The sequence below is a fragment of the Papaver somniferum genome, chromosome 1 (genome assembly GCF_003573695.1).
Source record: "Papaver somniferum cultivar HN1 chromosome 1, ASM357369v1, whole genome shotgun sequence".
NCBI classification, from domain to species: Eukaryota; Viridiplantae; Streptophyta; class Magnoliopsida; order Ranunculales; family Papaveraceae; genus Papaver; species Papaver somniferum.
In genome coordinates this window covers 219850049-219922137 of record NC_039358.1, presented here as the reverse complement: position 1 = coordinate 219922137, position 72089 = coordinate 219850049, and the positions used below count along the sequence as shown (strand labels likewise).

At 36.0% G+C, this 72089-nt stretch overlaps 2 protein-coding genes, 3 long non-coding RNA genes and 1 pseudogene across 6 annotated transcripts; 5 read left to right on the top strand and 1 right to left on the bottom strand.

The window, feature by feature from the left end:
- The first annotated feature begins 30950 nt into the window (after positions 1 to 30950).
- Positions 30951 to 32743, top strand: LOC113337202. 2 transcript variants are annotated; one of them, XR_003354135.1, is made up of 7 exons: positions 30951 to 31061; positions 31236 to 31380; positions 31463 to 31535; positions 31625 to 31779; positions 32023 to 32151; positions 32379 to 32607; positions 32722 to 32743. It is a non-coding gene; the product is annotated as an uncharacterized LOC113337202 (long non-coding RNA). The 2 variants fall into 2 exon arrangements; XR_003354136.1 differs by having other exon boundaries at positions 32379 to 32600; positions 32722 to 32742.
- Positions 32744 to 41064: 8321 nt separating this feature from the next.
- LOC113316419 (inositol transporter 1-like) lies at positions 41065 to 45985 on the top strand. The gene is made up of 6 exons (XM_026564605.1): positions 41065 to 41601; positions 42401 to 42471; positions 42582 to 42917; positions 44371 to 44478; positions 44559 to 44744; positions 45041 to 45985. The coding sequence occupies exons 1-6, from the start codon at positions 41454 to 41456 to the stop codon at positions 45746 to 45748; spliced, it is 1557 nt and encodes a 518-aa protein (XP_026420390.1). The 5' UTR covers positions 41065 to 41453; the 3' UTR covers positions 45749 to 45985.
- Positions 45986 to 46586: 601 nt separating this feature from the next.
- Positions 46587 to 47495, top strand: LOC113360605 (annotated as a pseudogene).
- Positions 47496 to 51120: 3625 nt separating this feature from the next.
- Positions 51121 to 51947, bottom strand: LOC113337197. Its single transcript, XR_003354134.1, has 3 exons — positions 51828 to 51947; positions 51263 to 51344; positions 51121 to 51173 (listed from the first exon to the last, which is right to left on the bottom strand). It is a non-coding gene; the product is annotated as an uncharacterized LOC113337197 (long non-coding RNA).
- Positions 51948 to 52230: 283 nt separating this feature from the next.
- Positions 52231 to 53410, top strand: LOC113360597 (F-box protein CPR1-like). Its single transcript, XM_026604095.1, has 2 exons — positions 52231 to 52347; positions 52409 to 53410. The coding sequence occupies exons 1-2, from the start codon at positions 52231 to 52233 to the stop codon at positions 53408 to 53410; spliced, it is 1119 nt and encodes a 372-aa protein (XP_026459880.1).
- A 7008-nt stretch (positions 53411 to 60418) lies between these two features.
- LOC113337194 lies at positions 60419 to 61247 on the top strand. The gene is made up of 2 exons (XR_003354133.1): positions 60419 to 60552; positions 60672 to 61247. It is a non-coding gene; the product is annotated as an uncharacterized LOC113337194 (long non-coding RNA).
- Positions 61248 to 72089: the final 10842 nt, after the last annotated feature.

Genomic DNA, 72089 nt, shown 5'->3' with positions numbered 1-72089 from the left:
TACGAAAGCGGTGCAGAGGATAATTTCTTGGAAGATGAAGAAGAGATTCCTTCTAAAGAAGCGCTGCTGGTGTTAATCAAATGAGAAAGAAATTTCTCCTGAAGAAGTAATTGCTGGCGATAATCAAGATGCTAGTCATGGCGAAGATCAAAACCGAAATGAAGGAGAGCTTGCGAGAATATTGGCGAAGAATTTTGTCATCTCCTGCTACTGAAATTAATATTGAAGCTCTTAGCTTCTTCTAGCTTTGCTTCTTGAACTGTCTTATTTTTATCACTTTTGCGAGTTACATTTTTCAACCAACTTTGGAATCAACTTTTCCTTTTAATATTTTGTTGATGAGAAAGATAATGCTTCTTGTGTATTGATTCCCATACTTGCCTCTCATTATCTTTCTTGCAAAAATAATCTGTTCGAATACTTATAATTAATTTTTTTATCATATGGTCTTATTTTGCCTTCCTAATTAAAGGTCTTATTATGCCACCTTTGTCATTGCGACAAAATCGCAGGACGTCCTTGCACTTTCATGCAAAAACCCATTGATCTTGCCTTAACTTTTTCTTTGTTATTATGGCCTTCAGGAATGTGCGACAATATGAAGGCCTAAATTCTGCGAAAATAAAGCCCCATGACATTGCCGTCTTGCGACGAAATCGCAGGACGTCTTCGCACTTTCATGCGAAAACCCATTGATCTCGTCTTATCTTTTTTTTTGTATTATTGCCTCTTCAGGATTGTTGCACAAATATGACAAGCCTTAATATCCTTGCGAATAAAAACCTCATGACATTTGCGTCTTAAGACACTTATCAGCTCCCTAATGGAGGGTGCCGCCCTTATCTCCCCCTGGTTGCCCCTTCAAGGAGGCGTACTTCTACCATACAAGGTTAGCTCCTCCCATCCAGTCTTAACAACAACCAGTTGTTTTCGCAGCCTCTTATCCCTTTTACCTATAGGGATGGTTACGAGACTGCACCCTAAGTGGGGTTTTCTTCAGGCCGAGTGCAGTATAAGCCAAGACTTGTCAAGAATGGCAAGGACGCTTCAAACGCCCCCGACTCTTGACTCAACCGTGTACCTCGGCGCCTTGATCAGATTGCACTCCTTGGGAGAGTCCTTATTACCTTAGTCGCCCAACCTAAGTCATATGCTTAAGTGAGAATCCAAGGTGCCTCTCCCGGATGGGCTTTATTGACCCCAAATCTCCATGACTCAGGTTCCGGTGGCGGTAGCCTTTCCCTGAGCCATGCAGGTACCCCCTAATATGACGTACTTTAGGTCTTACATTTGCCTCTTGCGAAATTTTATTCGCGAACTAGGGTGTACGCCATAAAGGTTCGCCCTTTCTTTTATGTCATTGTTCTGTGATTATCTCTGCGAAAATTTCGCACATCATGATCTTGTTTTGATATGAGTAATCTGCAATTATTCTTTCAGAATTCATAACTTCTCAAAGCTTCTTACGGATAATATCTTTTTAAGTACAACCTGTTCCATGGTCTGTCTAATCTATGACCAACATCTCTTCCTTCTGGATCCATTAATCTATAAGCTCCTGTTCCAACTATCTCCTTAATGATGTAAGGTCCATCCCATTTTTTCGCTAATTTTCCACCATTTTCTCGCTGATATATTGGTGTTTCTCGCAGAACTAAATCTCCTGGTTGAAATTCGCGTATTTGACACGTTTATTATATTCTCGAGCTAATCTTCGCTGATAATTCTCCATATGTTGTAAAGCTTTTTCTCTTCTTTCTTCTAATTCATCAAGTTTGTTTAAAATTAAGCCCGCACTAAGATTTTTCTCCCAAGCTTCTCTTTTTGTTGTCGGAATAACAACTTCTGTTGGTAACACCGCTTCAACTCCGTATGTTAAACAAAAAGGTGACATTCCAGTAGCTTCTCTTCTAGTTGTATTATAAGCCCATACTGCATTATGTACTTGTTCGCACCATGCTCTGTGATGTCCTTCCAATTTCTTCTTTAATATATCTGCAATTGTTTTATTTGTTGCTTCTACTTGCCCATTAGCTTGTGGATACAAAGGAGTGACTTTCCACATTTTATCTTGAATGCATTAAGTAACATTTCTATATTCTGCCCCTCAAACTGTTTCCCATTATCAGATACCAACTGTGCAGGAATTCCAAATCTGCAAATGATATTTTCGAATATGAATGTAAAGATATCTTTGTCGCGAATATGTTGTACTGCCTTCACTTCTGTCCATTTTGTGAAATAATCTGTTGCGACTATTAAGTATCTTCTTTGTCCAGTTCCTGGTAAAAATGGCCCCACAATATCTAAGCCCCATTTCCCAAAGGGCCAGACACTGGTTGAAGATGACAATGGTGCTCCTGGTGCATGTATTTTCTTTCCATGCCGCTGACAATCTTCGCAACGTCTTGATATTTGTTTTGCATCTTCATGCATGTATGGCCAGTAATAACCTTGCATTTTTGCTCTATGTGTCAAAGATCTTCCTCCACTATGATTGCCAGCATCTCCACTATGTAACATTTTCAGCACCTTTTCTCCTTCCTCCCGTGTCAAACATCTGAGCGATGGCCCACTAAAGGATTTTCGATATAAAAACCCATCTATTAATTCATAATTCGTTGCTCAGATTTTTAACTTGTGTGTTTCCAATCTATTTCTTGGTGTTTCTCCTTTCGCCAAATATGCATGAAGTTCCATTCTCCAGTCTGCGACATTGTTTATTTGTTCTTCTTTTTCATTGTCTATTATCATCACATTTACATCTTCCTCTTCTTTATTAATTGATGGTGACAGAAGTGTTTGTATTTTTATGCATCTCGCAGTTGGATCTGTCATCATGCTTGAGATGAAAGAAAAAGCGTCTGCGAGGCTATTATCTTTTCTTGAAATGTGCCTCCATTTTATTTTTGGGATTTTCGATGACAATTCTTCAACCAGCTTCTTGTATTTCTTCAAGGATGGTTCATTTGTAGTATACTCTCCTTTTATTTGGCGAATAACTAGCTGCGAATCACTAGTGATCCAGGCATTTTCTAATTTCATTTCTATTGCGAATTTTAAGGCATGTATCACAGCTTCATATTCTGTTTCATTATTAGTGGATGCAAATTCCAATCTGAATGAAAAAGCCATCTTTATTCCTTCTGAAGAAATTAAAACAATTCCAACTCCATTTCCTTTTCCATTTGATGATCCATCTACCAATATTTCCCATCTATTTGGTTCTGTTAATAAATCTTTTGGATCTCCATGCTCTTCTTATACATCCATCATTTCTTCTACTGCTTCATCTTCTTTTAAAGGAAATTCTGCCTAGAAATCCGCAACAACTTGTGATTTTGGTGAAGACAAAATTTCATATTTAATATCAAAGTGGCCTACTTGTGCATTCCATCTCTCCACCTTTCCTGATCTTTTAGAATTCTTCATCACTGATTCAATTGGTACTTTTGTTAATACCTTTATCTTGTGTGCTTGAAAGTATATGCGGAGCTTAAATGATGCATAAACTAATGCTAAGATTAATTTTTCAATCTTTGAGTAATTCTTCTCGGCAGTATTAAAAGTTTTGCTAATGGAATAAATGGGTTTCTCCACTTCTGCGTCTACTCGCAATAACACGACACTTAATGCATGCGACGTTGTCGCAAGGTAGATCAATAATTCTTCTCCTAGTTCTGCTTTTTGTAAAATAATTGTATTCATAAGATGTTCTTTGATTCCTTGAAAAGCCTTTTCACATTCATCACTCCGTTTAAATTTTGCACCCTTCTTGAGTATATCGAAAAAATATTTGCATTTGTCTGATGATCGGGAAATGAATCTCCCCAGCGAAGCTAGAAGCCCATTCAACTTCTGTACATCTTTTATTATTGCTGGTGTTGGCATGTCACGAACTGCTTGCACTTTTTATGGATCAACCTGTATTCCTTCCTTTGGTACAATGTAGCCTAAAAATTTTCCCGATGCAACTCCAATAGTACACTTCTCAGGATTCAATTTAATGTTATACTGCCGCATTTGTTCAAAAATATCCCTCAAATCTTGTACATGGTCTTTAGCTTTTTTACTCTTTACTAACATGTCATCCACATATACTTCTAACGTCTTGTGTATCAATTTTGCGAACACCTTCTCTACCATTCTTTGGTATGTCGCTCCCGCATTTCGCAAACCAAATGGCATTTTCGTGTAACAATATAAACCTCTAGGGCCAAAGAAAGCAGTATGTTCTTGATCTTCTTCAGCGAGAGGGATTTGGTTATACCCTTTGTATCCATATAAAGATGATACCATATCGTTTCCCGCTGCGAATTCTATCATTTGAGGAATATCTGGTAACGGAAAACTGTCTTTGGGGCAAGCTTTGTTTAAATCAGTGAAATCTATGCAAATCCTGATTCCTTTATTTTTCTTTGGGACAATGACCATATTCGCTATCCATTCTGGGTATTTAGATTCTCTTATAATTCATGTCTCAAGCATTTTCTGTAGTTCTTCTTCTATTTGGGAATGGTAAGTTGTTGCAATTTTTCTTATTCTTTGTTTAAATGGTCTCACATTTTTGTTAATCTCCAATTTGTGGCATGCAATTGATGGATCTATTCCTGGTATCTCATCCATGCTTCCTGCGAAAATATCTTTATATTCTCGCAACAAGTTAACAGTTCTTTCTTCTTCTTCTATATCCATTTTGGTTCCAATTCTCAACATTAGAGTCTCCTCTATAGTCCCAACGTTTATTTCTTTTGTTGGTTCTGCGGCAATGTAACTGGGTTTAGGTTCTCCCATTGGTGTTGGTTTTTTTATTGCTTTTATGGGTCCTTCTCCTTCTTCCGAAATTTCGCTGGGTATTCCTTTGCCTTATTTTTCCCTTATCATATATACTCTAAATTCTTCTTCCTTCTTTGCTTCCTTTGCCAATTTTCTACGAAATTGTTTCTTTTTTGCTTGTCCTTCATAACGTTTTACTTCAATTTGATAACATAATTTTGCATTGTCAACATCTCCTCTGATTTCACCTATTCCATTTGGAGTGGGGAATTTAATACATTGATGCAACGTTGATACCACAGCTTTTATCGCATGTATCCATGGTCTTCCTAATAATATATTATATGGCGATTCCATATCCACCACGCACAATGTTACATGTGTTTCGATTTCTCCAAGTGGAATTCGTACCACTATCTCTCCTTTAGGTTTTGTTGTGGATTTTCCAAAGCCGTGAACAAAATATGTTGAATTGGACATTTCTTCATCTTTAAATCCCATTCCCCGTAATGCGTGATAAAATATTATATCAACTGAACTTCATGTATCAATTAAAGTTCTGTTCAACATCCATTCTGCTGTGGATTTTATAATTGTCTCCTTCTCTTTCCGTGTAATAGGCACTGTGATGACCAACGGAGATGTGTGGTTCAAATTCTCTTTGTATTTCTTCCGCCATGAATGCAATTTTTTGCTTTTCCCAATCTTTCAAGGACAATGTATTTTTCTACCGCCATAACTTTCCTTCCTTCAAAATTTCGTTTATGTATTCTTCCTTTGATGTTTTCATGGAATTCATTAATCATCGTTTTTGTTATCATATTACACTCCAATTTTTTGCCATTTTCATTAATTTTATTCATCTTTCTTCTAACTGATTCACTGATTTATTTAATCACTTTCTTGACTTGAATATTCTCAATCAACAATCTTCAACTTTTGATCTTCAATTCCCTGTTTCTAGCGCCAGTATGTAGTTGCAGGAAATCCTACACTACACTCTTCGTATGATTTCATCATTAATCAACTCATTTTAGGTTTATATTCTTAATTTTATTGAGTAATCTTCGGATTTTCTTACAAGAAAAGATAAAGAACTAAAGAATGATCTCTGCTCTAAACTTTCTCTCTCCTATTTACTTGTTTCTTACTCAAAAAAGATCTCCCTTCTCTTTACAATTCGAACGACTATTTATAAGGAAATACATAGTGGATGACAGCTAATCTGTCCCTTATTTTCGGGTATGGCTTGCGACATTCTCGCAACCTTACAAATGTTAATTTCGCAAGCTCTCTAATTTTCGCAGGACTATCACATATTTCTCATGATCCTAGCTGACGTCGTTTATTATATTCTTCCTGAAATTGTTCTGCGACGCTATTGTGCTGTACCATTGATAATTTCGCTGAGACATCATTGTAACGAGATTCTGATCCTACATGTTGCACCATAATGGTGCTTCATTTCACAGTTCTTCCAATCTCCATAACCAGCTGCTTCTTCTCAAAATGACACCACCAACACCTGCATCTGACTACTGCATATGCTCCATTGCGTCCATCCCAGTTCTCAGCACCAGTTGAGAAACAACACTTCCTTGAAGTAGCACCATCAGTTCACATCCCTGACGAGCAGCAACAGCTACAACAACATCGACACTTCATTGCATCTGCATTATAACCTGATTCATGAGCTCAACCACCTACAGCTGCAATTCTTCGCTTCAGCACCATCAACTCAAACAACAATAACCACCATCAGTTCATAGTTCCACCATTGACTCAAGCCAAAAATTCATTCCCATTTCAACTTGCAACTGCAATTGCTTCCACTCCAATTGATTAAGCCACCTGTAGCTGCAACTCCATATCAGCACCTCCACTGGCTTGTCACAGTCATAACTCCTGCATCTCCACCATCCAAAAGAAACCATCGTATCTCACTCAACAGCTCATCACCTGCAACATTATCACAAGATCAAGCAATTGAATTCGGAACCTGACCTAACATTCATCTAAACACATCTTCTTCCATATCTCCACCTGAACATCTGGCCATTAGCACCACCATTTTCTTTATCTTCGAAATCCCATGAAAATCACCATCCTTACTGTAAATTAAGCAGCCCTATCTCCTTCTTTCATTCAGCAACACCATCTCTGCAATAGAATTCATATCATCTCATCTGAATCAGAACCATTCCCATCATTGAATTCAAACAATACCCATTCTTAGTCTCACATCCATCAACAGATTTAGCATTGCCAACACACAAATCTCTTACTTTTACTGCTCTAAATCAACATCATCTTCTCAAAATTACAATTCAAAACCCCAATTTCATTTTCTTCTTTCAGTTCTTCACAAACCCTTGTCTCGACCGTTTCTAGCAAATCCATATGAATTCTGCCATCATTTCCATTTTCTCAGATTCAATATTTCGATCTCCTTCTCGACTTATCTATTTAACAGCAATAACTCCAATTTCTTCTCGATTTCGATTTCAAATCAAATAACCCATCCTCTTCGATTTCAGATCCACCACCAACTCTTAATTCTTCATCACCAGAAAACCCTATGTCTAACATGTTGTGTTGTTCTCAGACTCAACCCTGTAATAACCCCATCTGCCTCCTTCATCGATCTGTAATAGCAGCAGAGAGACATGGATAAGAAGAGAGAGAATTGGGGAAGAAATGGATCCCTTCTTCTCGAGTCTCGACCTAACCAGGACCTAACTGAGTGGGATATCTATTTGCACCCAAATTGTACTTGGGTACGGCCACCCAGTGGCATCCCCTTAACCTGTGACTGACTCCGGATAGCATCAGCCTGTGAAATGTGCTCCGACCGAAGGCTTTCTTCTTCTTTTGCTCTAAATGACTCCAAAACACCTATAAAACTCAAAAGCAATCATAAAATACATAATTTACAAGAAAAATAGCAAAGAAAGCATAAACTCTAGATAGTAAATACGGTGTATTCTACACCTATCATCTACAAACATCTCTCTCTTTCCCTTATAAAGGGTAGGGATACAAATCAAGTTACAATAATGCCCTTAGGGATGACTAGTTAGGATAATATCTAGTGAGAGGACCTTATTCCCTAAAAACAGTTGTATCAAACTAAGCTACTTCTATCCTAATTTCTCGACACGTGTTCCTAAGATATTTTGCCACTACAATTAATAAAAAAAAATACACCCTTAAGAGCAATTTTATACTTTAAATAAATGTGAAGAATTTTATCCTATTTTGAAAAGAAATTGATTTGTATTATAAACTCTAAAAACATTCGAATCAAGGGCCATATAATAGTATATAACCGGTCTTTTCTCGAATAATATTGCACCTACCCTTTTTCTCGAATAGTAATGCACCTACCGGTAAGATTGTTTATTTTCCAAGCCTCAAAACTACTCCAAATATCATTTGGTTATATCCATAAATCCTTAAAAGCATCCTGGTTGGGTATCCCATTATTCACAAAAAACAACTTAGTTGTATTCTATAAAAGGGATATGATTGCTATGGGGATCATGCTTTGTATTGTACAATGAGGTAGGCGTCAAATTTCGACATGATATTTTCCGTGATATCATAGCATACATGTGTTTCTGGGCGGGAATCACAGCTAGGAAAGAGGTTGATCTGGGTTTCGTGTCCAATGATGGTGGAGCCCTGCGGACAGATGATATTATGGTGTACAATTGGGACAGGATGTGTGCATGGATGTCATTGGGGTTTTTCCTTTCATCGGGGGTGGGGTTCGCACTTTTCAGTCGGGGTTATCCTTAAATGATGTTGTTACTCGTAAACAAAAGAAATATTTTGATAAGTGTTTGGCTTAAGGTTATGGTATTAATGCTCCGACTTTCTCGACGTTTGGTGATCTTAGGGATGATATGGTGAATTTTTTGAAGAGACTACATAATCATTTGTCTAGGTTTGATGTTAATGTTAAGAGATGTAAAAAAAAATTCATAAATTACGAATAGTAATTTAAAAAGGTGTTGGAGCCTAACTTGTTACTAGGATCCTCTCCAGTTTCTTATCGGACCCTGTTTGTAATGATTTTTAAATAGCCAATTAGTTGACAGCGTTCGAAAGTATCAAAAAATGTAGAAGTGTATGGTGCACTTCCTTTTTACATAATTGTGACTAATAATAGTCAAAATTAATAATAATCACAAGTTATACGTTCGAAAGTATAAAGATAAATACTTACTGAAAAAGCGGAGGTCTAACAACACCACTCAATATTTCGATTAGCAATCTGTATGGACTAACTCCGAAATACTTTGCTAGAGAATCAGCTAGACAGTCAGACTCAATCTAGATAACAGTATCTCAAGGAGTTAATATCTCTCTCTTGATTTGATTTTTACTGAAGCTAAAAACAATACCGAGTCTTTATCAAATAAAAGGAATAACTTGGATGGTACCAAAGACCAATGTCCAAGGATCAATCAATATCAATCAACAACCAAAGGTTGGATTTCCAATTGATGATCACGAACGCACAACCTGTATTATTTCAATTATATAAAATATAATGCGGAAAAGAAATAACACAGACACCAGAAATTTTGTTAACGAGGAAACCGCAAATGCAGAAAAACCCCGGGACCTAGTCCAGATTGAATACACACTGTATTAAGCCGCTACAGACACTAGCCTACTCCAAGCTAACTTCGGACTGGACTATAGTTGAACCCCAATCAGTCTCCCACCGATCCAAGGTATAGTTGTACTCCTACGCCTCTGATCCCAGCAGGATACTACGCACTTGATTCCCTTAGCTGATCTCACCCACAACCAAGAGTTGTTGCAACCCAAAATCACAGACTTGATAATAAACAGATATGTCTCACACAGAAAAGTCTATCAAAGGATAAATATGTCTCCCACAGATAAACCCTAGATTTTGTTCCGTCTTAAGATATAAAATCAAGGTGAACATGAACCAATTGATAATCCGGTCTTATATTCCCGAAGAACAGCCTAGATTAATCAATCACCTCTCTACAATCCTTCTTGACTACAGAGACGGTTTGTCTAGGAATCATAAACAGTGAGACGAAGATGTTTGTGACTTCTTTATCTTGCCTATAGGAGAACTCTCACGATCTCAAGCCAATCAATCGATTGTACTTGTACGATAGAAGATGCAAGATCAGATCACACAACTACGATAAAAGTAGTATCGGTCTGGCTTCACAATCCCAATGAAGTCTTTAAGTCGTTAACCTGGTTTTAGAGAAGAAAACCAAAGGTTAAAGGAGAATCGACTCTAGCAAGCGCACTAGTATCACGCAGACGTGTGGGGATTAGTTTTGCACAATGCTAGATGTCTCCTTTATATAACCTTCAAATCAGGGTTTTGCCTTAGGTACAAAGAAATCCTTATTCACCGTTAGATGAAAACCTGATTTAGATTCAAGCTAATATTTCTCAACCGTTAGATAGAAAACTTAGCTTGTCACACACACTTGGGTAGACGTTTATTGGGTTTGTGAAAGCCATTACCAAACGTGTATGTGTATGTTGGTTCAACATAGTAACCCAAAAAGTTAACCATATGAGCATTTCATATTAACTTTGTTCTTCTTCACCATAACTAGTTCAATTGACTCAAATGAACTAGTTAAAGAGTTGTTCAATTACTATGAGATCTTATGTAACTACACAAGACACAGTTGAAACAAAGATGATTCGATTCGATTGAATCGGCTCATGAACATTATAGCCACGGTTTGCATTGAGCATTCCTTAGTAATTTAATTTTCATGTTTAGAACACATCTTTAAATCATAACCTCTTAAGTTCACAAACAAGTTTGCGGACTTAAGTTAATCGGTTGAGTTTTCCAAACTCAACAGAAATTCTCGGAAAGAGAACTTCCGCCAGTTCGCAGATTCGCGGACTTAGCACACAAACGAGTTTTGGAAAATCCAGCAGAAATTCTCGGTCGAGAACTTCCGACAGTTCGCGGACTGAGTCTGCGGACTGGGTTCGCGGACTTGGCACGTCAATTCCACAATCCTCCCGATTTCTCTTGATCAACAAAGTTCGAAAACTTCGGTTCAAGGAATACATGGTTATGTAATCTAAACTCTCATTTCAATCATTGAGACATTCTCACAGGAAGCTATGTATCTTTTATTCACAGGACGATTCACGTCAGAGCAATTCTTAAAGTGATTGAAAGTTTTCATGACTTTCGTCACTAGGTGAAGATAAACTTGATTAAAGCGAAACGCTTTACCAATACACGATTTCGAGATAAAAGATAAGCAATAAATGCTCAGCTCGAAATGTCAAATGTGTATGATCTAGTCTATATAGCATACGACTTTTGTCTCATAAGAAGTAGGAGATAGAATAGATAGACTTTTGAGTGATAGATAAGTTCAAGTCTCCACATACCTTTTTGTTGATGAAGTTCCACGGTTCCTTGTATAGATCATCGTCGTTGTATGATGAATCGCCATGAAGTCCTTGAGCTCAACTAAACTTTTCTATCCTAGTCCGAGACTTAGCTATGTAGGCTAGAAATCAAGACTCATAGTTTTGATCACTAACATTGACAAACATGCTTGAGATAGCAACGCATGCGAGGTCGACCGAGCTATTCTCTAACAATATCCCCCTTTGTCAATTTTAGTGACAAAACTATTAATACATATGGAATACAAAAAAGATAAACTTTAGTGGCTCCTATTCCATAGTCTAATCTTCAACGTTCCCTGAAATCTTCGTCCTTCCAAGTACTCCAATGATCCCAAAGGTTGCAAGTTTAGCATCACCGTTGTTGAAGATCCGTATCTATAACACTGAGAGAAATCGACATTCTCGATCATTATTATACAGTGTCATAGTATTATCATGTAATATCAAAGTCCAATTGTATCACGACTTTAACAATAATACTATGGTGATATGTATCACTCCCCCTTAGTCAATACTCCATCTCGATCACACAGTGATCCGAAAACCATATGTATTTGTAGTGTGAACTACATTATTTCTCCCCCTTTTTGTCAATAAAATTGGAAAAGGTACAAGAACGGGATCATAATGAAATTTCCACAAGATACATTTGATAGATTAAAAGAAAAATACATACCAACTTAATTTAGATGCAATCACAAAGCCGAAGCTAAATGCATTCATCAAGGATTTTTAAGATACAAGATAACCCCTATAAGATTCCACAGCCGCACACCCGCAAGATATTACCATTAAGCACAATATCAAAAGAACTCTCCCCTATTTTATGTCATTCCCGAAAGAACAACAAGAACGACCTTAATTTCGAAAGAAAAGAAGGATTTTTTAATTGGACACCAAAAACCATAGGAATGATTTTCTATATCCAAAGCTCAACCAAATTAATCACAAGTAAATCCATGATTAATTCAATTCAAAATGCAACTAAATCAAACCACAAAAGTGATCAATTTAATTCAAAGTTCTCAACATAAGTAAACTTACGGAGCTACGACTAAGGTAACCATACGGAGATGACTAACTTAATCGTTCACATACTCAACATAAGGAATACCTTATGTAATATACGACTACATTAACCAACAGAACATGATTAGTATAGCCGTTCATATACTCAACACAAGAATTTGTGGAATATATGGAAACTCAACTAGATTAATTACAAGAGAACCTATAATTAATCTAATTGGAATACAAACAACCAAACTAATCACCGAAATAATCAATTTAATTATTTTGGGATCAACATAAGAGAACTTATGGAACCCCGACTAAGTTCATCATAGAATATGAAAACCTTAACCGTACATGTACTCGACATAAGAAAGAAAACTTATGGAGTACAAACTAAATAACCAAACAGGTTGATTAATTTAGTTCCAAATGCTCGACATATAGCATCTTATGGAACAACCAACAAGCCAATAAGAATAATCGACTTAGTTTATCGTGCTCAACATAAGACACTCAATGGAGCCTTCACGGTAAAACATAACAAGATGGATCAATGAAGATCAATACCGTGGATAACGTACAAGGATCTATTCTATTTTCCATCACTATATGCATAACGACATAGTAGACTTTATCCTTGTCAAACAAAAGATTTCATCCTTTTTTCCATCAAATAAATGACTGCATAGGCATAACTTTTGTAATTGTCAAAAGTCCATTCGTCCTTTCATCAATACTTTTTTTTTAAAGAAAACTTAGGCAAGGCCTAAGGACATAGATTGATTGTAGCGCTAGTGGTGTCGTTGTTTAGGCAAACATCAGACCCGCTACTATAGTTCTTACATATAATAGCCAAGTTTAAGGCTTGGAGATTTTGGGTTCTATGTAAAAGTTTAAGACCTGTTAAGACAAAAGTTACAGGATTAATGCTTAAAACTGAAGAGGCACTCAATAACTGTTTTTCCCTATGGTAGTTTCTGCTAAATCTTTTGATTGCTTTGATGTAGAGAGCATTGAAGTGTTCCAAGATGTCAGTGGTTTCAACATGTATTTCAATGTTCATGTGTTTCTTGTCCTCTGCCCATGCAAGCGCTAAGTTTGCTCCTCTTGTGGCTCCTCTTGTGGCTCCTCCTGCTCCGCATTGGCCTGTGTGTCCTCTGCTATCAACATAGTTGTCTGCAAAATCAGTTATAGTCAGAGCTGAAAAGAACTTAGAACTGTTACGATCCTGGATAATGCAGATTTTGATTAAGTAACCATAATTCTGCTGTTGTGGGTAAACCCCAACATGGATTCATATTGGTGTTATCTGAGGATCAATATCATAATTTTGGCCCCGGGTATTCAGAGCATGATGGTGCAGGTTGTGAACTCTGTTATATTCACAAAGATGTTGTTTGATGCTGAGAGAAGTATTCTTAGCAATAAGAGTGATGTTTTGGAATACCAGGTCACATCTGGCCTTTCAAATGAACCAGCAGGTGGTTGCATAAGTGCAATTATTTCCATTATTACTTGGATTGTGGAGCCAAGTATTAAACCAATCCATGAAGCGAGTGTGATGGTCAAAGAGACCATAATTTTCACCTAGCATTTGATGCCAAACCTCAACCGCAGCAGGGCAATTGAGGAACAAGTGTGTCATTGTTTCCTCCCCACTATTGCAAAGTTTGCATATGGGATCTATGTAGTGTAGAATGCTTGCAGTTTTAGCATTAGTTGGGAGGATTTCATGAGCACATTTCCAGAAGAATATTTTGATAGCTGGTGCCACTTCCATGTTCCAAATAGAACTCCAATTTCTTGTGTTGACATCATTCATGTACAGGTTCTCTATTTTGGCTTTGTACAAAGCTTTGACAGAGAATTTTCCTGTGTATGTTGTCTTCTTCCCTGGGGTGGATAGCTAGATTATTGATGGCTTGAGCAATGTCAGGGCTGAAGAGTTGCTAGATAAACTGCAGATTCCATTCCTTCTGGTCTGTCATTAAATGAGCTAGAAACTGAGTATTATTTGGGCAGTTAGCAGGTTTTGAAAGCTTGTCTGTTGAGTTAGGCAGCTAGAGGTCTTGCCAAATATTAATTTTGTTGCCATTGCCTATCCTCCAGACACAATGTTGTTGAATGTTTTGGATACCTTCTAGAATTCCTTTCCATATCTAGGAGTCTCCATTTTTTGCTTTGGTATCCATGTTGAGTACATTTCTTCCCAGTAAATACTTGGCATCCATCAATTGGTACCATAGAGAGTCCTTATCTTGTTCCAGCCTCCATCCTATTTTTTTTATCATGGCACTATTGAAGAGTTCCATGTTCATGAATCCAAGACCACCAATATCTTTTGGTTTACATATAGCTGTCCAAGATTTTGGATAGTAACTTGTGGGATTTTCTAAGTTTTTACCCCAGAAGAAGTATCTTTGAAGCTTGTTCATATCTTGGAAAATTTGCTTTGTAATTCTGAAGCAATTCATTTGGTAGATGCTGGCTGAGGAAGTAACCAATTTGATGACAACCTCTCTTCCAGCTGGGTTTAAGGGGGAGTTCTTCCAACTTGACAGATTTATCTTCATCTTTTCCACACCTGGCTTGAAAGATTGAATTTTGCTTTTATGATTAAAGAGAGGAGATCCTAAATACTTGTCATTTATAGGAAGAGCTTGAACTCCTAGAAGATTGCAGATGTTAGGCATAAGAGCAGGATCAGTATTCTTGCTGAAGAAAACACCAGATTTGTTGATATCTATAAGTTGACCAGAAGTATTTACAAATAGGTTTAGAATATCCTTAAGATTTTGGGCTTCAGAGAGGTTAGCTTTGCAGAAAACCATACAATCATCATCAAATAGAAGATGGTTTATAGAAGGAGCTTTCTTGCACATTTGAACTCCAGAAATTATTCCCAAGTCTTCAACATGAGATAAGGTTCTAGACAAAGCTTCCATGCAGAATAGAAATAGGTAGGGAGATAGGGGATCCCCTTGTATCATCCCTCTAGAGGGATTGAAGAATTTGTCAGGAGAACCATTTATTAACACAGCAGTGGAGGTGGTTGAAATGCACTGCATAATCTTGTTGCACCAGTCAGAGTTGAAGCCAATTTTTCCCATAATAGTAATAAGAAATTTCCAGTGCACTCTATCAAAAGCTTTTTCCATGTCAATCTTAATTCCCATACTTCCTTTATTTCCTTTTTGACCTCTTCTTGTTCTCATGTAGTGAATGGTTTCATGGGCAATGGCTATGTTATCAGCAATTTGCCTTCCAGGAATGAAAGCAGACTGGTAAGGGGATATGATTTTGTTGAGGTAAGGTTTCATTCTTTGGGCTAACAGTTTGGATATGATTTTGTATGTGGTGTTGCAGAGGCTGATAGGTCTGAAATGACCGTGGTTTGATGGATTCTCAGTTTTGGGTATCAGTGATATGAAAGTTGAATTCATTTCTTTGAGAAGCTGCCCAGGCTTGAAGAAATGCTGAACCATTTTGATTAGATCCTCTCCAACAATATCACAGTTGGCTTGGAAAAAACTAGGGCGAATCCATCTGGCCCTGGTGCTTTGTCTTTGGCCATACTAAAGAGAATACTTTTGAACTCATGATCTTCAGGAATTCTGTTGAGATTGTTGTTATCAGCAATGGTTATAGTGGTGGGGATGAGATTGATGATTTCAAGGTTCATTTCAGGTGATTCAGTAGTAGCCATCTTAGAGAAGTATTTAGTGAAACAATATTTTATTTCATGGTAGTCTTCAATCCAGTTTCCAGCACTATCTTGAATAGAATCTATCTTGTTTCTTCTTATTCTGCATTTTGTGGTTCTGTGAAAATAACTTGTGTTCTTATCTCCCAACTTGATGAATTGATCCTTGCTTTTAATCTTCCAGAATTTTTCCTCAATGTCTTGCCATTCTCTAAGCACTTGAGTAGCAGTTTTTAAAGCTTCACTTCTGTCCTGTTTGAACTAGTGTTCTTGTAACCAATTTAGATGTTGCTTACTTTCCTCTATGTTTGTCTTAATGTTGTCATACACCTCGTTGTTCCAAACTTTGAGTTTCAGTTTAATGTCTTTGAGCTTTCTAGCAATGAGAAAAGCACTAGAACCAGATAGATTCCTCTGCCAGCATTCAGTGACAATGTCCTTACAGTCCTTATGATCCAACCAAGGACCAAAGAACTTGAAAAGTATTTTACCAGTACGCCAATTGGGGTTGGTGTTTAGAAGAATGGGGTGGTGATCAGAGCCAATGGCTAGAAGATTTGTTACAGTAGAGTTTGGATGGAGAAGCAGCCAAGATTCATTGGCTAATACTCTATCCAATCTATGTTCAGTAAGAGCAGGACCACTTCTCTTATTAGACCAAGTGAAAGGACATCCAATACTTCCCAAATCATTTAGATCCAAATCCACAATTTTGTTGCTAAAGATATTAGCTTCAATATTGTCCAAAGGTTGGGTACTGTACTTTTCATTATCATGTAAGATGAAATTGAAATCTCCAATAACCAACCAAGGAAGGGAGTGATTGAGAGCTGAATTTTCCAAAAATTTCCAAGGGCTAAGTTTACTATCAGTATCATAAGGAATTCCATAGTAACCAGTAAAGAGCCATGAAGGGCCACTGGTATGCTTGATTGTAGCATTGATATGGTTAATGGAGCAATCCATAATTTCAACATCAAGATTGTGCTTCCATATCAATACTATCCCTCCAGCAGTACCACTAGCCCCTCCAGGATTAACATGCCAGAAGTTCTGAATATTAAGCTGTTGCATAGTGTTTAAGAGTTTTCCATGTTTCTGCTTGGTTTCAGAGATAAAGCAGATGTCAGGATTGAACTTGGTCAGCATATCACTAAGGTATTTATTGGTATGTCTCTGCCCAAGACCTTGACAATTCCAAGCTATAGAGATAAAGAATTGCCAAAAATATGAAACTGGGGGGTATTTTGAGGTTAGTCTTCTAGTTATAGGATCATAGTAAACTAGAATGCACCAATAAATGCAAGCATATGAATGGTTTATGGGATAGATTATAATAAAAGAAAAGATAAGGATATGTACCTCAGAAGCTGAAGTTGGTGAGCCAGAATCATCATTAGTCCTTGAGTCCAAAGGTTCAGTATAGTTGTCAGAGTAGTCCTTGAATCTTTTGATGTTATCAGTATTGGTGGTTTCCATAGGAACAACAGCAGAAGTTGATTGTTTCCTTTTTGATAAAGCATTAAGGTTATCAGCATCATTAGTAGTATCAGAATCTGAGGGATGGTGTTCTTCAGCAAAAACATGAATTGTCTTTCTAGCCTTCCAAGCCTTCTTTTTAAACTGAGCAGTTTCAGCATCCATCCTATCTTTGATTTCAGAGATTGTTGGTATGGTTTGATAGGGAATGGATGGAAAGTATCAGTACGATCTATATTATGATTTGGGCTGGTGTTGGCTTGGGTAGGGTGTTTGAATCTAGCAGCATCTTTGATCCTTATCTTAGCTTGATGTGCCTTATAATTGTTAGAGATTTTCTTAGAAAGCTCAATTTTTCTGTTTCTTAATTGATTAGCAATGACATCTGGATGGGGTGAGTTGAGATCAGCTCTAGTGGAAGCTCCAAAGGTGAGGTGTTTAGAAGTTGAGGGAGCAATTTTTGCTATTGTCATTTCTAGTTCTTTCTGCTTAGCATTTCTCATCTTGATTTCAAAAACTTGAGCTGCATCAGCATCAGTGTAACCTCTGTGAATGACATTTCTTTCTTCTTGAACAGTTTTTTGAAGGGCAGTTTGTGGTAGTGGTAAAGGCTGGGGTGTTGGTAGGACTTTGTAGTGTGAGTAATGAGATTTTGAAGGTGTAGGTGGAATGGGGCAGGGTGGAGATGGGTGATTTAGAATTCTACAAACTTTACAGAATTTGATACCATTGAGAGCATAAGAAAACTCAAGCCAATGGGAAACAGTTGGTGTTTCAAAAGATTCAATACCAAACTTTAAGAGCTTAGTAACATCAATGGTGAGATTAACTTCTAGGTTTTTCTCAAATCTGTCTCTTCCATAAGGCTTCTTGGCATTTTGATATACTCCAACTGGTTGTAGAATGTTGTGGATGTCTGGTATGATGTGTTTGGGGATTCTTTTAATGAGCAGCCAGATCATAACTTTTGTGAATTGTTCTTCATGGATTAAGTCTGGACCCCAAAGGAACACCAACAAGAACCATAAGTTTATCAAAAACTCCTCTAGTTCCTCTATTTCTTAGAGTTTCATTGTCTGCTTCATGAGTGAGTCTAAGAATAAAATAGTTCCTTCTCCTATTCCAAATTTCTAGTTCCACTCTGCCATTGAATTCCCAGTTGTTGTTGATGAAGTTACTGACTCTAGCTGTTTCAAAGCAGGTATTACTGCAAAGCTTCCCAATAAAGCACCATTTCCAATCTAAGACTTGCTTGGTTCTAATGTTTTCAGGGTTTAAGAAGACTTTGGGATATAAATCTGCTTCTGGCATATTTTGAGTTTTGTTCATTTGAGAAACTAGATTTTCTATGGATGGGTTGGGGTGGTTTGAGGAGGAAGCCATTTGGTAACAGGAGAAAATGTAATTAACATAAATCAGCCAGTATGTGTTTTTATCACTATGTATTATGAGGTGATAAAGCCAGTGGTGGTATTGAGATGTATCTAGCCAACCTTTAAGTTGAAAAAGATTCTTGATAATGTCAGTGGTGCAGGGGGTTTGGAAGAGACAGTGGGTTTCCCTCAGATTAGTCCAAATTTGTTCCAAGGATGCAGACAAGATATTGTACTTGTGATAGCTGTTGATGTTGTGGGGGACTAATGTGATCTGGCTCAAGTACCTGAAAACTGAGAAAATTTTATTGTTATCTAGAGAGATGAGAGTTTTACCTTGTCCTTCCCATTGAGGGTGGTATATGATGGTAGCACAACTTCCGTACATACTGAAAACGATGTGACTAACTTTAATTTGAAAAATAGACACAGGGAGGTTTGGTTTTTTTTCGTCGAGGCAAAGGTTGTTTTTGGAGTGGTCCTTGTATTTGCATTCATAGCTGATTAACATAGAGCTGTTGACTCTGGCTAACAAGGTGTGCAGAAGAGTCATCCAAAGCCTGAACAACAAGAGCCAAACCGGTAGATTCATCTCATGTAATCGTCGATCCTTAAGCGGTCCTTTTAACCGTCGAGCTTGCATCTGAATGATAAGAAGAAATTGAGTCAGATTGGTTAAGAAATTTAGTACTGAAAGGGTGCGGATATGGTTTGTCATCGGGTTGGTGATGATGGTTACGATCCGCTTGTTGCGCATGATCTGACCCGAGTTAGCAATTAAGAGTTTCATGCCAAGTGTTGTTTGCCGCTTCCCATGAGCCAATGGTTGTGCCTTGCTTGTGCTAGGCCAAGCATAATTGCCAGTAGGCATAAATAAAGCATCAAGTTGCATGTGCTAGCTTCTAGGCTATGTATCTGACGGATCCCCAACAAATTAGACGGTTGAGATTTGAAGACTGTTACTCTTCTCAGATCGATTTGACTCTCAGAAAGGCTAAATCTTTTCAGTTTCTTACTCAGTTTCCTTTGCGAAAAAGCAGTTGTAGGAAAATCTTCTTGAAAAATAACTTCTCTCACCGAGAGAGAATTTTGCAGAACCAAACCATAGATGCAGAGAGAAATCTCCAGAGCGAGGGAAAGAAACTCAAGGCAACTGAGCATAATGATCAGGCAAAGGAGCATAGCGCCCAAGTCATCTCTCAAATGATGCAGGTTTGCTTCTCTGAACATCAATCTAATTTCTTTGTTGTAAATTCAAAAATTAAGGATAAGGTCAGGTTAAGAAAATATTGAAAAGTTGTGGGTAACTTTTGTAGGATGATGTTGTAAAGATAGTTGAAGGCTTTTCTGGTTATAACATGCATGAGCTGTACCAAAGGGGTGACATATCTGGGTCTAGGGAGAGAAAAAGAGGTAGTGAGAGGATTGTGCAGGCGACAGTCCGGAGAGGAGCTCCACCACAAAGGATTAATCAGGGCCGAATTGAAAATGGATAGTTGGTGGGCGTGAGAGATGGATGGTCTCTGTTTGCGGTGCATCCCTTGAAAGGCCGGCGAGCTATAAAGGAAGGTATTGTGATGGTGGATGATGAGAGGATTGTATGTGGGGGAAAACAGCAGGGATTCTTTGCAGCTCCTATACCTGAACATACCAAGGATCAAATTCGCATCAATGCAACAATTCCACCAACTCCTGGCCAGATATCCTTCCCTAATATATTGATGCTTGCTCCAACCCTTAGACAGATGGCTCAGGATGTTGTTGAAGTAGCACAAGCTGGAGATGGAGAGATTACCCATCCACTTGAAATTCCTAGAGATGAATTTGTGGTTCCTGGGGTTGATTCGAGGCTTGTGGGACGGATATACAAAGCTGCAAAAGCAAGTTCTAAGCTTGGTGAAGAGCCCCAACTGCCTGAGTTGCCTGCTGTTGACACATTGCCACCTGGGGTTGATGCAAGAGCTGTGGAGCAGGTATACAGGAATGTGATGGCTAAAGCTGTAAAGGGTGCTGCTATTGAGACTGGACAAGCCAAGAGTATCAAGCCCGGTATGCTTAATCATAGTGCACAGAGTGACGTTAAGGAAAACTAAGCCACAACAACAAGTGTTTATTTTGTTTTGAAACAAATCAAAAAGAATGTATGATAACATGTGAATGGGTTTTATAATTTGTTTATCAGAGTTTAAGTTTCTTTGCACAAAATGGGTGTGAGTCTTTGTGAACTGAATGAAAATTAGGTAAAACTTAAGAAAGAGCGTGAGGACAGTAGTGCAATTCCTTCTAGAGTGAATGATCTGGGTGTTAACAAGTTTCCGATCACAGCTAGAGCTAGATTTTAAAACAATGATAATAATCTTAGAAAAGTGTAGACTTTGAAATTGTATTAGAAGGAGGGTTTTGTAGCCAGTAGAGCAGAGTTTCAGAGACTTACTTCCTGTTGGGTAAACTAACCAAGAGAGTTGGAGCATACCAGTGATAGAAGCAGTAGGTATCCATGTGATTTCCCAGTAGTCAAGGTAAACAAGATACCTCAGAAATATGGATGGACGTAAAATCTTCAAATTTGTGTCTTCTTTGACTTTGATAATCATCCATCTAAAGGTTAGAAAGAATTTCCAATAGAGAACCCAAGCAGCAGTATCAACTAGAGGCCTCATAGTTGGAGGGAAAAAACCATGTGTTTCAAATTGAGCTTTGCTGATCATGATAAATTGGGGGAAAACTTCAGGACTGAAATTTATTCTCAATCCCTTGATTTGAAGTGATAATTTCCTGAGATAAACTTTCCTCTCCTTGGAATTCAAACAAATGGGTGTCCTGTATTCATCAGTATGCAAGTGTATTTTGTGATTTTTGTTTCTTTGGTAACCCTTGTGATGTGTGATTGTTGGAATGTTGATGAAATTTGTGATTTCTGTAAATTCTGTATAGTCAGTGATTTCTGGGAAGTCTGTAATTTTTGTGATTACTGGGATTGCTGGGAAGTCTGCGGTGAGGTGAGTTATAGTGATGCAAGATGTTGTAATGGCTGCCATCGGAAAGAGGGAAAATAAAAGGATGGGAAGATCAGAGCATATAGAAAAAACACAGAACCAAAAAGAGATAGTTAATGGACGAGTATCAATTTATGAACGACTTCAATTTTGACAAAATATGGGACCTTCAAGCTCACGGACGCAAACAATACATATCCCATAAAAAATATTGCAATATTTCAAAATAAATTAATACTGCAATAACATCATCCTCCAAATATTTTTAGAATTTAATACCAATAAACCTAAAAAATAACATAAGAAGATGAAAACAAAAATAGCTATGTGTAGTCACAATCATCGCTATTCAAAGCACTAGTTATTCTTCCAACTAATCCAAAAAGAAGACATCCTAGGCAACAAAACTTAGTTTTCCTTGATAATTTCATACCTCAGAAATGGTCCATCAAAGTAGGAGTCACTGATATCCTTGACCCTGTTGATCGTAGAGACACCATGTTCAAAAGTTAGAACATTGACTTTTCGATCAATAGTGCGAGCATAATGACGAGCCTTTGCACAGTCAAGGATAACTTTCTTCTGATTTCTGATCAAGATATTCTGAGTACTAAGGATTTTCGCATGTCCATCAATAAGCTGGTTTATCTGCAATTGAAGGTTAGCCAGTTCGTTCTTAACTTCATTCTGAACACGAATCAGATCCTTGACAGATTCACCAATCCAAGTAATATACTCTTTTCTTTCAAGAATCTTCTTCCGTATAAACTCTTGACCAGAATCACATCCTTTGAGATCATCCTCAACTATAGGGTTAACTTCTTATTTGGGAACAGTTTCAATGGATCTCATTTCTGAAGAAAAATGAAACACATATAAGATTTATATATGTTCGTGAATGCCCTAGATAGAAACCCTAGATTTCCTTAAGGATATATGAGCGTTCGCGGGCCGACCAAAATGGCTCTAAAGAGAGATACTGTGTAGCTTCCAAAGCCTTCACCATCCCAAAAGATCAAAAGTGACAGAAAGAAAAAGAGACTAGAGAAGATCATTACAACAAGGGATATACAACCTAGAGAAAATATAGCACAATACTTGAGCATCTCTCAAATCCTCATCCTTGTATCTCTCAAGTTAGACACAAGGATAGAACATTCTGCTGCTAGATAGCAGAGGGAGACATACATAGTCTCACCATAGGTTCTGAAAGAATAGATGTAATTTTCTCTAGAATATCTTATCTCAGCAATTCTTGTCCTTTTATCGTAGCTTCCAGGAAAAACGGTGCGTATCGCAGTCTTTCTGGGAATCATAGGAGAGAAACCTTTCTGATGACAAAGTCTAGGACCTCTAGAAATAGGTTCTAGGGGATTTTCCGAAACTCGTCTCCACACACTAGACTTAGATTTATCATATTCGTTCTTATAAGTACAGGACATACTTTCATTGGTAGCACGAGAATTTACAAATGTCCTGTAATGATTTCTAGGAGAGAGATCATTTTTATAAGATGCTTGGTTTCCTGTGAAAGGGACCTTCACTGTAGTAGTCGTCCGACTATTTACTCCATTGACAGTAGAAAGAAGCAACTTGTGAAGTTCAGAAACACGTTTCTTTCTAGCAAAACAATGGATAGCATAGTGATTTTCTTTTCCACGGAAGGTACATATTCGTGGAGGAGAAGCAACAACCGGTACTTGTTTAAACTTCATAGCCACCGGAGAAGATTGTAAGTTATGAGAACTTTTCTTGACACAATCTTCTTCTAGAGAAAATTTCATTATGTACAGTAATTCATGAGAATTAATTTGTGCAGAAGAATTTTTCTTTAAAACAGAGTTTTCCTTTTCAAAGGATTTGTACTGTCCATGGGCTAAGACAAGCGATGCTTCAAGTTTCTCCTTCTCAACACGAAGTCTGTCTAGATTGGATGAATGCGTCTTGATCAAACAATTTTCTCTAATTGAGCCTTCTTTGACTAGCTTTTCAAGATCACAAATCTTTTCACGCTGTATATTGTTTTCTTGAAGAAGTTTCTCAATTTCCTTAGAGAATGACCCTATAATGTTGTAGAGTATGTGTTCACGATCAATAGACTTTTCGAATTCATCCATGAGCTGCACATGATCCTTGAGATCAACAAACTATGTAGAATTTTTTGAAATTCTGGTGATCTCCATTTCAGCTTTTGCCATTATGTCCAAAGTCTCATTGGTGGAAGAATGACCAACACAGGATGGAACAGTCTTCCTACCTCGGGATTTGGAAGAATCATCTAAGGAGTGACCCTTTGAGATATTTCCGAGACGCTTGACAAGGTTAAAAGATTTAGGAGGCATTGTGGTATGCATATGAGAATCTGTCCACAGACTCAGATTGCCACAAACACAGACTTGTTAGGTCTTAAACGTGTTTGCCTGCTCTGATACCAATTGAAAACGAGGGGGTCTAACAACGCCACCCAATATTTCGATTAGCAATCCGTATGGACTAACTCCGAAATGCTTTGCTAGAGAATCAACTAGACAGTCAGACTCAATATAGATAAAAGTACTTCAATGAGTTAATATCTCTCTCTTGATTTGATTTTTACACAAGCTAAAAACAATAGCGAGTCTTTATCAAATACAAGGAATAACTTGGACGGTACCAAAGACCAATGTCCAAGGATCAATCAATATCAATCAACAACCAGAGGTTGGATTTCCAATTGATTATCACGAACGCACACCTGTATTATTTCAATTATATAAAATATAATGCGAAAAAGAAATAACACATACACCAGAAATTTTGTTAACGAGGAAACCGCAAATGCAGAAAAACCCCGGGACCTAGTCCAGATTGGATACACACTGTATTAAGCCGCTACAGAAACTAGCCTATTCCAAGCTAACTTTGGACTGGACTATAGTTGAACCCCAATCAGTCTCCCACCGATCCAAGGTACAGTTGTACTCCTACGCCTCTGATCCCAGCAGGATACTACGCACTTGATTCCCTTAGATGATCTCACCCACAACCAAGATTTGCTGCAACCCAAAATCATAGACTTGATAATAAACAGATCTGTCTCACACTAGAAAAGTCTATCAAAGGATAAATTTGTCTCCCATAGATAAACCCTAGGTTTTGTTCCGTCTTAAGATATAAAATTAAGGTGAACAGGAACCAATTGATAATCAAGTCTTATATTACCTAGATTAATCAATCACCTCACTACAATCCTTCCTGACTACACAGGCGGTTTGTCGAGGAATCACAAACAGTGAGACGAATATGTTTGTGACTTCTTTATCTTGCCTATCGGAGAACTCTCACGATCTCAAGCCAATCAATCGATTGTACTCGTACGATAGAAGATGCAAGATCAGATCACACAACTACGATAAAAGTAGTATCGGTCTGGCTTCACAATCCCAATGAAGTCTTTAAGTCGTTAACCTGGTTTTAGAGAAGATAACCAAAGGTTAAAGGAGAATCGACTCTAGCGAGCGCACTAGTATCACACAGACGTGTGGGGATTAGTTTTGCACAATGCTAGATGTATCCTTTATATAACCTTCAAATCAGGGTTTTGCCTTAGGTACAAAGCAATCCTTATTCACCGTTAGATGAAAACCTGATTTAAATTCAAGCTAATATTTCTCAACCGTTAGATCGAAAACTTAGCTTGTCACACACAATTGGGTAGACGTTTATTGGGTTTGTGAAAACTATTCCCAAATGTGTATGTGTATGTTGGTTCAACATAGTAACCCAAAAAGTTAACCATATGAGCATTTCATATTAACATTGTTCTTCTTCACCATAACTAGTTCAATTGACTCAAATGAACTAGTTAAAGAGTTGTTCAATTGCTATGAGATCTTATGTAACTACACAAGACACAATTGAAACAAAGATGATTTGATTCGATTGAATCGGCTCATGAACATTATAGCCACGGGGTGTATAGAGCATTCCTTAGTAATTTAATGTTTCATGTTCAGAGCACATCTTTAGATCATAACCTCTTAAGTTCACAAACAAGTTCGCGGACTTAAGTTAATCGGTTGAGTTTTCCAAACTTAGCAGAAATTCTCGGAAAGAGAACTTCCGCCAGTTTGTGGACTTAGCACACAAAGAGTTTAGGAAAATCCAGCAGAAATTCTCGGTCGAGAACTTCCGACAGTTCGCGGACTGAGTCTGCGGACTGGGTTCGCGGACTTGGCACGCCAATTCCACAATCCTCCCGATTTCTCTTGATGAACAAAGTTCGAAAACTTCGGTTCAAGGAATACATGGTTATGTAATCTAAACTTTCATTTCAATCATTGAGACATTCTCAGAGGACGCTATGTAGCCGTTATTCACAGATCGATTCACGTCAGAGCAATTCTCAAAGTGATTGAAACTTTTCATGACTTTCGTCACTAGGTGAAGATAAAATTGATCAAAGCGAAACGCTTTACCAACACACAATTTCGAGATAAAAGATAAGCAATAAATGCTCATCTCGAAATTTCAAATGTGTATGATCTAGTCTATATAGCATACGACTTTTGTCTCATAAGAAGTAGGAGATATAATAGATAGACTTTTGAGTGATAGATAAGTTCAAGTCTCCACATACCTTTTTGTTGATGAAGTTCAACGGTTCCTTGTATAGATATTCGTCGTTGTATGATGAATGTCCATGAATTCCTTGAGCTCAACTACACTTTTCTATCCTAGTCCGAGACTTAGCTATGTAGGCTAGAAATTAAGACTCATACTTTTGATCACTAACATTGACAAACATGCTTGAGATAGCAACGCATGCGAGGTCGACCGAGCTATGCTCTTACACTTCCCACATTAATAATAGTCAAAATTGTGATTTAAATACATATTTGTTTTTTTTATCAACAAATTTACTTCTTAAATTTACATATTCAAGTTTTTGATCTGATTTCAACATATAATATACTTAACTAAAATTTTGGTGTTAAAATTAATTAAAGTATAGTCGTCAATTAATTATGTCAGATCAGGTTGTAAAAGAGAATACATATCGATACATACAAGTATATATCATCTCGATATCAACCAGAACAAGTCTTGTAATTTATATTTTAAAATAAGAATTCAACGAGAACAAATATTGTAGGCTCTTTACAGTTGAGTTAATACTATTTAGGTTTAGATACGTACAACCTGTGATATTTCAATTATAAAGATAAAAACATATAATGGAAACAAATAACATAGACACCAGAGATTTTTGCTAACGATAAAAACTACAATTTTGTAGAAAAACCCCGGGACCTAGTTCAGATTGGATACACACTGATTTAAGTTGTTACAATAATTACCATATTAGATGTGAAACCTACGTCAGTTGTATTCTTGCACCTATAGAACTCCTATCAGAAGCCGATTATCTTTAAGAATTGCTCTTGTAAATCTTCTAGCTGATCACACTAATTCTCTTTAGAAGATACTCTTGAAAATATTCTAGCAGAACGTTATTTCTCTTTAGAAGATACTCTTGAACAATTAGGGTTTACCGTTCCGTAACCTATTTGATTCTTCCTCACAAGATCACCTAGAAATAATCTAGAGATATCTTCATTTATCAAATCTAGGGTTTATGTAAAACACCTAGACACAGTTTCCGTAAATATCAAATAAGATAACTTGCCCGTGCTTTACGATCCCCAAGTAAAGGCTTTTGGAATCTCAATCTTGTTCGTGAAGAACAAAGATATGGAAAACAACGTTATGCAACATACACACAATTTTCCAAGGGATAGTTTGTAAAGTTACATGAAACCTCTATTTATGGTGAATGATCAAAGTTAGGTTTCTTGAAAATAAATCTACCTTGTCTAGGAAAGGAAACACCAAGTACATGGCTAAAAAATCCCTTTAATCACGTATTTCTCGTTTTAGTTCGCGAATTGTTGCAAAAAGTTCGTGTACAATTTCTTATTCACGAACTGCCTTAGCAACACATAATAAGTGTTTCTTTAATAAATCGCTCATAACTTCTTCGTTATACCTCGAAATTAAGTGATTCTTGGCTCGTTGAATTCACGTTTTCATTTTCAAAAAAATCACGGGATTAAATATCCTAAAGTGTATACTTAAATGTATACTTATCGTCATAGAAATTTCTCCATAGAGTGAGCACTTGTTTCGATAGAGAGTGAAGTAGAGTAAACAAGAGAATCAAGTACTTGTTACTAACATTTAATGAAGTTCTCCAAGATGTCTTCGTATAGTCTTTAATTTTCATTCTTCAAGGATAGCTTTGATTCTATATTTTTCTTGACGTTTAAGAGACTAAATCAAGAATGTATTTTGTGCATATTTCTAGTTATGAGGTGATGCAACATTATATCGATTTATAATCTATTCCCTATGATTTCTTTCCCTGCAACCATTAAATTCATTCTAACCATTCACACATAATGAATCAACAGGCAACATTGCTTATGTGCTTGTAAAATTCAAATTCATTTACGGACAATTCCATTGATATCAGTCACATTTACCATCTCAGTTGCATATTCGCAGAAATTTGTTTTGATGAATAATAGTAAAAGAAAGAAATCTTTCATTTTGATTGGAAAAAAATATAAAATTGATCTAAAAAACCAGTTGATGAAAATCGATGGAGAGGATTAGGAAGTGAATAAGGAGTTGCGTGAGTTTTTGAAATTGGATTTATGTTAAAACTCGAATCTGCAACCAAATCCCTACTGAATTGAAATTTGGGTATTAGTTGAAGTTTGGAGATTTTATTAGGTTTTAGAAAAAAACAGTAAAAGGAGACGAAAAGAAGAAGAATATAGGACGAAATCTTAAGAATCAGGCTAGTTTAGCTAAGAGATTTGGAGATTTTCTTATAACTCAACTGATCAATTTCAATTACAGAAGACGAAGGTGAAAAGAATAGAGAGATGTGGAAGAGGGAGAGACAACGAAGAAGAGGGAGGAGTTAGAGTATTGGGTACTACAAGCAGAATCCGGTATATGGGTTAGGTGCAAATATGGAAGATTAAATAAAAATTAACAAAAATGAAATTATAGGATTAAAAAATAATAAAGTGTTAGGTCAAACATGGTCTTTAATGGTCAACATCTAGTCAAAGTACCAACCCTTAATATTTCAAATATTGGTATCAAAGCTAGGTGTTGGACATTTGCTGGGTACCAAGCGTTAAATATCTCTATAAAATATTATCGGGTGACCTAGATCTAGAAAAATATTATGTATGGATTGTGCTATGACGATATAATCACGGATTTTAAAATTGTATACTTTACATTTTGACTTAGAAACTCTTGGCGGGACATTTCCGTTTCAAGTACACATATATATAATTTTCAGGTTGGATTCCTGGAGAGTTGTGAAAATAACTACATGTAGGTTGGGATGGTAGTACCAACCAACCTATTTATTCAAATAATTTATTCGTTGGTTGGGTGAATTTAATGCAGCTCCCTATTATAATATATCCATGAAGAGATGTCAAAGTTTAGATATGCCACAACACTTGCACCATAAATATAAATGTATTAGAAAGTATATCTGGATGTTTAATTGTAATAAATCGATGGTACATGTTCATTATAAGTGGTATTTCATCGAGATTTAGGGATATATATGGTTTTTAATCAATCTTGTTTATTGTAATAAGTGGTTTTGATTGTTTTTCTTAGGTGATATTAAATCCTTTTCAAAATAAAAATAAAATACAAAAGTTATCCTTTCTAACAAATACGACTTAACAAACCAAATTACATGATATGTATGTTATATTGGACATACCCTTAACAATCAATTTTATTTTAAAATGAACAACATGTTTTATAACTTAAAGATTTGAGATAAAAGCAGGTTAAATTGACAACAAGAATTACTACAATCTGAAAGGTTGATAGATGCATGTACACGTCTTAGGACAAAAGATTATTCTTTTTCATGCTTCCAATTATAAGTAAGGCTGCACAACAGTCGGGTCAGGTCGATTTTTGGCCCTACCAACCAATGCACCGTAATGATCGATTTATTAAAAGGAAGCCCCAACTATGGTTGCGATTTATTTCTGATCGATTTTAAAACCATATGATATTTCATCGGGGAGGTCAGGTCGGTGGTCAGGATCGACATAATTCAATTCACCGGGTTAATATAAGAGAAACTCCAGATCTAGATTCAATGCTTAAAAGAAGAGAAACCACAGGATCATCTTCTTATCTTTGGTTTCAGAAACACTATGATAACATTTTGTTACTTTGAATGACGAAATTAAAGAACAAATAGAGATAAAAAGATCCATTACATCAATTTTGGATCTCGAACAACTCATGATGTGTCAATGATGCCAAAATCTGGGTCAACTTCAATGCGAGTATTTTATGTACTAGAAATCCATAGAGAAGAAGATTTGACACGTTTATATATAGCTAACTTCGGTCGAGGATATATAGAAAAATCTTATTTATAGCAGCAGATGTTGATCATCCTTGTTCACTTGTTTTACCTACTGCATCTATATATAACTACCACGTCGTGTAGATTTTTAAATCCAAATTAATCACACATGTATGGAGGTCCAAGAACTCACACTGATTAAGGTTTAGGAAGGGGATGTACTAGAATGGTGTTGGAATGCGGTGGTAGTAGAGAAGAAGAGGAAGAAAAATGGTACTGTCGATGGTGCTTTTCCGCTTGAGTGAAATCTGGAAAGTATTAGGGCTAGTTTATATTGTAATTATCAATGGCTTAGATGCTAGAGGATTTTTAACCGGTCGGGTAATTGTCTATTCGGTCGGTAACTTGCCCCATCCAGATAGGAACCGAAACTGATCGGTTGTGTAGTATCCACACCGTTCAGTGATATAAGATACATCGGGTCCTGTTCGGTTCGGTTATTTTTAGCACGGGTCGGACGGGTTGGTCGGTTGAGATCACCATTGGCATATATGGAGAATTAAAATTTGTTTGTCCTTTCCAAATAAATTGATTGCATTCTTTTTTTATGGGTACCAAGTAATATTGTGCAATCGATTCGGAGAATGGAGATGGGATTGTGATGGGAAGAAAAGAGTGGTTGATTGCAAGATTTAAGAAGGAGAAGTTTCAAGGAACAAGAAATTGCAGTCGATAGACTGAGTGTTGCTTTCAGGTTGCCGTGAAGAAGAAAGTGGAGATGATATTGACTGCATTGTAATCAATTCCTTCTTTTGTCCATTGACCACGACACGACAAGATCTTTCGATTCTAAGGTAAATCTCTTGTTGTTCTTAAGAATTAGTCTTATCTAATTTCTTCTTCTTTTTCTTTCTTTTCTGTAACTTGTTATTCAATTACAGGATTCATAAGATTTTGGGGGTATCTATAGGGTTAAATGTTTTTACATGGTTTCTTATTTAATTCATTGATTTACTGTATTATTACAGGTAAGATGGACAGGTCTCTTGGAAATCTCGGAACCTTTTCTACAATAAAAGCTGCTATTAAGAAATATGTGCTTCTTCTGTGTAGACATATTTCTAAAATTCATGAATCCAGGAGGACTTACAAGTTGATTTAGGCATACTTAGGGTATATCTCTTGCTTCCTTTTAAATTTTGAGACTACTTTGATATGATACTGACTGATTATCTTGTCTGCATCTCACTTTTAGGATCTTCGATCTAAACTGGAGGAATTCTTCAATGCACAAATGGTTTACTTGTGCGGATAGAATAGAAATCATGGTAACTCAGACTCCAGTCTTCACTTTTATTTTTCTTCTCTCTTTTATGTTGGTTTGCTTACTTTTCTTGAATTGTTGAGCTTACAACAGATGCTCGGTAAGCTTCACAGTTTCTTAAACAAAGAGATTCCAGAAAACATGATTGCGAGGATTTCACATGGCTACATAAAGTTCCCAATTCTCAAAGGCTGTGGCTCATGAAAACATGACTGCGAGGCAACGACAATTAAGAAAAAGGAATTTAGGTAACTCACTCTGTCTCTCTCTTTCTCTTAGTTCTTTATTACTAATTTCAACTTGTAGTTGATTCTTCCTGCCAATCTTACATGCTCAAGAGTTACGACAACAATGCCACTCAGTCTTAGTTACATACCCACTTCTAGGACAATGATACTGCCAAGGGAGCTAGTGTTTATTTGTACAATGATGTTGTGATTATTTCAGTATGGGTGAAGAAGATGTGTTTGACCTTTACTGTTTTGTTGTAGGAAGACTGGTGGAGATGAGGAACGAATGGCAGCCATTGCAGCTTACATGAAGCTTAATTGGCAGGGCCTTCAGAAGAAGGTTGTCTTTGTTACTGTTATTACAGATCTCAACACCTTCCATCGCACATGGTGACTTCCTTATTATTATTAGTGTGAATTAGTACATATGTTGCTTTCACGTTATCAGATCAATCATTCAAACTTTCCTTTCAAATGAGTGAATCATTTTATCAGAAGAATATTTTAGACCATGCCTTTGATGTACAAAAGTGGAATCAGTTTATTCAATATGAACGAACCATAGTTTGCTTGAGGATGATCTGTGAGCTTATACAATCATTCTTTTTTTGTTTCAGGTTCAACACTGGTGTCAACCAATGCTACTGCCCTTCGGACGAGGTTGCCAAGAGGGCGTTGGTTGATGGCCTAGAGTCTTCCCAGATTCGCGTGTTTGGTTTGCCCGTCAGGCCCTCGTTTTTTCGGCTGTAAAGAAAACTGCAAGAGCTCTCGGAGAAGCACTATTCAGTGCAGAACTTGGTAAACCAATTGGACAGATCACCATGGAAAGTCCAGTAAAGGTAATAGGTAATTCACTTGTTCTGTATATCTAACTATGTAGTCAAGTGGGATTGTTTTTTGATAAAATCAATTTTAGATGCTTTTACTAAAGTCAATAACAGTTTTCTTTGTTCACCACAGATCAGATGATTCGAGACCCAAATGAAGAAATGGATGGGTGCTTGTGACTGCATTATAACCAAAGTATGGAGACACATTTCTTCTTATTAGTATTTTCCTGGAAACCCATTGGTTACTTTATCCATCTTTACTTGCATTGTCTTGTATTTAGTTCTTATGATTATTATTTTTTGTAGGCTAAACTTGGAACAATTGCGGAGGCCTTGATAAGGGGCCTTCCAATCATGAAGCAATGGCTAGGCAGTTGTATTGCAGGCTCTGGTGTTGTGTTGGTGCAGTCGGTGTGTCCAAGGGCTAGAAAAGTTTTACTAAAACAAAAGTGTTGTTAGATTTTTAATTTTTTTTGGTGTTGAAGTTCTGTAAAACTGATCTTATGTAGTAACAAACAACAGATCTTGTCTTTTTTTTAAGAAATGATGTAAATGATCTATGTGATATCATAAAACTTGATTCAGTTTTTAATTTGGTTCATAATTTGTTTTAGTATCAATTTTAATTGTAATTTTAATTTTAATTTTAATTTTAATTTCAATTTGGGATTATCTAAATCGAAATCATCCAGATACTTCCGGCACCGGCAAAAAGTTTGGTAGCTCAAAAATATAAGCAACCAACTTCAGGTATTTCACTTGCTCTATTATTATGGTTGGTCTATCTATGAAGCGATTGGCGTTTCACTTGCTCTATTATCGTTGGTTTATCTATGAAGTGATCACTGTTTCACTTGTTGTATTTTGGTTAATCTAGCTTTAAAGCGATCACTATTTTGCTTGCTCTAGGAAGGTCGGTCTAGCCATGAAGCAATTAAGAAAAAAGATGCTACATGGTAGTTGCTTGATTACTAAAGCGATTGCCTAGCTGCTCTAGACTTGTTGAAATCCCACCTTTTGCAACTCCAGAGCGAGAGCCAAATTAAGTCGCTTTAAGGGATAGATCGACTCAATATTGGCTTTTCCAACCAAAAATTCCTGGTCGCTTAATCCAACTTTTCTTGTAGTGTATTATATATTTTTTTATACAATATCTGAAAGAAAAAAAGTACTAACTGATTCTAACCATTCTGGGTAAGAAACCCCAAAAATATTTAGCAACAAGACTATTAACAATTAATTGAGGGGGACTATTTAACCACATTCCCTCCAACTGTATTTTAGAATCAAGTGAACAACAAAGTTTCCTTCTCTGTAATAATGATGGAAATTTATGTCTTCAAATTTATCATTTATTTTCGCAACATCTTGGATTAAGCCTTTGAGGTACCAAGTAGCAACAAACTACTCCCTTGTAAAGTTGAATTGTGTAGGCAGAGTCACATTCAACTTCAAGCTTTTAGACTTCGAGATGAATGATAATTTGTAAACCATACCTAACACCCCAAATTTCTGCCATATTGCTTCCATTTTAGAAGATACTAGAAATAACACGTGCCGTAACAGAACTGGTTAAAACTTGATTTTTTTTTAATGAAGAGACAATATATTAAGAAGCTAGAAATTATATATCATAATGTTCTCTCCCTTAGCAATTCCATTTTGAACTTTACATTTCAAGACATTATGCTGGGAGTTCGATTTTACAAAAAAACTTTCTTTACACGATTCCATTTAGCTAATTTGTCTGCTTCACTATTATGAACCCTATGTACATACTTAAAGTCCAAATGGTATAAAAATATAACATGAAAATCTAATAAATTTGTTGAAGCATTTTTTTATTTAAAATGGTATAAAAATATGGAAAACCATCATTTTAACGTTAGTACAAGTAATTGTCATACCACAATTTTGACGGGTACATAGGTGTGAGAGTTATGGATGGCCGAGTCATCTCGATCGAAATTTAGAATTATACGAATTTCAAATTACAATACCCAAGTTTATGCATTCAAATCATAGCTACTACCATTTATTTTATAAATTGATAATTCAACACCATAAGTCTATGAGTGTAAATGATATTAAAATGAGCTGACCTTAACTTGGTTGCTTTATATTGTTCGACATCTGCTGCAAAAAATAAGTTTGAATCGAGAAAAAAAGTTAAAAATATATCAACAAAAGTCTAGCCTTACATGATCAATTATTACTTGGTGAGTTGAAACCATTATTTACTGAAGAATCTACCCAATTACAATTCCATTAAAAAATACAATTGCTATTAAAGATAAAACTACGCCTATTTGGAGCAGAAATGTGCACTGACTCTCATCTTGATCCCTTATATAACTCAGATATATCTATACCTTAACTTCCTTAAAACCTATATGACTTTGAAATATCTTTATTGTTAAGTTCTACATAACCAACATATCCAAATTCCAAGTAAGAGGTAAAAAAATGTGCATTACAATTGAAACCTCGAATTAAAGTATACAAAAGTCATAAGAAAATGAGTGTATGATGAAACATTAACACTACAAACACATCTAAGAAAAAAGAGGATAAAAATGATAAGGAGAAAGAGGATAATACTGTTAAACAATATGAGGAAAAGGAGAACAATATATGATAAGAAAACATATATAGAAGAATCGTTTCAAAGAAAGATAAGGGAAAGAGAAGGATTGATGCGGAAAAATAGGAAACCACATTAAAATATAAAGATATTGATGATGATAAAAAGTATAAAACATGTGATAGCCAAGCCTATACAGACCTACGTCCCAATATTAAAAAAGTGGGCGAGAAGATACTAATCTGTGAGAGATTCACAGTTGATTTAACTGGAAATTATACCATCGCACATCTGCTATACACATACCTTATAGAAAAATGGAGAAAGGGTGATAAGGTTGTATCTAGTTGTTCTTTTCTTGAGACCTTACAAAACCATTGCAAAGCCGACAAAGAAACATATTTTGTGTTAGTCACGCAAATTGATGTACGAGGAAGAGATGATTTTGAAATTAGATATGCGACACATGATGGAACATACCATATGGTTAGTAAGTGGCTATGTACATTCATAAAATGTAGAATCTTTGTTAATCTGGTAATCAGTAGTGGAATAATTTCTGTTCATTTTAGCGAAATCAAAATAAAATAACATAATATATGGTTGTTTATTATTTTCGGCAAACATAATGCGCATATTCAAGATATATGAACATGGTTCAATTGCAAAAGAGACAAGGTTTTCATGTTAGACATTCTTTTCAATTTTTTTTAAAAGAATTGTCGTATTTTATAATTACATGTGTTTAAACATATCAGATACATTTTCACGATTAAGATAATATTAATGCACATAATAATACATTAAGTTGATAGTGATATCTTACTCGATGTTATGATTTGTTAAGATTTGTAATAATTGTATAATTACACACATATATATATATATATGCTGTAACTTTGCCTTAGTATTACAAGTTAGGTTGAGGGTATTTTTACTACATGTTACGAGGGAAGCGAACTTTTTACTGGATTTCTTGTGTAGTTTAGCACATGGGTCATATTTGCAGTTTTATTGGAACAACCAACTTAACTCCGATATTATTGTGTCCATTACTATGAATTTTGTTATACACAGGTATAAGTTTGGTCCAGCTAATATCAGACATCCTAAGGATGAATATTAGGATATAGTTGGAGAATGCTCTGATGAGATATGAAGATACTTATGTTTGAGATGCCGTAGTTGGTAGTTATTATGGTACGTTTATGTTATTGGGAAGGTTTAGAGTTTGCTTGTGGATGCATGGTTCAATATGTCCCTTGTAATGAATCTGACTTCTATAACATAATTAGCATTTAATAGGAAATATTGTTATCTGCTTATGTGTGTTAGTACTTCTCTTCGTTAATACTTCTCTATGTTAATACTTGTTGATACATGAAAAATATTACCCCTTAGCCGGGCTAGTGTACCCCAAAAGGGAGGCAAACCCAACATGAAACATGGGGACTAAAGCCCAAGTCCATTAAGAAAGTATCCATAAGGTGGGAAGGACATGGAAGGAATTAATAGGAAAGAGGAGGTTGTATTAGAGAAGGAATGACATAAGTAGTAATTAAGGAGGTTTAGGACATGTGGCATGACATCATAAAAGGAAGGGCTTTTGAAAAGTCTATATAAAGAGGCATATAGTACAATAGAAGGGATCCTTTTCTCTCTCTTTTTATCTCTACTCTCTCTCTAGGGCATTGGATGGGCTATGGTTAGGACGGGTAGAACCTAAACCAAAATTGGGTATTAACAATACTAACTAGTGATTTGGATTGTTTAAAATAGAGATATATGAGTTTTTTTTTCTTCTCTGCCGAACTGTAAATCCTGCTTGGTTAGAAGACGACATTTGCAAGAGCAAGTGATTAGTTGTTTTTTCAGAGCAAGTGATTAATCCTGCTTGGTTACAATCTAACCTTGGACTAAAATAAATATAAGAAGAAAACCATCTCCTTATATCTTTTTTAGGGGATGGTTTTCGCATTTTCCAGAGCAAGTGAGTAGTTGCCAGCGGTAGTAGTAGTTGTCGGTTGAACTATTTAGATTCCATTGCTCTTTGGTAATATTGTATTTTCCTTTGGTAATACTAGTCTAGATGCACGTGTGGTATGCAAAATGAAAACATTAATGTTTATGTATCAATATCGTGTATTGTATCACGACACATCCACATATATAACTTCCAAAATATATTATTGTTCATCACAATATGACAATGGTAAGGTCAGATGGTATAAATTCTATCTTCGCGTCCATCAGATGATTCAAGAGTCTTCCTAATATAGGCACGGGGGAATGTATAATACTCGAAATTATTTAATAATTTTTTTATTTTTTGAAAGTTTCTCACAGAAGAGTGAAATTAGTCGTAACAATTGAGTGCAGTTGGAGACCATCTAAGCCTTATGAGACTTTGCTGTGTTGCGACCATCTAATGGTTATCCAAGAATTACCGTACCAGGTTTTCTGGCTAGAAGTAGTAATTGCAGCGTCATTGGGATCAAGAGTATTGGACATTATTTTGATAAAAATAAAGATTTTGTTAATTATGATCTATCAAAGTTATGATCTTTTTTACTAGCAGATTACAAACTTCAGGAAGGTAATTTCCATAACTTTTAATGTTATAAGCAGTTTCTCGCTCTAACATACCTACAAGTTGCTTTTTTTCCTTGACTCACCTGATTATTCTGGTCTCACTCATTAAATCAAAATCTGCTCACTAAGTTTAACTTAACAGTTATTAGAGTTATTGAGAACCTTCTGAATCCAGTCAGTGATGTGCCTAATAAGTTGGGTACAAAATGATATCTGACTCAAACAACCTCGAGTCAGATGTATTAGCCGAGTCAGACTTCGAGTCAAAATATAGAAAAATAAAAATCAAACCACCCAACATCTAATTTTGGCTGAGTCAGATGCCGAGTCAGACTCAAATAAACTAGACATTAGAACTGCAACATGCTACACAATAAAAATTTCAAAGTATACACTATTATATACAAAGTGCGTGAAGATAACTTGCATCTCCCCCATATTGCTAAACCAATCAAACATTTCGTATTGTCCACCTTTTTTTAACCTATCCATCTTTTATATCCCCACTCCACCCCACTCTACCAAACCTCTCCTATTTTCTAATTTTCCACCGCAACCAAAAACAAAACCCCCGATTTTCCATTCAAACAAAATCCCTAATTAAGAAAATTATCCGGTCATTTGTCAATTATTCATGGATTATTTTAAGAATCTTTCTTCGGAAATTGCATTAAACATGTTAAAGACGTTTACCAACTGATTCGGTTTTGGAGACCAAATTGGTTTCCACAAATTGGAGAAATCTTGTTTCTTCTCATCATCCATCATTCTCCAAGATGTACTTAATCCATGTTTTTAATCATCCTTATGCTGTTGATTCTGGTAAGTTAGATTTTACATGTTCATTTTCAACATTGCATAAGCTTCATATTCTTTACTGGTTGAATCACCACATATTATAAGAACTAATTAGCAGGTTTGTTCGTACATGATGAATAAGATAACGTATATCTTTATCGATTGATCATTCATAACTAAAACGAGAATTCAAAACCAAAAGAAAGATTATTACAGTAACATGAGTTCAAAACGATGAATAAGATGAAAACATTATATCAAATCTTAAAAAGAAGGAAACTTAAGTTATGTGTAGAGAGTTGGAATCTGTTTATTAACATACAATGTTATGTAATTGTCTAAAAATCAAATCCACAAACAAATTGTATGTCTCGTATCCGAAATACTGATATAAAATTGGTTGGAGGGAATAATAAAGATTTTTGTGATTTACCATAAGAGAAAGTCTTATGATGGAAGATTCCAAATTCCACGACATCTCACCACTTTGAATAAACTAAAGAAATTCAAGCTTAATGGTGGAAGGTAAAATGAGTTCTAAGATGCCCATTTGAATTTGCGTGTAACTCAATTTCGATTTGTGTTTAATTTTGGTTCACAAAATCGATGATCAGAAAGTGACAATCCGCTTTAGAAACACAACCAACCACAAAATTGAGCGCAATTTTGAATGATGTTCAACACATTTAGACTAAATCTTTAGTTCGAATTCCAAACTGTTTTCCATGAATTTTAAAACATGCCTTCGAATAAATAGGGATGATAACCTCAACTTCGAAATCAAGGTACCAATACTCCACACTTTTTCCAAGCAACAAATGTTTTGGATTCAATCGATAGACTTGCTCTAATTTGATAAGACACCCATCTTTAGGGATGCACAAGAACCGGTTAAGAAAACCTGTACCAGAATGGAATCGGAAAATCCGGACCGGAACCGTACCGTAGCCGGTGTAGCCGGTACAGGGAACGGGAATGAAACATGGGAACCGGTGTAGACCGGGACAGGTACCGGTTCTAGCCTTATTCCCGGCCTGTATCGGACCCAACAACCTGTTTCATCTTGGATTTAATCTAATATATATCCTATCCGTCCAACTAAAAATATATTTAATCCTAAACCTAATGATTATTTTAGGTCAAGATATTTTCACTCCTTATTTACTCCTCCTTTTCCACTGCCGAAGAGAACAACAGACACCCAACAGATACTCTTTATTTCCTCCTCCTTCTCCACCGTCGAAGAAGAAAGGGTATAGCAGCAAAATCATGGCGTCGTCGTCATCATTATCGTCGCAATCGTCATATCCAAGTGCTTCTCAAATCTCTGATTCTAATTGTTATTCTCAGTACTCTGCTTCTCTCAAGTTTATTTATCTTCTTCTTTTTCTTATAATTTGATCAATTTTTTTTATCTTGATTAAATTTCTTCTGATTGTTATTGAAATCTTCTTGAATTGAAGTTTAATGAAAAACCCAGACCTTAATTTGCTTGAAGAATATCTAATTTGATGGATTTTTGTGTTTTTAGTGGAACTGAAATCATTGTTAATAGATCCGTGAATTGAGAAAGAGAAGATATTGTTCCTGTTAATTTTCAATAGATCTGTGAATTATTGTTAGATGAAGAAGAAGATGCGAAGACTGGAATTAAAGCCTGTAGATGGGGTTTGCAATAGATCTGTGAATTGAGAAAGAGAAGATATTGTTCCTGTTAATTTTCATGGATATTGGTTGAATTGCAGTTGAGAAGTGTTGGTGCTGCTACAGGGAATGATTATGAATGCTTGAATAAATCAATCATTTTAACCTGAAAATTATTTTAGGGTTCATGTTCAGTTGATTTTAGGTACAATAGTTATAGATATAACTAAATCTAGGGTTTGTTTGATTAATTTGTAAATTTAATTGAATGTTTGATTTAAGTTTTGTTTGAGATTGAGTTGGAAATTTTGAATGGATTGAAAATGAAAGGAAGAAAGAAATTTATGATTCAGTGGGTAAAAACCCGATACCGGAGGTACAGGTACAACTCAATGTACAGATCCTCAAACTAAAATACCGGCCAACACCAAGTACAGGGACCGCTTCCATAAGAGAACCGGGTCGTACCGAACCATGTGCAGCCCTACCCATCTCTAATCAACCCACTTGGAAATTTCCGAAACTCACGACAATAGATAAAGGTGTCGTGCGTTGTATTATATACAAACAAAATCAACCTAAAAAAGGACACAAAGTTTATCCAAAATGGAAAGCTGGTCTATAAATTCATGGAAAGAAAATCTTCAATACAACAGCACTCATTATACCTTCATATATCTCCACTAAAACACCCATAACAGCCGTTCGTACTCTCAGAATATCACCAGGTCCCACTATCTCCACCGAGTTTCACACAGAAAGATCTTGGACTATTGTCGTAAGTAACATTGTAATACACTGAATCATTCAACTTTCAGACATCCGAGCAGGTTATAAGTTCTTCTGCAGTCTTCATTATTTCTCACTTCTCAGTCTGAAAATTTCTCCTCTCCTCCTCTTTCAGCAACCACCGCCACCACCAGCAACAACCACCACCGTTTGGTCCGTTGCTCCACCGCCTTGTTTCTTGTTATTAATCTGAAAATTCAGAAGAAGGAAAATTTTCATCTCATCTTCTTATTGTTAAATTTTGATCATTGTATGACTTGGTTAATCCGCCTAACTAGAATTCTCAATCATCTTCGTTTCCTCAATTTCTTTGATTTTCTCATTCTTAATTATTAGTAATTCAGAGAAAGGTATCTGAATTTCCACCGGAGCTGTATTATTATTTCAGATTTTTTTTTTCCATTGAAAATTGGATGGTTTTTAGTGTAATTGGATCAGAATTAGAGTAATTTAGGATGACGATAATTTCATTACCTGGTAGCTCAGGGTATTTGAATCCAACAGCAATTACTGGGAAAAAAGTTACATATTTCAGTAACCGTTATGTACTAGGGTTAACTGTGACTGCTGGTATTGGTGGATTGCTCTTCGGATATGATACAGGTATTGGTGGATTTCTCAATTATTTTTTTTTTGCTTCAAATGTTAAATTAGGGATTAATATGAACTTATTTAGGTGAATTTTGAAGGGGAAGTGAAAAATTGATCAATTTGGGTTTTAGAGATCTTGTTAGAGCTTATGGAACAAATGGAGTCAGTTCAATTTTGCTTAGTTATTGAATTAAAGTTTGTTTGTTTTGGGGGATTAGAGTGGAACCTGTTCTTTATGAATGATGAAAGGAATCAGGGATCAAATCATCATGAACTTACATTTGTGCTTGCGTGTTATTTGTGTTGTGGTTAACCACCCGGATGCTATTTCAGTAAGACTCCAATGTTTGTTTGCTTGAAATCTGTGAAAGAGTCGTTCAAACAACTTAGATGCTATCTCCAAGTAAATCTAAGTGCACTATAGAAAGTAATTATGAAAGTTGTAGACAATAAATATGTCGTAGTTTTAGTTATTCAGAGGTTCATTTTATTTTTTGTTTGCGTATTTGAAGTAATATGCACATTGCTAGAACTAGGCATTGTTTTGTCGTTTTTTATTACCATATCTGTGGTACCACTGTTTGTAAGTGCTTCTTTTGTTTTATAAATCTTAGTTAAGGCTTTAGTTTCTTTTTCAGATCCTCGTACTCGTTCTTTGGGGAGTTTTGCGTTTTTTTTTTACGGTTATGGTTCCACTCTGAGCATGTTTATAGGACTCAGCTGTATAGATATTTTTACTTGATCAAGAAAACAAAATAAAGAAATACTATATAGCCTAGTGATTTATGCCGTGAGCAATTGTTGATGGCAGGTGTTATATCTGGAGCCCTTCTGTACATTAAAGATGATTTCCCGGTGGTTGATAATAACAACTTCTTACAGGTATGAGCTCAACAGCACCCTTGGTAATTTCAGGAAAATTCTTTTTCTTCATAGACAACCACTTGTGAATGAGTTTTCGTTTGAGGCTAATGATGAATCATAAATTGCAGGAGACAATTGTTAGCATGGCAATCTTTGGAGCAATTATTGGAGCCGCAGTTGGTGGGTGGTTGAATGATGCACATGGTCGTAAAAAAGCTACTCTTATTGCTGATGTAATCTTTGCAGTTGGTTCAGTTGTCATGGCTGCTGCACCAGATCCGTACGTTCTTATCTTTGGACGGCTCTTGGTTGGCTTGGGCATTGGTGCTGCATCTGTTACAGCTCCTGTCTACATTGCAGAAGCATCTCCATCTGAAATAAGGGGAGGACTAGTGAGCACAAATGTCCTGATGATTACTGGCGGCCAGTTTCTTTCGTATCTTGTTAACCTAGCTTTCACTGAGGTCAGACTTTATTACTTGTATTTCTGTTGTTTCATCCATCATGAACTCTAATTCTACGGTTTAGTTTGCTTCAGTGGGGGATGGTATAATATACGGAACTTGCAAGTTGTTAATAAAGAAGCCATAATACAGCACTTGTAAGCTTAAGAAACACAAATATCTCCTAGACTCTAACTAACAAAGCTACATAGAATTTTTCACTCTATCGATTATTAGGCTACTTACGAAGTTTGAAAAGGACCAAGCATTAAAGTGATAACTTTCAGTATCTGAATTTGTTTGACAATCTTCAGTATGTTTAATTTTCGGGGAACATCCCTAGAAATGAAGTGATTATGTGCATGAACTGGTTCAAGTTTGTCCTCTTATAAGTAGAAGAGCTTTGTATTAAAAAGCTTCGTTCATCCAAGCATTGAGCTATTTCAAAACTTCGATTGTTTAAAATTAAGGGGTATGCTTGAATCACTGATAAATTTCATCAGGAAAAAAAGAGTAGTCTGAACCTGGATATTTCTTATTAACATATCACGTCATAATGTTTGGAGATGAATTTACTGTTAATTATATTCGAATATAGTGCCTTGATTATTGGAAAAGAATCTTGTTTTGCTTTCTGTGCTCATTATACATACTCTAGAGCATAAGGTTATCTGCTTTGCAGTTCCAACAGGCACCATCAGGATAAATTTTGTGGGGACATATATGTTTTGGAGATTGAGCAGCACTACTGAAGGGGGATTCTCTCCTTTTCTTTCTTGTTATTCTTTCTTTGCCTTTTCCAGTTAAATATAGTGTCGACTTTCGGTGGTGTATTTGTTGACTTCAGGTTTCTAGGTCCGCAAAGAGCTATGTATATTTGTGGATCCAGTATCACTGGTATCCCCAGTAGAGTATATACTTGTGTAATTAGCGCGGCCTTTTATGTTAGAAAGTGATGTAGGCCTGTTTTAGTGTATGACACGGTGCTTGACACAAGGAATTAGAGGATCCTGAAGCGTAGCCACCGTTAGGGTTAAAAGTTTGAAATACATTTACCCTGTTTCACTATGGATAGGGGATCATAAAACATGAAAAAGTTGGTTTTAACATTTAATTGGTCTTGTTCCTTTTATTATTATGGGCTACTAGTGTCAGGAAGAAAATTGTCTTGCTGTGTATGTAAAGTGATGCACCTATGTCGGCCCCAAACTCTTGAAACATACCCTCACCCCTTACTTTTTCCTTCTTCTGTAATTGAAGTTGTTTTACATATTTAAATAGGTGTTTACTACTCAATTATAGTTTAGGCGGGGATTTGACTCCATGCAGTTTCATTAATAATATTTGGTAAAGACTTTCTTTGAGTAGTTTAGCTGTGTTTCATGTCATATTCGTTCTGTATGCATTTTTCCTTGGAAAATATCAAAACTCAGCAGTTCTCATGTTCTTCAGTGTTCGATTTCTGGTGAATCAGGTTCCTGGGACATGGCGTTGGATGCTTGGAGTTTCTGGTGTACCAGCTGTTGTTCAGTTCATTCTGATGCTTTTCTTACCTGAATCTCCTCGTTGGCTCTACATGAAGGTGCATAAATTGTGGTTATCCTTGTACATATTGAAGTCACCCTTTTATTGTTGCTGAGCCTAAACATTCTTCATCTGCAGAATGAGAAATCTGAGGCTATTGCCGTGCTTTCTAAAATCTATGATCCCGATCGGTTAGAAGTGGAGGTAGACCTGCTATCTGCTGCTTTAGAGGAAGAAACTCTATCCGAAAATTCAGTGAAGTACACCGATGTATTTAAATCTAAGGAAATCAGGCTCGCATTTCTTGCTGGAGCTGGTCTGCAGGTATAAGTTGTTAAACTTATATCCCCTTGGTTTTTTTGGTACTCGAAAAATATGGCTAAGATTTTAAAAGTGGCACTACTTTGGTAGTGGTTTCCTCATAGGCATTTGACTTTAAATTGGCTTTACTGTGCTGTTAGAATTACTATTCATATGTGGCAAAAAGAACGAACTTATACTGCACCGCATGTTAGACCTCAAGGCGTACGTACTCAGATTTGCTTTCGGCTGATAACATATCATCTTCATTCATGCATTGAGTTTATATGTTTACTTTTTGTGTTGGAATGTTTTATCAGGCGTTTCAGCAATTCACTGGAATCAACACAGTCATGTATTACAGTCCCACAATCGTACAGATGGCTGGATTTACTTCAAACAAGTTGGCATTACTCCTCTCCCTAATTGTGGCTGGCATGAACGCTATTGGAACAGTGTTGGGAATCATCCTAATAGATCGCTTTGGAAGACGCCGACTAGCCCTTACCAGTTTGTTTGGTGTGGTGTTGTCTCTAATAGTTCTTTCTGGAGCATTCTTCTTACAGTCATCACAATCTTTTTCTGAAATCTGTGAGGCTTACATCCTGAACGGAAGCTGCAAAAGCAGTTCTGCTTGGTTCGCTATTGCAGGATTAGTACTTTATATAGCCTTCTTCTCTCCGGGCATGGGGCCTGTACCATGGGCGGTAAACTCCGAGATATATCCAGGGAAGTACCGCGGAGTTTGTGGTGGGATGTCTGCTACCGTGAATTGGGTTTCAAATCTTATTGTAGCACAATCTTTTCTCTCAATTGCTGCTGCAGTAGGCACTGCTACCACATTTTTGATTCTCGCTGGGGTGGCTGTCATCGCCATCTTCTTCATGCTCGCTTTTGTTCCGGAAACAAAAGGTTTAAGCTTTGAGCAGGTAGAGAGGCTTTGGAAAGAAAGAGCTTGGGGGAGTGGTTATGAGACAGATAGTCTCCTTGAGAATGGTAGTGATAGAACTGGTGTATATGTAGCATAGCTTCTTCCACTATTTCAATTAGATGAGTTTGTGTGTATTGATATGTTTACTAGGAAATGAGGTCTGTTGATATGTTTACTAGGAAATGGGCTCTGTAAAAAAGAAGTCAATGATTTGAAGGAAAGCACTGTAAAGTTTGAAGGGTTTGTGTTGAATAGTCGCATAGTTGGTTCCAAACAAACAGTTCAGATAAAGTAGGCTTCTGAAGTTTTATGCCTAAATTTATTGAGATTGGCATACAGTTCAGCTGTACAATTCTACCTGAAATTCTACCTGTACAATTTGAAATTGGTACTCAGAAATAAAGAGAAACCTGTGGACTTTCGATCAACAGAGATCCATTAGTCATTAGAACTAGGAAACATGACCAGAACAACACCGGCAAAAAAAAAAGAAAAAGAAGAACAAGAAGACCTTGGACTTTGACCAGGTCTTTTTTTTGACCAAAAGTCAAGCTGATTTCTTCTTTTATGCCAATTGCCATATTCGAGATCTTACACCAGTTGTCTGTATTCCCCCACGAAGATTCCCTGCTATTGCGGCCATTGCAGTCCATTTGTCTCAGGATGCACCGTCCACATCGATATATACCATATTCATGTCAGGTCTCAACCCCTTGGGTCATGCATATGCGGGACTGATACTTGAGTCTCAAGAGTTTGTTACTAAACCGGTTTCCGGTAGAATTTCGTAATCACAATCCCTTTCTACTCTAGTTTCCTATATGCCTATATATTCTTCACAATACCAATTCTCACATGATGTCTCTTTAGATATCTTTCATCAGAAAGTGTCTCTCTAAATCAGAGGACCTTGTTTTTACTGTGAAGACGGAAAGATGATTCTGCATGAAGCTGAAAAAGATGAGAAGAATTTGAGGAGACGACGCATTCGATACATTAGAAAACTTGTATCTGAGGCACTGAGTGTGAGGAAGGTTATTCATGTAAGGCGGCATAAAAGGAAGGAGTCTGTAATTGATATCGACAAAGAAGATGTCAATAATAGCTTGGCAGTAGTTGAGTATGTTGAAGATTTATACAAATTTTACAAACTCGCAGAAAGTTCAAGTCAAGTTGGTGATTATATTGACTTGCAATACGACATTAATGAGCACACGAGGATGGTTCTTGTGAATTGGATAATTGATTTCCATAAAAAATTAAAACTGTCACCAGAAGTTCTATATCTTGCTGTGCATATTATTGATCGATACCTTGCGACGAGATTAGTTCCAAGAAAGGATTTACCGTTGGTAGGGATAAGTGCTATGGTAATAGCAGGTAAATACGAAAAAAAATCACCACCAAAAGTAAAAGAATATGTTACTATGGCAGAGGGGGTTTGTAAGAAGGATCAGATATTGGCCACGGAGAAAGCAATCTTGGGCAAGCTTGGATGGACCTTAGCTGTCCCAACTACATACCACTTCCTTGTTCGTTTCATCAAGGCCGCTGTGGCGGATAAGGAGATGGAGGACATGGCGTTTTTCATGGCGGAATTGAGTCTGATGAAATACGCAATGATAAACTATTCCCCGTCTATGTTAGCAGCATCTGCTGTTTATGCGGCAAAGTATTCCCTCAAGATGACCCCTTTATGGAATGAAACACTCAAGTACCATACAGGTTTTTCCGAATTTCAGGTTATAGAGTGCGCCAAACAATTGATAAGCTTCCATTCTGAGGCGGCACACCAGCTTTGGGCTTCTTATAGAAAATACATGAGTTGTTGGCTGGCGCTGTAGCTTTACTACTTCTAGCTAACGCATGCGAAGACATGAAGATGATGTTGATGCCGGTCATAAAATGTTTTTAATTAAGCAAATTGCTATGGGTAGTAGGCAACTGTGTAAGCTTTTTTTATGTTCACTCTAATCTCCTCTGTCAATATAACGTATTTATCAATAAATCAATGTTTCCTGTACATGTGTTTTACTCTAAATAAATAGATAGTATCAGTTGATATATGATACATGCGGTGAAGTTCTGTATGAATACAATACGATTAATTGGACACTCGCCCAAGTAGTAATGTCTGTGGTGCAGAAATCATGTCAGGTAATGGAAAAAACCCTTTTAACCAGTGAAAAGACAAATAGAGATATTCCCTGAAGACAACTGTACTTTTATTTCCCTCGTAGGGTTAAAAATCTCATGTTATTCTTAATTTGAATCATAGGCTCATAGGGTTCGGTTTATGCATTCTCATTGGTACGGTTCTCTACTATGTACTACACGGTGGGTTCAACCTCGGCCTTTTATTGTTCAGTTCAGGAGTAGCAAAAAGATCTCTACGTTTACCGTGGTTGGATGCCAAGCTGGAGTCAACCAGTCTTTAATGTGCCGTTGGTCGTAGCTGTTCTGACCTAATTGTTACCCAAACAATAATGAAACCCTAGGCTCTCGTCAACATATATCTCTGCCGCAAATTTTAAGGAAATCGTAAACAGAAGAAGCAATTCAGCCGACTGATGTCGATCCTGGCATACGAAATCGTTTATGATATTCTCTTAGGGAAAAATACGGTTCAGTCCAAAAATCAATTCAAAGGTTCAGTTTAGTCCGGTCCGAGTACAAATTAGTCCAAAAATATGGAAAGTATACTAATAATCCTCATTATTTATTATTTAGTCCAAATATTTGCAATTTAGTCCATACTAATTCATGATGATCTCAACAATTTTAACTAATATAAAAAATAATCAAAAACAATTTATCTTTTGAACCGCTCGTCCAAAATCGACAAACTTTATATATTTGGAATGCATTTTCCGAGAGCTACAAAAAGAGTACATATGACTATATAATTTTAATTTAAAAATTTTTTTGATTTACATTTGTGTGTACAATTATGTACACCGCTGCAAAGATCCAAAAAAATCCAAACTCCATGATAGCCAGATTGCCACCCTAGCCCGCACAGACTGAGAAAAATATCAACCATGCCAAGCTCCAGTTGGATAACATCCAGATTCGCAGAGGTAAGTTTAGCAGATAACCTACATCCAGGAAAAACAATGAACATAAGAAATCGCAGCTTGAAAAGAAAGTGATTATCCTTTCACCAACATCCACATAAGAAATAAAGCAAAAAAACGGTTAAAATAAAAAGTTAGTCGGTTTATGGTCAGAGATACAATCCATGTGGGCATTACTACACAAACTTAATATCGCTTCGAAATATCCCAGTACAGTGATTCATTGCACTTTACTGAAAAGGAGATTACTAACATGCACAACATCAATCATACTCACACCCATACCTACTTTTTCATGAGAAGTATATTGGTTCATCAATATATTCGTCCATGTGAAACATTCCTAAAACCAATCCTTCTTAGCCATAAATAAACCTATTTTTTCATTGAAATACACTGGTGCACCAATGTGTACACCCCTGCAAAACATGCATAAAATCGATCTTTCATATTCACACTCGGGCACACTTTTTCATGGGAATTATACATGTGCAGCAATGTGTACACACCTGTAAAACATGCAGAAAAATGATCATTCATAACCACACACAAACCTACTTTTACATGGGAATGACAGAGGTGCACCAATACGTTGCATAAAGATGATCATTCACAACCATACACAAACGTATTTTTTCATGGGAATTACTTCCCACAGGTGCACCAATATGTACACCGTTGTAAAACAAGGGAAACCTACTTTTTCATAAGATTTACACAGGTGCATCAATATGTACACCCCTGTAAAACATGCACAACACTGATCATTCATATTAACAATCAACAAGTGTACAACTATATACACATTAACTATCTACATGTGTATAATTATGTACACATTAAGAATCAATATGGTATTTCATTAAACGAAGGTTGTACTTATCAAATTTAACTAAGAAAACCTAAAACACACAATCATGTTATCAGTTAAGACCAATATTGAGGTACGAATCATCAAGGGAACCAAAGTACACAACTAGAATAAATACCTTGCACCGCGTTGCATCATTTTGTACAATTATATACACGCCTACAAAATGATCCGGTCTTTCCATGTCTCCCCCTGAGTAAATACCCGCCCCAGCTACGATGTGGTCGGGCCACATCAAACAAGTATGTGACCCCTTTTCCCTTCTAAACACGTATTTGAAAGTTAGGTTTAAAGTAAAAAGTATCCTATTTTTTCTCGTAAAAAAGCATAAAACTACTTTTAACTACTTATCCCTAAAAACCTGCCCCCTCTAAATCTCCCTAAAAAGCATAAAATGGACAATTTTAAAGATGTGTCAAAAAAATAAGAGGGGCCACATACTTGTTTGATGTGGCCCGACCACATCGTAGCCGCACCGGGTAAACATGCACCACATATCATATTAAAGATGTAAACAGAAAATAACAATTAAATCTAAAATAAAAGATTCTTGTAGTAAGGAGCATGTTTACAATTATGTACACATAAACAATTAATACGTATACGATTATGTACACATTAATAATCAATAGGTGTACAACTATGTATACATATTGTCTACACGTCTATCCAAAACATATATACCCAAATGATCATATCTTTCCATGTCTCTCCCAACTATCATTGGTGGCCAAAGAGAACTTACAGCTAATGTTCATGTGGACATAATAATAATAAATTGAATGGCTGAACAGTAAAAATCTCCGGTACAAGTAACAAAGAGTTTTAAAAGGAGTTGATGTTAATGTGTACACACTGTTCGTTTACGAACATAACTGAAGAGTGGTCAAAACATAGAGATTTATTAACACAAACCTAAATGTAACAAAGAAAAATAGCTACCAAAGATTTTACTCACATCAAAAGATGGAAGTTGGAGCCACACCAGAAATGCAAGCTTAAAGTGATAGTACATGGGACACCTAGAAACAAATAAAAATTTACATAATCCCTATTGTTAAAAATTTATCATATTAAAAATCCCCTATTGTTAATAAGATAATTTACTTCTGTCACTCACGTCAAGCACCAATACTATCACTTGCCCTTGCAGAGGTAGCCTCCGAAATTACTTGAGCTAAACAATTTGACAAAATTTCCTTAACCCAAGCCCTTATTTCTAAAGCTACCATGAATCTTTCACATTACTGATAAAAAGTCATGGATCTCCACATGTGTACCAGTTTGTACACTCCATTTATTTACGCAAGCATAAGCTTATGAAGTCATTTTTTTCACATGTACATCCTAATTATTTTGTGTACCAGTTTGTACACCCCATTAATTTACCCCAAGCATAAACTTATAGTCATTTTACGAAAAATGATATTGCAGGAACTATAAAATTCAATAAAAATCCAGATTTGATAGCATCCATAAAAATCAAATACCTACATACTAAACTCACCAACTTATAACATGGTGTGATCTTGAGCTTGTGTCATTTAAGGAAGTTACACCCACTTTCCTTTTAGCTGCAAACAAAAATAGTGGTAAATACGACAAACTTGTATATTGCCACATTATTACAAGTGTAAGTGTAATGCAAGTTGAGCTTATATACCTACACAAATATTAATTAAGCTCCTCAAATGATCACTGTCCCTCACTACTTCTTCAATCATTTATTCAACGATTGTCCCTTTCTACATTCAGAATAAAGGATAGAAAATGGTCATGTACAAAAAGAAAAAAAAAGAAAAGAAATAGTGTTTTAAACTTTCTCAGATAGTATCCTAAAATTGGTACAGACCCATATTTGGTATCACAATCATGAACAAGTAGGTACACAAGTTTTAATTAGTACTTGAAATATTCTAAGAACTACTCAATCTTGTAACAACAATAACTATAAGAAACTTCAAAATGAACCATCGTATACCCCAACATCTCCGGTTTTGATTGTAGCGGAAAAAATAATCCATATCACCAAGTTTCCTAAAATTTCAAATACTCATTTATAACTCTACCCGAAAATTCGTAACATATATATATATATAAAAAGATCCGAGGACTTTAATTCCATTCTATAGAAGAAGAAGAAAAAAAAAAGATGATTCTTATTTTCCGATCGAGAACTAGAATTAAGAGTGAAAATCTACTGTATAATTTGAGGAAGAAGAAAAAACCTTCTAATTCTTCTTCTCAATCTCCTTTACGTCTATGTTTTATTTAATTTCTCCTTCAAAATTTCGAAGACCCAATCCAATAGTTCATTTTTGCGAAATCTCCAATGAAATTGTTGAACTGATATATTTGGTTACGCTATCTATTGGATCATATTTTTTATGATCAATTGTAATTGAAGCAGACGAAGGGAAGGAGGTAGAAGAAGAAGAAAACCTAGATATATTTTCTCTGCAACTGATTTGTTTCTCTTTCTACAAAACATCAAAAACATTAAAAGGTTATTTAGGGTAATAACAATAACTGAATTTCTCTGGATCGGTAATATTTTGGACTAACTCGTATAGATATGGATTAAAATGTCACCGTATTTACAAATTTGGATTAACGAGTATCAGGCCTGAGATGGTAGGACTAAAGCGTCCAAAACCCACCAATCTTGGGACTAAACGTCAATTTCTACATTATCTTATTGTTGCCCGTGAAATCAATCTTAAGATTCAGATGTGTATGCAAAAACTGGTACGAGTTATTCAGAGATCCTTGTTTTTCTACAAATCATTATAAGCACGCTATCGAACAGGGGAGATCTACATCCATTATCACAGAAAACTACTGGAGCGATCAAGGTTTTTTAAGAACATCATTACACTCAGTATCTACGTTCTGTGAGAGTACTGCTAAGCCAGTTGAAATAGATTATCCATTCTTATCACAAGAGGATAATTTTGATAAAGATACAACCCTTAGTATATATGGTTCCTGCAATGGTTTGATCTTAATGAAGGTAGAAAGTCATATCTTTGACATGCGCCGTCATGCTGGTGAGGATCTTGTTCTTTGGAATCCATCTACCAAGGAATCAAAGAAATTATCAGAACCGGTGGTAACAGATAGTTTTTGGCGGTACGGAAAAAGCCAGAATAACGGGCTTGGACTTGGTTATACTAGTATAATTGATGATTTCAAGATTATAAGAATTGATGTGTTTTATGATTATCCGATTTGTCATGGTTGTGAAGTCAATATATACACGTTGAGATCAAATTCTTGGAAAGAATTACCAAATATTTTTCCTTATGACGTTTGCCTGTCTCGACCCTACAGGACTAAGCCTGCGCTTGTTAACGGATATCTTCACTGGGTTGGGACTCCGGTAGATGGACAGGGAATCAGAACTGACTCCAAGGTTATACTTTCTTTTAATTTGGGAAACGATGTCTGCAGTGAAGTTCCAGTTACCCAACTACTCCGTAAACCACTTTTTCAAAATAGGAAGGAAGACTCCACTGCAGGGTCACCTTCCGATGATTTTTTGTTGGGTAGTTTGGATGGTTGTCTTTGTATACTCAGCGGCTACAATAGACGTACTACCTACTTTAGGAGTATCAAGAATATTGAGTTATGGGTCATGAAAGAGTATGGAGTTATGCAATCTTGTACTAAGCTTTCTACATTTACAAGAGATTCTATACAGAGGTCTACTATAATGCTCTCTCAGATGGAAGCAATCGATTTTGTGGACGGTAAGGTTCTGTTTATGGGTGGTGCAGGAGATAGGGTTTATATTTCAATACTTATATGACCCAAAACATGGAACATCTAGGCGTGTTAGAATTCAATATAACTCGCTCCATTGTCCTCAAATAGAGACTTACTTTGAGAGCCTAGCATCACTTAATTAATTCCAGTACTGCACCGCTCAGGAAATAAGCATGGCGCGACAAAAAAGAAAGTTATTTCATGCGAGGAAGAGAAAGAAAAGAGTTTGCAGGTAGATTTTATTATTATTTTTTTTTTTCAATTTCCCTAAGGACTGTCTATCATGGGATTCTAGGAAGTAAATAAACCAAGTTTCCATTACTCATTTTTATTTTCCATTCTCCCAGTAGTTTTGGATTCCATTCTCATAATTCTATATTGATTATAGTAAGAAACAGAAACCTTACCCTATGTTTCGACAGCAGCCATCCAAGGGTAATAACTACAACTGTATAAACTAGCTGTAGCCCTTCTACAGATGCAGAAATAACTAGTATACTAGAAATAACTTCTGGCTTTCCGTCTTCTAGCTAGAACATCTCAAGGGAGACCCCACTGTTCATGTTGGACTTTAATTTACACCAATCAAGGTGAAAACTCATGCGCGCGGATATTAATAACTCCGGTTAATACTTACCATCAACTAATCGTGTTTTAGTTGAATATATGCACTATTGAAGTCAAGTTTTGTAGCATTACTGGCTGAATGAATTTAACTTGTACGACAAGAACAGGTACAAAATTCAGAACTAATTAACAACGAAAGGAAGATTGAAACCAAAAAAAAAGGACAATGTAGCATGATTTAAGAGCCAAACATTAAGTTTATTGTAGAACATAAGACATCTAAGAACAGCCACACCCATGCACCTTTAGCCTTAATTATAGGGGAAGGAGTAGGGACTAGGGAGGTCATCAATCATAATAATAATATCATCCTGCTACGAGTTGATCCTCAAATCGTCAAGTCCTTGTCGCAGCAACCGTTCTTGTTGTTCTGTTTGTAGACGTTGTATCTCTCGTTCTAGTTGTACATGTTGCCTGCATGATCTCTCCAGATGTTCATACACCTGACAGTGTGTTTCATACAAGTGATGCAAGTGGAAGCGATTTTCTGGAGTTGGTGGTAGACCAATTCGAACTGTCGGAAATTTTTCGTTAATAAGTTGTATCCGGTTCTTTATTTTCTGCAGTCGTTCTTGCAGCTGGGGTAAGTCTTGTCCAGAAAAAACTCCATAGGTTGCTCCGATCTGCATAAGAAACACAAACAAACTTGCATAGTTAGATAAAACCCAAACTAGAGAGTTGACCATATTGAGCAAGTTAACAGATTCGTAGCTTAGAAAACACAGCTTTAGCAGAGAACAAACCACGATTAAATAAATTACAAAACAAACTCAAAACAAGGACACGCGCGTTCATCTTTTAACCAAGATTTAAAGGATACTACAAGCACATGCGGAGGCAGCTGCGCCCCCATGTATCAACTAGGTTTTTAAGGTTATTTACGTGTGGTTATGCCTCCTCTTACATTCACTCCTAGCGCCTCCGCCCCCGTAGTAATGTCACAGATTACAAAATTGTGTTTTTACAAAATAATGTTAATGAAACATCAAAAACTAAATAAGATTTTCATACCAGCTGTGGTTGAGACCGAAAATTGTTTAGAACTTGGTGGTGGATTATTGATCCTTCAGCCATTGCGGGAAAAAAATGAGCAGAGAAATAACAACAGAAAATAAATAGCTAGAGAAAAATCTAAAAGCCTGAGAATGCAAGTTATAAACGAGAGATTTATTTATAGAAGTAATCTATATTATAAAAAGAAGCGGTGTGTGTAGCCTTACAAATCCGACCATGGATTTCGTCATCCCACGATGGGGATTGATCGGTTATATGTCCTATATAGACATCCGTCCGATCCCTTGGCTTCCTAATAAAAATATGATTCTAAAGATTATTTAAAGGCGTCGGATCCTTGGATTTCTTAATTTGACTGCAGCGTCGGATTTCCTAATTTGACTAAGTTTCCTTTAATATAGGCTAACACTAAGTAGATGTATTTATAGAACAGAAGAGCATCATTCTTTAACGGTTTCACCAACAGATGGTCTTCTATCTATAGTTCTTCCCCTCCATTAACGACTTCTAATTCTTAACTTTGTCTCTCTATATCATAATAATACTGAGTTATTAATACTAAGTTATTATTATGGATGATTTAAAGGATGGATACGGTGAAATAAAAGAAAACAGAGTTGATGATTTAGAAAAAAAATTGGTCTAAAGAGGAAAGGAGAAGAAAGAAAACCTAATAGAGGAAGAGGAGTGAATTGGGTAAGAGGTTTTATGTTTAATGCAACCAAATATCTCCTTACTAATACATCTTCACGGAAAACATATGGCTAAGGGTCTGTTTGGATTATGTTTGGTGGATGACCCTCCATGAAGATTATTCGTATACACCAGATATACTCTGGTCCATCGAACGTTCAATCATCCAATAAGCATAATGATTTGTACCATAACTTTCTCAAGAAAATTTAAGTTAGCTTCAACTAATATAAAAGCTATTTTTAAAAAACAAATAAAATAAAAAAACATGGTAAAGATTTATGTGCGAGATTTAAGTGTCACAACCCCAACCAATAAAACATTAGGGAATATTTAAGGGCCACCATCGGGGCGGTAAGTCCCGGCTAATTTGACCTGACCAACAAAATACTATAGTATCCTCAAGGGACCACGGCCGGGGATGTAAGCCCCGGCTAATTTGACCCGATCAACAAAATGCTATGGTATCCTTAATGGACCACGGCCGGGGCTGTAAGCCCCGACTAATTTGACACAACCACAAATACTAGGGACGCAAGTCCGAACTAACTTATAAGCTCGATGTTTGACAATTATAATCTAATTAGTTTTGCGAATGATTAAAAAAGATTTTGATAGAATACTGACCAGCCGATCAAACAACAAAACGAAAACGAAAAAAGTTGAGCCCCGACCGTAGACCGGGGTGATACCTAGTAATAATATACTAATAACTCAATTTCCTTGACTGATTCGGAGATCGGAATTAACATAACTATTGGAGTCCACGTGAGGCAAGCTCGTCGTTGGCTTAAGTATCTCACAATTCCGTCCCACTGAAGAATATATATCGACATTTCCTTTCCAGATGCGCACTTGAAAAGTTTTAATATATTGGCTGCCCATCCATGGTCGCCACTAAGAACAATTGTTTGTTTGCAGCTGACTCGGCGTCTGAGTCTGAGTCAACCCCTGACTCGCACCGAGTCAGCAGTCAGATCGTTTGTTTTCCACTTTTTGTAACCCCTGACTCGCGAGCTGACTCACTATCAACCTCTGACTCGGACCCTATGGACTCAGGTACAGAGATACCCCTGAATTACTCGCTCCAACTCCTGACTCGTACGAATTTTCGAAAACACCCTTGTTGGGCATATAACTCGTTTCATTTCCTTTCTCTCTTTTTTTCTCTCGTTTCTTCCATCCATCGAGACCAGCGATGGAAAATGATGAAAAACCCGATCTGATGTCTCATTCATCCCCTTCTCAACAAATATAATCATCTCCTTCATCGGTATCAACTAATCTCTCCATCCGGAAATAAGAAGAGGGATTAAAGGTTTCAGAAGGTATAATAATTTTGTTCCATCTTGTTTCATTTAGATCCAGGGGTTTCCTGTTATGATGGATTATATCTGGGTCTATTTTGTTTTGGGGTTAAACATTTGTGGATGTTTTGGGGTTAAACATTTGTGAATCCATTGTTCTGTATGTGTCAAGCTATTAAGAGATTATTCTGCTTTTGGGGTTAAACATTTGTAGATGTTTTTACAAGGTGAGAAGAAAAAACCCCTTTACTTTTCAAATCTAGGATTTTAATAATTTCTGTTTATTTTCGATGATTTTTTAATTTTTTTGGAGATTTCTTTCTCTGCGTGGTATTGAAATTGCTGATTTCTACTTCTGATCCTTGCAATTATTGATTTCTTTAAAACAGTGAGTTTTGTGTAGCATTTATAAACCCTAATTCACCTTCTACTTTTCTGATCTTTTTCACAGCAATTAAGATCTAGGATACCACCACTGCTGCTCAATTTCAGGAGATTCAATGTCCCCAGTTATTCTTTTGTTGAAGATTTAGATAGTTTCGAGACTTTTTATTGATTTTTTACATTTCAATGGTCTGTGTTGCAGGTGGATTCTTAGTTTGTAGGACAATTTGGAAATTCTTGGTAACTTGTCATTTGGAAATTACTTCAAAACTCAATCTAGAGAATCTTAGATTGTTGAGATTCGTAGTTCCATCCGCAGATTGGTAACATGAAGTTAAAATTAAGAATCTCACTTCATTGTGCCTGTGATATCATGTTTGGAAGGAAGGAATTGTTTCCGTTAATTGTGCCGATTAGCTCAATTATGCCAATAATAATTTGTAAATTGGGATTCTGTTGAATTTAGAAGCAACTTAGGATCCATTTTATAGGCACACGTTGAATGTTTAGCTTTTAATTTTAAGAACTGCCCATTGAAATCATACAGTGCTTTGTAGAAGCCCATGGGGTTTATCGAGTACTTGTGCAATAGCATAGTGGATTAAAGATTTTTATTTGTATATGTGGTTATGGTTGAAATGGTGTTTGCAATAGAATTTTTGGGTGTAATAGTATTAGTGTGGCCTAAGCAAAGTCTAAGGTCTGATTGTAATGGAAACAAGATAGGGATATATGTCAGATTTTGGCAACTAAAGTCGAATCATTAATGGTGTATGTAATGGAAACAAGATATGGATATTGTCTGACTTTGGAAACTAAAGTCGAATCATAAATGGTATATATGGGGTTGGTCCTGCTACATGTTCCAAAGCGTATGTCGCTGAAACTGGTGGTTTAAGTTTTCCTCTTGTTAATTTTGTATGAGATCAGTTCATATCTTCCTTAGTGTATGTAGACCTGGTATACTTATTTAGATGATATTTCAGTGATATTAGTTAGATTTATAAGTGGTGTACTATTGGTATACATGACACTCTTCCTTGCTAGTATATGCCATCACTGGATCCTAAAGCAGGTATTTTCTTCTCGGCCTTTCTCCCGTTACATATAAAATAACAATGTACATACTCTGTTTACTTTCTCAGAGCAGTGTCACAAACTTTTGAACCCTGGTATATTATATGAGATATCAGTTGATGTCTGGTCTGAAACTTGGTATATTTTACTTTGGACTAGCATATATGTTACCTCTTACTTCAGTTTCATCAACATGACTTCATAATGTTTTTGTTGAAAATTTGCAGACAAATACTATCTATGTGATGCTGCGTACTCTCATACACAGGGGTTTATGTGTCCGTATCGCAACATAAGGTATTGGATAGGTGATTATCGAAGAGTACCTCAAACAGCAAAAGAGGAGAAGTTTAATCAATCCCATGCTCGATTGAGGAATGTGATTGAGAGAGCATTCGGGGTATTGAAAGTAAGATTTCCCGTCTTAAGTAAAATGCCTTCTTACTCATTTGAGACTCAAAGAGATATCGTCATTGCTTGCATGTCAATACATAACTTTCTACGTCGTAATGCATTGGATGATTGGCTATTTAAAGAATATGAGAATGAGACATTTGATATGAATGAGACACAGGTGGAAGTCGAAGTGGAAGCGGAAACAGAAGAAAATACACCTCGTCTGTTTGGACGACAAGAGCAGATATATATGAACAACTTACGTGATGAGATAGCTAGTCTCCTTTAGATTTTGTTGCTTCTTTTATGTTTGTAGGAATGAAGTCTTTAGATTTTATTGTTTGGTAATGTTTAATTCCATCAAAAAGGGAAGTTGTTTAGACTGTAATGGAACAATTTGTGATGTTTCAGTAGTGATAAATGTTATGGTTTGAAATGTGCACAAGAACATTTTCTGTCCAAAAAAATCCACTCAGCTGAGTCAGATCTGACTCACAAAACAAACATATTTTCTGACTCAGACCTTAGTGAGTCAGATCCAGATGGTCAGGTGATTTCACTCAGATCCAGACGACTCAGATTAGTCAGCTGCAAACAAACAAGGTCTAACATTAAAGTTAGTAGAAACAACGTAATGTACTGAGGTATATTTTTTCATACATGCCCATAGATGTAGGTGGTGGCCGATATGCTTAAACGATGAAATAACCAGTACTACTAAATGATGATATTTTAGCTTTCAAATTCATTGGGTTCATAAATTTTAAGTTCTCAACCTAATTTCTTTACGATGTGAATTTCCCACCATACATTAGGGTACATTTATAAGGAATATGTCTTTTCTTGATCCACTAGCTAGAAAAACACGATAAAAAAATTGACATGTAGCCACCTAACTTACTGATAATTGAAGGAGATCGCTGCGTGTAACCCTCTCAATCTGCATCGAAGCTAGTCTTCGTTGGGAAAGACTTGGAAATCAAGCAGTTTTAAGTAACATGAGTCCATGACCCCATCAAATGGAAAAGGAGATGGACAGGGATGGCTTCCCTAACAGCCATTATATTCACTTACTGGATTTTACTCAGGAATATATCCGATAGGCGTAGAGCCATTGTTTTCTTTTATACCAAGTTGGATACTAGATTTCATTCCCCAAGTTAAGTTTTCAACGGAAAGAAACAAGTTGAGATTGATTAGAATTTATTTAACCTTAATTAAATGGATAACATTACCGGTTTAAGTAATTACATTTTGGGATGGTATTTAAATTTTTGGGATGGTGATTCAACACTCTTACTTTAGCAATCTAACATGGCAATTTGGAATTAATTAGTACTCTATCTAACTTACTTAAGTGATGATCAATATTATGAAGCAAACAAGATTATGATTAGCTTATCGACGTATGGATACCGGCGCCATCTATAAGGCTGAAATTCTCCTCTCCCATTAATTTAAACATATACAATTAATATCTTCGTTTAACCTAATGAACCATGCGTGCTATAAATAGAAGGTGGCATGGGCTATTAATCTTCATCCCAAGTTATAGAAGTAATCATCCATTCATCTTCATACACAAAGCAGTAGCATATCCTTAAGTAATCTATCATCATAATGGCCGCTGCTAAAACTTCAATGGTGCTCTTTCTAGTCGCCTTAATGGCTATTTCTGCAAACCTGCGTAAGTTTATATACACTATATTTTTCTTACAAGATTTTTTGTCCATGCAATAACATTTTTAAGATCGTTAACTGCATTATGTGGTATTGATTATTCTGTACATGTGTATGAATATGTAGAGATGGGATCAGCCGTTGGAGTTGATTGCTCTACTGGCTTGGCGTTGGAACTTAATCTATTCAGCGGCCAATGCACTTCAGACATTTACTGCAAAAGTTATTGTAACAACTCGTGCGATCTAGAGTTTAAGACTACTGCCGTATTATCAGTTTGCGCACTTCATCCTCTCCTAGGAGCGATAGTTAAGGTCTGCACCTGTTGTTGTGCCTCACTCTAGAGTATTCGCTACTCTATGAGTTAGCAGCTAGTTTATGACCTCGGCCTAGTTATTAAGCTAGCTACAGGGGCTTACAAAACTATTCCATTCCCATTTTGAGATTTTAAAAATAAAAGCAGCATTTCAATTTAGTAAAACAAATCAATCTTATATAAGTGTGTGTCGCTATACTTATATAGCTATATACACTTAATTAGCTGCTAGCTAGTTAGAGTCTCTCGTGTCCGGTTGTGTTCGTCGTGCAGTATTGATATGCATCATGTAATGATTCTTCATCTTATGTACTTCGGTGGCTCGATAATCGCTGATCTGTATTATGTATGGTTTTTTGTGATTCTATATAATACTCTGTTTGGTATGGAGCGTACTCCTTTTATCCACAAGGAAATGTTTCATTGAGAAGATCCAAAGTGTAGAAATGTATCTGCTTTCCCCGGAAGTAAAAGTTTATCCCAAAGGTTAAAAGCTTTTTTTTTTTTACTTCACAAGAAATGAACTTGCTTTTCGACTTCTAGAACTTCCCCAGGTGTATCCAAGGATTCCAAACAACCTTCATGAGCCATAAGACTGTACATTTTGTTGGACTCTACACCAATCAAGGTAATATTTGAAGTGTTTGTGGAATGGACTGCTCCAAGAGTAAATGTCAACCTTGAAATCTCACAGCTTTTTTTTATCTCTATGCATGTATGCTTAACAACTCGATCACAAAAACAAACTCTCTCTTTAGCTTTTAGATGTGTAAATTTGGAAAACGAACTAATATAGCAATAGAATTTGAATCTACCCTCCCACCACCTTAACGATGATTACGACACACTCGAGTTATTTTAGGACTCTGGCTTCTATGATTTCAAATGATCTAGTACTCCAGCCTCCAGTAGTCCGTGACTCCATTACCGGGCCATGTTGTCCTGCTAAACAGATCAAAAAAACACCATCGATCAGAAGTGACCAAGTTATAAAGAAAAATCAAAGACATGAAATATTTAGAAGTAACTGCATGTGCAGATTCATTTAACAACGTAAAAAACACAATTGGGATTAAGCAAGGTGCGTTCCGTTCCTTGAAAGCCCTATAGTGAATGACTTGTGTCATCGGCGCGCACCAACATTTAGAAGTAAGGCCAGAAGAGCATTCGTATGTCCTTAAACAACATCTAAAGTAAGGCCAGGAATACATTTTTTTACTTCCTACGTTACTTTTTAATAAGCTGGTTTCCTAAAATAAATGTTTCAAAAAAATAAGCTGGTTTTCTAATTGGGAAAGTCAAATGTTACTTTAGTTTTCTGGGACCACTTTTCTCTTAACTTCTTTTGATGACAAGTGTCATGTGCACCATTTCACTATACTTCTTTTGCTGACAAGTGTCATGGGGACCATTTCATTTCACTTTTTTTATTGACAAGTGTCATGAAGACCACTTTCAATGATTAGTTTTCTAAATTTCCTTAGTTTTTCTCTAAAAACCAAACCAGTCTATTAAAAAGGGACCAGTATTAATTTCACACAAAGTGCTATCCCGTTTTGGGCCAGGTTACCTATCGGAACTAATATGAGCAAAAACATAACCTACTCTATGAGAGAAAAAAATTGAAACAACACTTTATAAGTGAGTGAGCATAGTTGTCTTCTGGCATGCGTCCATCAATTCTTTGGCTAATTGTTTTCTTCCTGATCAAATTGTTCCCACAAAAATTGGTAGAATTTGACTGGCCATTATTTTTTTGGTATTCCTGTTTTTTTTTTTTTTTTTTGTATCACAAAAGCTCCCATAGAATACTTTGTATAGAGAGTACTATGTGAAATTGCTCACTCTCCAAAATGTACGTAGGTAGTTCTCACATCGTCACAAAAATGAATATAATCATAACCACTGATCCAACACCCTCGGCATTAAATGTACGTACGTAGATATTCATACACAAAAATTAAAACAACGGATTAAAGTGATGCATCGAAATGATTCACATAAAAAGATGACAGTGCATATATATAAGGTGGCCGCCGTTGATAGGATGAAAAATTCTTGGTAAATTGGTACTTGATAGTCAAATCTTGGAATACACGATGACTTGCCAAAATAGTCTCATATCAATTTCGATCCTCACATTAACTTATAAAAACGGAAATAAACAAGTTGAGATTGATAAGAACTTAGTAGTAAACCTTATTTAAATGTTAACATTACCCGTTTTAATGGGATTCAATCTGGGGATGGTGATTAAATTTTGGGATGCTTTCTAAACAGTACTCTTACCAAAGACATTTAACATGGCAGTATGGAATTAATTAGGGTTCTGTTCAATCAAGCTTAGTTAACTATTGTAAATGTTTATCTTACGGTTCCTATCTCATGTGATGATCAATAATGTGTGAAGCAAACAATAATATATATCCAGTATTATCTTGACTTAGCTTACCGACGTATGGATACCACCGTCATAGCAACAGACAGACTGGATAAGGCTGAAAACCTTCTCTGGAGTAAAAACATAAACAATTAGTATCTTCGTTTAACCTAATGAATCTAGCATGCTATAAATAGAACGTAGCATTGGCTAGCTATAATCTTCATCCCATTTTCATACACAAAGCTAACATTAGCAAAACCTTGAGTAATCTAACTATTTATCCATGATAATGGCCGCTGCTAAAACTTCGTCGGTGCTCTTTCTCTTTGCGTTGATCGTTATTTCTGCAAACTTGCGTAAGTATACATATATATGGACCTTATTTTTCTAGAATTGTTTTCCATGCAATAACGTATTTAAGATCGTCAAGTGCATTATGTATACGTACATGTATAAGACGAATTTGTGTTGATTAACTAAAATGCTGCTTTTATTTTTTAAATTTTAAGTTTCTTTCGTTCCCTTTAATCTTGGATTGCAGTAGTTTTATAACTAGCTTAATAGCTAGGTTGTGGTCATAAAAGCTAACTCATAGAGTATTGAATAATGTAAACTGAGGCACAACAACAAGAGAGCAGCTCTTAACTAGCTTGCAGGTTTAGGACGCCACCAACACAAGCTGAAGCTGAGGCATCGGCGTTAAACTATACTACATACACCTTCCTTGTAACATAAATTGGTGCACTGTGTATTTAAAATGCATCCGTGGAGTACATCAAGTTTCAAGGACAAGTCAGTAGCGCACTGAGTACTCGATGGTATCAGCTGTTGGTATCCATTGCGCTACTGACTTGTCCATGAAATGGTGGAAACGTCGTCGGTGGGATGAAAGGCCATATACATGCACTATACCAGGCTACCAGCTGAGTGAAGAGACACCATTAAGTTTCCGCCGAGAGCGAAGCAGGAAAACTGAGCAAAATAAGCGCACATTGAGCACAACCTAGATGGTCTTACTCTTGACATGGTAAAGCAGTATTCTTACAAATATCTTTTTGTATATGTTTCCCTTCGACTCTCATATAAAATTAATATATCTTATTGTTTGAACAATTTTTGGACAGTCAATGAAACAATGGAGTCGTATATTCATGTTAGACCACCATGACTATCTCATGCAATTTTTGAACAAATTCAGCAAAGAGGATGGTCATGTCTTTACGCATCACAAACACTTTTGTGTCTAGAGACTGCTCGATGATAGTGGGGATGGAGTCAACCAAGGAGCTGAGCTTGTCTTAGACTAGGAAAAAGAAATGCAACAAGCAAATAGAAATTTTGAAGCTGAAGAAGCAACTACTTCAAGATATTTGGAGAAATGTTATGGGAAAGTTGTTTGGGGAAGATGTCCTCTGAGTTACCACAATAGTTTGGAGCATGGAGGTTTAATTAGAAAGAACTCGTGAAGTTTCTTTTGTGTTCGTCTTAAATTAATTCAAAGACATCAAAACATGCATGCTACTAATCTAGCTTCTCTATGTTTAAATACCGAATTTAAAGTTGCTATTTAGAACTACAGTTGAAACTACATTAGTTAATACTCGTATATGATGATCTCTTTAATATAATAATAGTATAATTTTATGATCCGGTTTCCAAAAGCCAAATTGAACTGTTTAATTTAATAATTTCTTTTAATTAGTAAATTTTGGTGGTCACAAAAACACTTAGACAACCTTGCCAAGTTCCTTATTAAATATGCGAATGTGCATATAAATTCTAGATCCTGGGATAAGTCTAGAAAGGAAAGTTGTTTAAATGTTATATGTAATCAAAACAATGTATTGTCTTTCCTCTAGTACGTAGTGACTAGTATTATCGGCGCGCACCAACATTTAGCAATTAGAAATAAGTCCAACAGAGCATTCCGGTATCCTCAAACAACAACCACATTTAATTAAGCACTAAGTGGCCCCCATTTTGGGGCAGGTTACGAATTGGAACTAATATGAGCATACATAGTGCAAAAAGAAGACTACACTGGCAAGACTATGCATGGCAAATGGTCCCAAAGAATACTTGTATAGAGCACACTCTCTGAAATTGTTCACTCTCCAAATGTACGTATGTAGGTCTCACATCGTCACAACAATGAATATAATCGTAACCACCTATCCAACACCCTCGGCATCTTTCGAAGTGATGACAATTTGGGCAATAAGGTGTTGCGTCCTCATTATTACAGTATTCTTTGTTTTAACTTTCAAATTCATTGGCTCCGTAAATATTTCAGTTCTCAAACCAAAGAATACTGTAAATTAAGTATAGGCGGGCGAAATTTGGGTCAACACAATATTTATACACAAAAATCAAACAACCGATTGAAGTGATGCATCGAAGAGATTCGCAGAAAAGACGACAGCGCATATAAGGTGGCCGCGGTTGATAGGACAACAAATTTTTGACAATTAGTACTTGATATTGGTTAAAAAGATCAAAATCAACAATTCATGGGTGAAAAGGACATTTAGTTTTTGATACTGTTTAAATGGACAAAAATATAAAAATAGTGAGGATGTAAACAGTTTCATCTACCCATTTTTAAATATTTTTTCTTATTTTTAATTTACATCAGGATGCATCCAGTTTCATCCTTGCTATTTTTTAAGTTTAAGTCAGGATGAATCCAGTTTCATCCTTGCAATTTTTTGGTGTCCATTTCATCCATAATAATTTTTACTCGTCCACGGGAAAATGGGTTATTTGTCCAAATTTTTTTAAAATACGGTTCTAATGGACGAGTAAAAATTAGTATGGATGAAATGGACAAAAAAAATAGCTTGGATGAAACTGGATTTATCCTGACTTAAACTTAATAAATAACGAGGATGAAACTGGATTCATCTTGATGTAAATTTAAAATAAGAAAAAGTATTTGAAAATGGGTAGGATGAAACTGGTTACATCCTGGCGATTTTTACATTTTTGTCCATTTAAACAGTATCAAAATCTAGATGTCTTTTTCACCCAAGAATTGTTAATTTTTGTCTTTTTAACCTACAACACACCCTTTAGAATATTTTCTAGATCTAAACATAAAAATGATGATAAGAGTGCTAAAATTGTAAAGACGGACACAAGGATTTTTACATGGTTCGATCATTGTGATCTACATCCATGGTTCTTCACTATGATTGTTGTAATTACATGAATTTACATTTAGAATCTCCATTAATGGATTCTTGGTAGAGCTCTAGATCTAGGTTGGAGGAAGAAGAAGGAGATATTAATAATACAATTCTGTTTTCTCTCTTTACACATATGTTCCCTGCAAAGTGTATGTCCTCCCTTTCTCTCCCCTGCCTTTCTCTTTATATAGTGTTTACATAGTGGATGACAGCTAAGATGTAGTGGAGTATAACTAATATTGTCCCTATTTTCGGGCTAACTTCTGCCTTACACCTGTACTAAGTTCTCTCGCACTTGTGTTACGTTCTTGCGAGGTCTTGATGTTGATAATGACGCACACTTGATATGTTGTGCGATATCTTGATGCTACAGAAAGTTTTGAAGTTTGGAACAAGAAGTTTTGCAATGGTAATTATATCTTCTCCTTGTTCTTCTTAGTTGTTCAAAATACGTTTTCTTTTTTCTTCTTCTTCTCTTTTTTGTGTTGATGTGTTTAAAACTTGCCACAGTATGTTTAGAGAATTTTTGTGTTGATGTGTTAAGAATTTTTTTTCTTTTTTTTCTTTTTGTAATTTGTTTGCGGCGATGCGCCCAACTGATGCAGGGACGTGTCCATAGAGACAAAATTGTTACATACAGCACTCTTCTTTTTACTCACAGTTTAGTTTAGTTCTCTCCATATTCTCATCGTTCTTCTGTTTCTTCGTGTTGAACTTCTTCTGAGCAAATCACAATCAAAAAATGAATTGCATAAATTAAGATAAAATTAAGGTTGTATAAGCTGTTTTTGAAGGTGTAAGCGCTACCTGATTGAGTTTTAATCGGGGTTTTTTGTTTTTTTGGATGATTTTTTTCTCTCCTGAAATTCTTTGTTAGAATCGTCGATTCAAGAGATTTAAGAGAATGGTTTTGTTGTATTTCATGTTATTCCCATGATCATCAATTCGAATTGATCAATTGAGGTTTTCTTGGGTTCTGCATTTTGGGGTTTTCTGATGAATACTCATGTTTTTCTTTAAAATGATGATAGAGGTAGATAGTTAATCATTCCAATGTTCTGATTATCAACTTTATTCATATAAAATTTCCAAGTTCCTCTTAATTCTCTTGTATCTGTACAATTCTCTTTGCATTGTACTAGGGTTTCAGGCTTCAGCACAATTCTCTTTGCATTTTTTCTTTTTTTTACTGTAGGCATTATAATGGCCAAAATTTGATGAGATCTAAAGAGGAGGAAGGAAAATTGATTACAAGTTACGAGTATGAAGAGATTTTGGAATGTTAAGAGTAGAGAGCAAAAAAGAAAACATCCAAAGTGACGTATTTTGTGTTTCTATGCCATCTAAGTTTGCGCATTAGATGGCCGGAGAGTGGGGCGACTGAGAGTATCATTTCCGATTTAGTTTAGAATTTCACTATAATGATTTTGCTGACTCGCCTTCAAACAAAAAACAAAATTTGCTGACTCCTTTTTTTCTCTTTTAATTTCAGGCAAACATGAGTCCAAGCCCTAGTCCTGAGATCTCGTTGCCAGATTCGACCAGAGTGTCAAAGCAATTACCAGCCCATACCTGGCACATGCCAGGATGGGCCTGGTGCCTTATCGTGTTGGCTTTCGTGGTGTTTGTTGCCGTCGCTGCATACTACCGATTCAAACATCCTCCAAAGACCGTTGTCGCTCAAGCGCGAGAAGAAGATATTGAAGCGAACCAGCCGGATCAAGCACCAAGAAATTGAAGCGAATCAGCCGGATCAAGCACCAGAAGAAGAAATTGATTTACCTTATGACGTATAACTAGGATATGAGGGTAAAAGTTATTTTTACTGAGCAAATTTTCAAACCTTTTATTGGTGACGGCCCATGAACTTGTAATTCATTCATCAATTTTCAAACCTTCATTCCATTTAACCGTTCTTTTGTCAACATCTAAATTATATTGTAATTGTTTCACTGTCATGAAAATAAATGTAAAAGACTACAGTTACTTCAAGTTTATGTTCCAATTCCAACGTCTCTTTCACAGAATTCAAGCAAACAAACATCCAAGTTTTACTCAGAATAATAACACACAAGTGCATTCCTATCAAGAATTTGTTATCAATCTGAATCCCGTTATCAACCAAGCAAGCATTAAATCAGTGAATTTGACCCCTAAGAGCACTATCTACTCTAATCCATTCAGAACCTGATATTCACAAGAATCAATCACTTCTTCACTTCCCCATCAAAATTCATTCAATTAAGTTCATAGAAACAAACAGCATTAAGTAATTTAACAATTCCTAACCCCTACCATTGACATTTCAAGAAAAAAATAGAGAAAATTAAGAAATATTGTCCGAAGAGCAATCCACCAATACCAGCAGTAAGAGTTAACCCTAGTTCATAACGGTTATTATTATCCGAAATTGACCAGACGGTGGTGACTGAAAGAGGAGGAGGGGACTCGGTTAGGTTAGGGGAGAAGAAGAATTTATTTTTTATTTTTTTGAAACAAATTGGCGGTAAATATTTCCCGCCCAAACCTTTTATTTTGGAAGATTTAGTGATTCAATGCAATACAGTATGACTTACTACTATAGTCCGAGATCCTTGACGTGGACGTAGCACAATGGGACCAATTTAGGGGTGTACATGGCTGGGCTCTGTTTTTTCTCAAACCATAATCGTGACCATCATTTCCGGGTTTTAATTTTCCAAAGCAAAATTGTGTAATTAACGGGTGGTCGGAGTCGCCTTTCGAGCAGCTAGTCGCGAAAGCTTTCCTATCACTGGGAGTGAGGTCGGTCTCAAACCCGCTTTTTGGTTTTAGTTTTATCATTGGGTTCAGGCTTTACCATTGGTTTCGGTTTTACTATTATTTCGTTAGTTTCGTGTAACTGATAGCTAAAAAAAATACACGAAAGAAATGAAACTTTAAAATATAGTTGTACATAAAATTACACATTAAAATTAAATATAAACTTTTACAGTTTAAATTTACTAATAAAATTAAATACAATTAATATAAGGCAGATATACTGGTTGATACTAATTACATCAAAATTAATAGGTTTACCGTTGGTATTCGGTTCGGATTTTACATCAAACCAAAACATAACCAATTGCTCTCCGTTGTTATCTTTCTAACCAAAACTAACCATTAACAAATGGATCGGTCCGTTTTTCCCCTAATCGGTTTGGTTTGGTTCCGTTTTAGCGAAAAATCATTACCATGTACATCCCTTGGGATCATGTAAAAAAACACATATTGAGGACAAAAAGGAGCCCAAAAACCAAAATTGTACCAATGATTCCAGTGGTTCATGGTATCTAAAAAGAGCCTATACTCTCCGAAAAGGTTTTTAATTCCTACTGTAATCCTTACAAGACAAGACATTACCATCTGAATTACTCTCTTCAACACTGCATAGATGATCATCACTCGCAACGAGTTTGAATCAGGAGTTAGGTCTAAGTCAGGTCATGAGTCAAATCAAGCTCAAACTGAAAAAACAAACAGTTTGGCGTCTAACTTATGCTGAATCAAAGATTGACTCAAATCCAGACGCCGCGAGTTAGCAAAAAACAAACACCTTGTTAAACTTAGTGCATGTTAATTAAACATAGAAAACCTAGTAGACATATCACAAATATTTTCCAGATTAGATATATGTTTGGATGCCTTTGTATTACTTAAGATTTTCTAAGACATGAAACTTCATAAATACAATCTAAACCTCCATGCTGCAAATTACGTATTGTTGCAACTCAGGGGAACTTTTCCCCCAACGCATTTCCATAACTTTGTTTCAACTATCTGAGAATATATAATTACTTTTTCAGCTATAAAATCTACATTTTGATTGCCCTGTCTAAGACAAGCTCATGCTTGACTCCATGAACACTATCGTCAAGTCAATTTGAGCGGTCTCCACTATTGGAAATATTCTTATCATACATAAAAGTGTTTGTGATGTATAAACATGCACATACACCACCCTCTTTCTTGATTTTATTCAAAAATGGCATGAGATAGTCAATGTGATCTAACATGAGAATACTCCATTAACAAATAAAAAAACATAAATAAAAAAACAAAATATTAGAATACTGATATATGATGTCAAGAATAAGCTCGTGTGCGTATTATGCTTGATTGTATAACTTTCTGATCTTGATGGTAATATTATGAATCATGATTTTAATGAAGCACTTCATGTGGACGATGTTATTATTGTTGAATGGTGCTATTCTTGAATCATATTTTCCAATGAGTTTGGCGAGGTTTGGGTAACGCTTGCTTCTTGATGCATAAATTTATGAATGCTTTAATTCATTATTGTCTTCTCAGTTATTATTCTAAAGCATGTTAGTGATTACTCAAGAGTTATGTGTTTTCACTTAGCACCCCTTTGGGATGATGTGCTCACTCATTTCCACTTCAACTTCAGTTTTTAGAACAAATAGTGTACATGAAGACATTTGCTTTCGTAGCTTAAAACTTTATCGAATTGGAGATATTGTGTATCTTTTATATATGTATAGACTTTCTTTATACGTAAAAAAACACATTGATATATTCACATCTCTCGAGAAATTTTCATTTATATGTAGTGTCAGAGTGCTTTGGTTTACTTTATATAAATATGATTTCTTAAAATCGATAATCCATATTTGATGCTTCAATTAGGTTGTAATCATATTACCTAAGCATGTTTAACATTTGGGGGCGTCACATTTTCTGACTGAACATGCAGCTTATGTTGTTTGGGCAATATAGAAGCATAGATGTAATGTTGTGTTTAAAACTCAAAAACCAGACCCTATGAATCTGGTTCGAGAAATTTCATTCCATCCATATTATATGGGCAGGAAAGCTAACAGACATGATCAGAGAGAAATTCATGTGATTCACAATGACTTGCACAATTTATTTGGAAAAAAAAAAGGAAAATCCCACTTGTTGATGCTTTAGAAATATGGAGCAACTGCTATCCTTCTGGACAACAATGGAAACCAACCTAAAGTAAAAACCTCATCTTAATCACTGGTCTCGAGGAAGCATAATGTCACTCCCTTAGAGATGCAATTAAATGGGCGTTAAAGATGAAAGAGGCTTCCGATTTATTTCTAGTAGGAGGCTGCAAAACCGTAACTGGATCTCTTAAAGTTTTTGATGTCAATATGGGATGGAGGGAAAAAAAGGATTATGAGATATTGTCAAGCTATGTTTTGGTTGTTTCAAATTGTTCTTCTGTTTTTCTTAGTAGAGACTATATGTTGGAATAGTTGAAAAATTCCTAATTTTTTGGAGCAATTTTTTGGCTCCTACTTACGGAGGATCAATCAATATAATAGTATGAGTGTTTTATCTAAAATGATTATTGATGCAGAGAGAAAGAATAAAATCCAAGGTATTAAAGTTACTAAAACCAGTCCTTCAATGAGTCATTTATTTTTTGATGATGATTGTCTTGTGTTTTCCAAGGCTACTGTCAAGGGGGCTAGGAACCTAGAGTCTATGCTAGATAAATTCAGTAAGTACTCTGGCCAAGTTATAAACTTTGATAAGTCAGGAATAACTTTTAGTCCTAAAATTGAACCTAGAAATAAAACTCAGATTCTTTTTATTCTTAAGATTAAAAACCTAAGACTTGCTGACAAGTACTTAGA

What these genes read in the sequence shown, in the direction of transcription:
- LOC113360597 (XM_026604095.1), top strand. Translation starts at nt 52,231, where the DNA reads ATGGTAGGACTAAAGCGTCCAAAACCCACCAATCTTGGGACTAAACGT. An exon ending in AGATGTGTATGCAAAAACTG is followed by an intron (nt 52,348 to 52,408) that starts GTACGAGTTATT and finishes GCTATCGAACAG; the next exon opens with GGGAGATCTACATCCATTAT.
- LOC113316419 (XM_026564605.1), top strand. Translation starts at nt 41,454, where the DNA reads ATGACGATAATTTCATTACCTGGTAGCTCAGGGTATTTGAATCCAACA. An exon ending in GCTCTTCGGATATGATACAG is followed by an intron (nt 41,602 to 42,400) that starts GTATTGGTGGAT and finishes TGTTGATGGCAG; the next exon opens with GTGTTATATCTGGAGCCCTT. An exon ending in TTGCTGGAGCTGGTCTGCAG is followed by an intron (nt 44,745 to 45,040) that starts GTATAAGTTGTT and finishes ATGTTTTATCAG; the next exon opens with GCGTTTCAGCAATTCACTGG.